We start from the raw sequence: 72,089 nt of genomic DNA on the forward strand, positions 1-72,089 counted from the left end.
GCTTGATTGTGCATTTAAAGATTAACATTTAAAGGGATAATTTGTACCACTGTCCGGTTTGCTCTACAGGCTGATGCAGTGCCTGTCGCAGCAGGACAGTGGGTGGCGCTGTTGGTATAAGAGAGAGCTCTTCTGTGCCTCTGCATCCAACATAACACACTGCAGTCTGATGAGCAGAGACTTTACTAACTGCCATCTGACATTTCCCAAGTACAAATGAAATACACCTGTTCCAAATTTTTATGCAAATGCCATTTTTGTTTGTTTTTCCAAATCAGTCAGTATGATTAAGTAGCCTATTCATTTTATCCTCAACTATTATCTTACAATGAGAATGTTATTACATGTGAAAGAACTGATATTGTGAGCAGTTTTAATTATATTTTGAAAAACAAAAAAATGTTGTTCCAAATAATTATGCAGAATGCAGTTTGAAAACATTCAATGGGTTATAATGAACTCAAAATAGAAATCTGTCATATGTGCTGCAGGGACAGATCCTTTTCACACAAAAAATAAAAATAATAATAATTAAATAAAACAACAACAACAACAAACAAACAAAAAAATTATATATACACCCTTCTTGGAGATGACTAACAATTCTCTCATCCATTGAACTTGTAAGTCCTTGTATAGTTTCTGGCAGTATTTGGTTTGAGGATGCCAGTATTGCCTCCCAGAGCTGTTGTTTGGAGCTATCCTTCTGTCCACCCTCATAGATCTTCATTTAAAGGATGCTGCAGAGGTTCTCAATAGGATTGAGGTCAGGTGGTGATGGAGCCATTTTCCCCCCTCTTTTTATGCCCATAGCAATCAAGGAATCAATGTTTTTTTTCAGCATGTGTTATCCTGCATGAAAATCATTTTATTTCGAAGGTACAATTCTTCTTTCTATACCAAAGCAGAAAATGGTCTGCTAGGAGCTTCACATATCTTGGAGAGGTAATTTTGACTCTGTCAGGACCCTAAAGGGACCTACCATCTCACTTCCCAATATTCCAGCCCAAATCATCACTCCACCACCTCCTTGCTGACATCTCAATCTTGTTGGAACAGGGTGGCCATTGACCAACCATCCAGATCTCCATCCATCTGGACCATCAAGTGAAAGGACCATCAGATAGCACTGAAGGCAAACGTCCCACCCTCCCTGCAACCGCCATCCAAAGCCATGCCCATTTAACAAATTTACGCTCACAGAACAGAATACCAGAGACAACATTACAATATGAATAGCCTACATCAGCGGTTCCCAATATGTTACGGAGTGAAGTAAACCCCTGCCCAGGGAGTAGGAAGCAATGAACACTGTGTAGGGAGCATATCGATCGGAACACAGCTCATGCATGTAGCACACATTTAATGAGCTGATGATCTGAATCAGGTGTGTTAACTAAGTGAGACTTGCAACATATGCAGAGCCGGGTGTTGCAAGGATGTGTCATTTACTGGTGAGAAAACATTAAAAGTACTACAATACCAGGAAGGAAGACTGGGTTGTTGATGTTTGCTATTCTAGCTCTGTCTGCACAGTGTGTGTGAACATGCTGATGACGTATCCTGTCTGAGCGAAAGATGTATGCTAATGCATGATGACAGACAGGTAGGAAAGCCAATTAAAAATTATTTTTTCGATTTATTAGAAATTGTAAAATGAATGGTATTTGGATAATATAAAATTATTATGTAGTTTATAATAAAAAAAAAAATCAAATTTAAAAGAATAAAACAAAAGACAAAACAGAAGCATTTTATTCAGTCAGACTTTTAAATCACTCTGTATATACTAAAAATAAACATTTCTAACAGAAGTGTTGACAATAAAAAGAAGTTTCATTCATGTCTATTATATTAACACTGAGTCCATGTTCTGCATGTTTAATTTAGGATTATCTGTTAAAGAAACAAAGAGAACAATCATTTGCAGAACTTCTCCTCCTCCAAAATTTTTTTAATAAAACATATTACAGACCAAATCCAATGTATCTTTTGTGAACATAACATATACACAGAACATGAAAAAGAAACAAGATGGAAAGATACATAAGAGGGTGTAAAAACAAATGTGCTAAATATTTCTTAATAAAACTTGTTAACAGCAAATAATTTGAACTATATTTAAAGTGATTACATTTGTTTTCTTTTTATTTTATAAAAGAGCTTGATGTAGCCTACTATAAAAACATACTTTAAGAACATAAAACTAGTGAAAGCTTAAACTTGACGTTTTCAGAAGTAATTTACAGAAAATTGAGAAAAAAAATACTTTATTTAAAGTATACTTTAAATTAATATGTTTAATCTGCCATTTACAAAGTGCACTGTTTAAAAGTGTTTTTAAGTGTGTGAAGAAACATAGTCATGAAAGTGTCTCTTTTTAAATACACTTATATGGGCTTATATGTCATTAATATAATGTTTCTGCAAGTACAGCTTTTAAAAAATACTTCTAAAATTTGAAGTGCACATGATTTAATACAATTAAGCACAAAAGCCCAAAAATGTGCAGCCATCCATCCACACTTCATCTTGGGGGTGAATAAAGGCTTTCTGAGGTGAACTCCATTTCCTGTTTGCATCCTGTTTTTCTCATCAGTACCAACTAGAAATATTCACTTAGTAGATGCTTTGATGCAAAGTGACTTACAAATGAAGAGAAGCACAAGCAATTCATTAAAGGGGCCAACAATATTAGCAGGACTGTATTGAATCACAAATAAACTGATTAAAACTATACAGTGCATGAATCACACTCACAGAGATTTCCTTAATGAACAAATACCTGCTCACTTGTTTGATTTTTTTTCCCCAGCTTTTTAATTAGCTTAAAGGGATAGTTCACCCAAAAATGAAAATTATGTAATTAATAACTCACCCTCATGTCGTTCCAAACCCGTAAGACCTCCATTTATCTTTGGAACACAGTTTAACACTAGAACTACCAAGGCAGTCATTTTGACCGTTTTAAAGATTTGCAATGTAATAACTTTGTTGAAATAAAACCCATATAACTACAGTTCCATGACTTTTCTTAAATTAATGTAAATTTAATTTTAACATTGTTATTTTATTAAAATTACAAAACACAAAAGAGTTCTGAGTATTTCTACCTTGAATGGCCATAGCGGTCAATTTGACCGCACATATTTACAGGCGTTGTATCTCCTCAGCGCTTTTTCCCACCGTTAAAGATGTGCGTAGCTGTTGCCTAGCAACCTTTTTCTGGCAGTTTTGTATGCTTTTGCTAAGCTAAAACTGGCAACAAGAAAGAAAATGACTGTCACTGAGGTTTTATCCTTGCTTGAGAACATTGATGATGCAGAGTCTGATGGAGGAGCAGAGAGCGATGTCTCTTGGTCTCTTGACAGTTTGTCTGACACTGATTCTGAGAGTGATTCAGAGTTTATTATCTGTCCTAATATAACAGAACTATTTATTCATTCTAGATTTCATTAGAGGCTGCATAAAATTGTTTCCGATTCGTGTGGTCCAAACATTTCCGATAATGCTAAAGCATTGTAAACTCCAAAAGCCAAATGTATTGAATAAAGACAGAAGTAATCATTTCCAAAATTCACAATATGTTTTTATCTAACGAAATATTCTGCTTCATTTTATATTTGTTGACATTTTGACTTTCAAAAACAACATTTTAACTGCGGTGAAAAACTTAGATCTCCAGCTTGCCGGATGCAAATTGCGGAAAGCAAATTGCGGCACGCACTTTTGTGGGAGGTCTAGTAGCTCTTACACAATAATATCACGAACATATTATATTATGTATGCTTAAATTACCCCACATTTTTCATAAAACATGACCATAGAAGCTTTGAAGTAAATATAACATGACAAAAATGACATTCACTGCTGTCTGGTATGAACAGTCAAAATGACCGCTATTGGCAGTTCTAGTAGTTATAGAATTCCGGTAGTGCTAGTGTTAAGATATTTTAGATTTAGTCCGAGAGCTCTCAGTCCCTCCATTGAACCTATGTGTACGGTCTACTGTCCATGTCCAGAAAGGTAAGAAAAACATCATCAAAGAAGTCCATGTGACATCAGAGGGTCAGTTAGAATATTTTGAAGCAGCGAAAATAAATCTTGGTCTAAAAATAGCAAAAACTACGACTTTTTTCAGCGTTGTCTTTTCTTCCGTGTCTGCTGTGAGAGAGTTCAAAACAAAGCAGTTTGTCATTTCCGGTTCGCCTACGAATCATTCGATGTAACCAGATCTTTTTGAACCAGTTCACCAAATCTAATTGAACCATTTTAAACTGTTTGTGTCTCCAATACGCATTAATCCACAAATGACTTAAGCTGTTAACTTTTTTAATGTGTCTGACACTCCCTCTGAGTCCAAACCAACCAATATCCCGGAGTAATTCATTTACTCAAACAGTACACTGAATGAACTGCTGTGAAGAGAGAACTGAAGATGAACACTGATCCAAACCAGATAATGAGCGAAAGATTGACTCGTTCTCGAGGCAAGATCCAGTTGCATCAGTTTTTGCACAGGACAGTTTGATTCAATAAACCCGTTGAAGAAAACGTAATGACGTCATTGGTGATAATTGCCCTTCATTCAAGCCTTCGGTTTACCCGCGCTCATAACACTAGCACAGAATCAGTTTAGAATCAATCATCAGTTCAAATGGCCTTCACTTCCACCAGATCTCAATCCAATAAATCAGCTTTGGGATGTGGTGGAGCGGGAGATTCACATCATGGATGTGCAGCCAACAAATCTGCAGCAACTGTGTGATGCCATCATGTCAATATGTACCAAAATCTCAGAGGAATGTTTCCAACACCTTGTTGAATCTATGCCACGAAGAATTAAGGCAGTTCTGAAGGGATAAGGGGGGTCCAACCCAGTACTAGCAAGTTCCAAATGTTAACTTTGCATGCAACAATCAGGCAGCAATTGACAGTGCTCCGATCCAATGGCATACAGGCATTGTCAGTTTGACAGTACTCTAGTCCAATGATGTTGGGGGATCCAGTGGGGATGGCAGTCATATTTCAGGGGGACCATGCCAGTCTTTATCCCAAACCTGCTAAAATGTAATGTAGACCAAGTATGAGTACTTATTGGTGCCCCTTCAGCTGGTAAATCTTTGTATATTATTTATCTCTAAATTGTACATACAGGTACATATTAGTGCTTTTAATAATCTTTTGGAGTGTGTTAAAGAAGTATGCATATTTTGATGTGTTGACTTAGGTCTACTAAAGAACATGTAAAGTACTTGATTATTAATTAAATAATTTCAGCATGTTTTTCAAAATTACATTTAGGGATATTTTATATATACTAATCTCCAACGACATACTAAATTCGTAATTACAAATATATGATATATTCGACAATATATGTAATAATGAAATGACATATTAGAATATTATATGAATATTAGGCATATAAGAGTATATATATATATATATATATATATATATATATATATATATATATATACACATACATACCTTTTTTATACATTTTAATTATAATATATTTACATTTTATTTGTTGCTGCTATATGTCTTCTTTAAGCCTAAAGGTAGCCATTATATATTGTCACGGGGTGAAGAATCACTCGACAAGAGGTGCGTGAATTAAGAGTGTGCAGGCTGATGGGGAGCAGCTGTGACCGATCAGCCGGTGGTGAAGACATGCAGGTGCTTTCTGTTGGTTGCCAGGGCGACGCGGGGCGCGGAATACAGGCGAGGACATGAGTGCCGCTTTGACCTGGGCAAAGGCCTCTTCCGCCGACGGGGTCCAACATTCTTTCTCCGGCTGCCCCTTCCTGGTCAGGTCTGTCAGGGGGGCAGCTAAACAGGAGGAGTTGGGGATAAAACATTGGTTATAACCCGCCAACCCCAGGAAGGCTCGTACCTGGGTCTTTGTCTGGGGTCTTGGGGCGCCGTGGATGGCCTTGACTTTCTTGTCCTGCGGCCGGATGAGACCCTGGGCCAACTTGGAAGCCCAGATACTTGGCCTCGGAGAGGGCTAGGCGGCAGCCGGTCCCCGGCCCTCTGTGATGGACAGCATCCCCCAGCTCGATCGGCTCCACTAGTTCCCGGACGTTACTTGGGTTCCTCATGCCGACGACCTGTCGGTGAGTGTGAGGTAGTGCGCGAAGGAGGCGATCGACTACCACTCGTTCCGTTACCTGTGTTGGGGTGGGGTCTCCCTCTAGCAACCAATGCTGGGCGATGTGGCTGAGTTCAGCCGCCTGGGGACGGGCTGGCACCCGGGCTTGTATTCCCATTCGTGAAACTGCTGGGCGGCGCACACAGGGGAAAGGCCAAGCCTCGCCAGGATCTCTCGCTTGACTTCAGCATAGTTGTCGGCGGTCGTCAAGGGGAGCGAGAAGTAAGCCCTCTGTGCTTCACCGGTGAGGAGGGGTGCCAGAGCACGTGCCCATTCGTCCTTGGGCCATCCCTCACGGTGGGCGGTGTTTTCAAAGACCTGAAGGAAGGCCTCCACATCATCATCGGCTGTCATATTGGGTAACAGGCAGGTGGTTTGTGCCCGAGGCTCAGGTAGCGGAACGCGCTGGCCGCGGCCGCCCGGACAGCGGCGAGTTCATCCTCCGTCCTGCCCAGGCTAGTGGCGAGGTGTTCCACTATTTGCTGCTGGTGGATGCTCACTTCAGCGAGGCGCTGTAAGACGTCCTCCATCGCGGGGATGCACGCACCGCCTTCCGTGGTGCTGGTGACACAAACTGGGAAAGAGGGAAAAAAAATTGGAGTTTGGGCGGTGATCTTCGGTCGGTAATTCTTCACTGTTTTGCTCGCATTCTCCACCACTTGTCATGGGGTGAAGAATCACTCGACAAGAGGTGCGTGAATTAAATGCCCCTGAGGGTGGATTTATTGAACAGTGTAGGGTGCCTGGTGAAGTGTGCTGATCCGCTTTCTGGTGGCTGGTGCTTCCCGTATGCTCTTCGTGCTCTTCGGTGCCAATCAAGGTGAAAGTGGGTCTCCTGACGTGCTCCAAAGTGGGTGGGCTGTCGGTCACTCACTGCTTTCTGCGAAGAAATGAGAGAGGGATTAGACCAGCGTTGCATTCTGTTCGAGACCGTCGTTTGAGTGCAACATGTGCTACTTAAGAGTGTGCAGGCTGATGGGGAGCAGCTGTGACCGATCAGCCGGTGACAAGGACGTGCAGGTGCTTTCTGTTGGTTGCCAGGGTGATGCTGATTCCTCCGGGAACGCTCGTCACAATATATATATAATAAAATGCCATAAAGACTAATTGGACGGTTGAAAGGTATGTTTAGTTAATGACCTGTTTGAATTAAGATAACTCCAAATAAATTCTAAGTAGTTTTTTTTTCTTCATGAGGTTGAAGATATCTCCAAGTGAACAGGGAGTTGTAGTTATTCTGTTTTTGTTATCATCTTTTAATTTCTGACTAGTAATTATTGCAATAGTGACTAGTATCTTTTTAAATATTGGTTAGCATTCATTAGATACTAGTACTTATTTTTTAGAAACTGTTACTTATTCATTAGATACTTGTACCTATTTAATAGAAACTAGTAGTTATTCATTAGGTACTAGTACGTATGCTAGTACTATTCATGAATAAGTACTAGTAGCTTGTAAATAAGTTTTAGTGTCTATCTAATAGGTACTAGTCTCTACTGAATGAGTACTAGTGTCTAAACAATATGTATTACCTAATGAATAACTACTACTATTTTTTTTTTGTTACTAGCAACAATATAATAGTTACTAGTCTCTATTGAAATAAGTACTAGTGTCTAATGAATAAGTACTAGAATCGAATAAATAAGTTATAGTATCTAAGGAATAAGTTGTCACGGTTGCTTACAGGAGGAGAGAGGAATGAAGAGACGAGGAGTACATCAACAAGGAGATTTTAATGAGCTTCAGAAGGGGAGACACAGGGCGGGCTGGAACACGACATTGATATTTAAGACCCGGCAGAGAAAGACTCAACTGACTAGAACTTTAGTACATAGAGGACCGAGGATAATTAACTAAACACAGCTGGGAACAAATGAGAACTAATCTGGAAACAAATGGGAACAGGAAGGACCAAACAAGGATAACATGGAGCACATGGGGGAGGTAAACACAGGGTCTGACATAAGTAGTAATACCTACTAAATAAATACTAGTATCTAATAATAAGTTCTAGTATTAGATCAATAAGTACTACTATCTAATGAATATGTACTAGTTAATTTACAAAAGACATTAGAAGCTAAAGAAGAAACACTAGTAGTTAATGAATAAGTACTAGTACTTAATGGAAAAGATACTAGTATCTAAAAAATAAGTACTAGTAACGTAAATTAGACGCAGTTTATAAATTAAATGTTAAAACGGCTTGCCATACTGTTTAAACAATTTTTTATTGTCCTTTTTATAAGTTCTAAGTTCATAAACACTGTGCGGTATTCTGCTGCCTTTTACAGCCGCTAGAGAGAGGCAGCTGTTCAATGTACAGCATCACTTCACGTCATGTGGCCACCGCACATGTGACTGGTGCTCTTAGGCACATATATATGATTAGAAATAGGCTGCTCAAATATAAATAAATTAAAACATAGTTTACTGTAGTCTGTGCAGATTAGTGAGGGTGATTATTTTGTGCTCAGACAATGAAAAAGCAAGAAGGAAATCTACTTTTACAAGTACTGCGATGTTCATCAAGGCAGGACTTTTTCTTTCTTTCTTTTTTTTTTTTTTTTTGCAGAAATTTGCATTTGTACATTCAGTAACCCTACTGTCATTTGACACAGAGTGATATACTGATATACTCACTCTACTGATCCGTTAAGATATGTGTGCTGATAAACAAACCTAGAGACCATAAACATTAGAAAATGTAGTTTTACAACAGGTGTCAAGAATTCTTAAATAGAGATTCACTTTTCTTTTTTGTAACTTCCAACAAAATGATATGCTAATATTATAGTAACTTAATGACCCTAAATATAATGAAATAATCATCTCTTTAAGAACTTGACTAAAGTTTAAGGGAATAAAAAAATAAATATTATATTGCAGTGTATATACAAATGGGAAGTTCAGACAAAGAAGCATCACCATAACTGTGACTTACATAAAAACAAAAACAACAGAGTTAAAATAGAGTTAAAGACAGCTTAAATAATAAGAATTTACGGAAGAAGTTGAACAGAAAATTTGACACTTTTATATAATACATGAAGCATCACATTTTTGCTTTGGAATCCTCCCAAAAAAAATTCAGACTTTTTAAGGAAAATGTGGGCTGAGTTGAAATGTTTGTTTGTGCTAATTACTAATTATGTAACTAAGTTGAAGGTAGTCATTGACTTGCAGTGTGAATAGATATGAAAAAGAAATTTCAGTGGTTAGAAGTCAATGGCTACCATCAACTGTTTGGTTTCCAACATTCTTCTAAAATATCTCCTTTTGTTTTCAACAGAAACTTTTGGAAAAAACATGAGTAATTGTATTTAATATTATTTTGCTAATTGAATAAATAAAATACTTGTGGATACCATACAAGTAAAAAAGTGATATAAGCATTTTAACCTCTTAATGTGGCCTCTAAACTGTTATTTGTGATAACTGATCACATCTGTGTGTGTATGTGTGTGTGTGTGTGTGTGTGTGTGTGTGCGCGTGTGTGTCTGTGTGTGTGAGAGAGAGAGTGAGAGAGAGAGAGTGAAACATGCTGAGCTTTTCTTTAATGTGTACAGTACAGTAGTTGCGATGCAGCACACAAGGTTGAGCAGTTGCAGACTGTCTAAAAACCACAAAGCTTTCAGCCATGCTGTGAATCACTGTAGAGAGAAGTGTGTGTTTGTGTGTGTGTGTGTGTGCATGTGTGTGTAAGAGAGAGAGACACTGACACAATGTTTCTTTACTATGGACACTGGTTGTAATTTTCTTTGGTTTGCTGGTGAATTATCCCCAGGTTGCCTTGCAACGTTTCAAATTTTCCTTTGATGTCTGCTTGGCTATATATAGATACTTTGTTAGGTATGATGAAGGCATGACAGTTACGATCATGGCTTCAACAATGTTTACAATGAGAGCTCATCTTGTCTGTGAAAATTATCGCACCATAAAATTAATTCACCAATGTGACAACATCATGATGTTTTTTGTTTGTCAACTTTGTGTGAATAGATAGGTCTCAAAAGCATTTGGACACTTATGCCACACGTAATTATGTTGTATTAGAAAACAAAACACCAAATAAAGTAGAATCTATGTTCAAATGTTAATTATCTTTGACTTGCAATCAAATGTTATTTTGGTGGACATGTGAAGTCAATTCTCCACAAGTTCACAAAGGTGCTTTACATGTCACATTAAAGAGACCCCGAAATGAAAATTCCAAACCCATATGACTTTCTTTATTCTGCAAAAGAGAGAAGAAGATGTCCGGGAGGATGCTGCAACTGTTTTTGTCTATACAATCTAAGTCGGTGGTGTCTAGGCGCTAAAAACTTTCACTTTATAGACAAAAAAAAATCTCTCAAAATATCTTCTGTGTTCATGAGAAGAACATGAAGAAGAGTAAATGATGACAGAATTTTAATTTTTAGTTAAATTATCTAGGTAAAGTGACATCAACAAAGTGTTCCGCATTTTGTAATATAATGTAAATCTTTTGTGAAAAATAAATTTGCTAAATTGTACTGAATGCACACTAGCAGTGTATCTTAAAAGTATATTAAAAAAAAAAAACATACTCGCAGATAATATTATTTAAATTAAAGGCCACTTAAGTGTACTTGAAAACAGTTCTCCTTTTTATGACTATAGATCTTAACACACTTAAGTACAATTTTAAAAAGTGCGCTTTGTAATGATGTAACATTAAAAGTTTTACTTTGAAGTAAGTTTTAGAACATGATGTTTGTGTAAGCTTAATTCATACTTTGCAGTAGTACACTTATTTTGAAGTGTAACCCTAACCCTAACCCTAACCCTAACACTGAAGCACATGTGAAGTACTTTATGCTTACACTACATTACATTTAAAGTTAATATATTTTAAATCTTCTAAATAGCAACATCGTCACAAATATGTACTAACTAATATATTGGAATACATGACATGCAAGTTTGGATAGAAACTGCATTTACAGTAGGTATACTTGAGTTAACTATAAATTCTTGCCAGTACACATTAACCATTTAAACATAACTTTTTGGGGGTTTTGAAGAATTCACGGGGCAGAGGAGGCAATGGGATGGTTACAACTTCCCCCTTATGGGATGGCATTACCATAGGGACCAGAACACCAGATCAGAGATGGTGAAAACAAGTTCACACAGACACACGTTTATCTGGTGAGAATAATCTCGTTATCAAGTCAATAAAAAGAACATCATTGATCAAAGAGAGACAGCACATCAGTTTACATAAGCACCAGCAGACATTAATCTCCAGACTTCCGCATAAGGCCTTGTGAGTGTGTGTGTGTGGGACCTGGGAAGCGTATATGAGACTGAAACAAACCTTTGACATCAGGTGAATTTCTCTCCACCAAAACCAATCAAAGCGATTTTTTCTTGTTCCAGAACATCCTGTTGTCCTACATTTTAGAGTCGAAGCAGTACTTATTGAGTGCTTACATAAACATCTTTATATCATAATATGCTCCAAATGTGCCTGTATTTCCAAATATGGCAACCCGCAGAGAAATACAGCTTCCAGCTGTCAGCGCGATCCACTGTTTGCTCTTTCTGAATATTGGAAAGCAGAGATTTTTATTAAAGGCTGTAAAGAGCAATAAGGGTTTTTTGCTTAAATGAGGGATATAAGTAACTCATCGCTACTTAAGAAGAAGAGATTGTTTAATCATTAATTAAATGATTGTTTAAGCTCTCCCCATATAAGTTATTGCATCGAATGGTAATTGTTGTGGACACTAAGTGTTTTCAGTAAAGCTCAGCACATCCTGTATCACAGGAAATGAAATGCTGACATGAGTCAAAATGAAAGACAACCGGGACTAAAACCTCATGTTGTCATTTATCTGCTGATGTTCGCACCACAAAAGTGGTGTATTTTTGTATATTTTTATACAACTGCTTGATAAAAACAAGTTAATATTGAGTGCCTTAGAAACAAAGGACAATCAAACACATAACACAGAATGAACAAGTGATTGTGAACAAAATGGTTGAGTGAATGATTCAATGATTCGCTCAAAAGATAGTCACCTGTCTCCTGCTACTGACATACTGATGTAAAGATTCCTGCCACTAATGCAAACGGTATCAGTCTGACTGTGATGAACACCATGCAGGGCCCTCTGTAGTAATCACGGTTCGGGTCACCCCTTCCACGTCAAGCTCTAGGAATCATCCTAACCTTCCCATAACAGTGGCCGAATACTGACAGGCTTTAAAAGACCCGCCCCTTAAAAACAGCCTGTTTCTGAGAGAGGGTCAGAATGATGGTTTAAACAAAAAATAAAAAATATTTCCAAATGTATTTATTTAATTTTTATAGATTTTTTTTTTTTACTTTATTAACATTATAAGTAATACTTAAAGAACATATTTAAAAAAAAGAATAATGCCATAACTCTTTTAATAGATCATTATTTAAATTTTGAGGCTGAAATGGAAACTCATGTGCATAGAGTCAGCTGCAAAAATAACTGTTCACATCTTCTCATCCCTACATTTCCACTGTGTGTCTTTAGTAGCTAAATCCTGACATTATTATTATTTTTTATTATTATTTAAAGCCAATAGAGGGTTTGTGGCTGGTAGTGAATCTGGAACTTAGACTTAAGACTGGGCGGTTTGAGATTTAAGCAGTGCTGCTTATATGTGCTGTTGCTATATATATATATATATATATATATATATATATATATATATGCATTGAAAGTGAGTTGCCAGGTATTTGAAAAAAAATCCCGCACTAAACCATGACCCCTTGCCTTCACAACAGTATAAATGTAGCCAAATTACCTAGGAAAACTAAAGACTTTGCAAAAAATGGATACAATCAATCATTGTTTTGGAAAATGATACCAACAACAAAAAGATCCCATAGATTTCCATGTATTCATGGTCCTATAGGCTAGCAACCACATAGAAACAACACAAAAGCTGATGTCAAAGTGTGAAGGTTCGCAAGACACAAAAAAATGAAAAATAAAAATGCAACAACCTCCACACATAACGCCTTAATTGTGAAGGGAAAGCAGCTCTATGTTCTCTTTTAAAAATGTAAAAATCTAGCTAATGATCTATATTATATAATTACCCTTAAGAAAGGGGCTTATATCTTGTTTTATCTGTTAAGTGCACGTGCAAGAAGGTTCACAACTAGCCCACATGCATGGTCACATTTTTCTTTGTGCGCAATAAATGAGTGTAGCAGATGGTTACGGGTCCATCAGAGGCTGCGCTGAGAGACGCAAGCATCTGAGGGCAGTTATCAGTCAGTGAGTCAGTCAGTCAGGTAGATGTTTAGAGGAGATGTCTCACCAGTCGCTCGTGGACTGACCGGACATTCATCGCTGTTCACCGCTCGAGCGTCAGGGAATGCGCGGGAGGAGATGAAACTTTCCCTCAGAGAGACCGAGCGCCAGGAGATCTTTCCATCAGAAGACTATCGAGATTATTGGCTTGTTATCGGGCTCTGCCGTCAGAAGTTTTGTAAATGAAGATTTCTGCCGTTTTACATCTGGTTGCTCTCGCAGCTTTACTTCACGCTTGTTCTCACGTGAGTTTAGAGCAGTTTCCTTTGTTATACAGAAACTTATACGACGCAAAGGTTATTTAATGTGCATTTATACAGTTAACAGAGGGGCAAGTTGTCACGTAGGTGGAAAGCTGCAATTTATTTATTGATTCATGAAAGATAAAATACTAATATAAATCTCAAACTGTTGTTCTGGTCAAGATAGATTTATTGAGATATCGTTGACAAAATAACAACACAAAGAGTGACAACTGGCTTTAAATTTACACAATCCCTCTGTCATGAAAACAGAGGCTTTATTAATATCTTACTAAAATCGTCAGGTTTTAAATTAAATCTTCCTCCATTATATAGTTGACTTGTCCAAATGTATGTTAGTGTGATTGCCATTACAAAATTAACGTTCATGTTATAATTCTAAAATGATTACGTATATATAAATGCAATTCAATATATGCTACTGGTGAAAAGTTTGAAATAATTAAGAACATTTTTAAAATGTTTTTGGAAGACTCATCTGCTCACCCAGGCAGCATTTATTTGATCAAACATAAATAGTAAAACTAGTAATATAGTGAAGTATGATTCTAAGTTAAAAGGACAGTTTTCTATTTAAATATATTTGAAAATTTTATTTATTCCTGTGATGCGAAGCTGAATTTCCAGGATCATTACTCTAGTCTTCAATGTCACCTGATCCTTCAGAAATATTGCTGTTTTTACTGTATTTTTGACCAAATAAATGCAAGCTTGTAAAAAACATACGTATTCCAGACATTTGACTAGTAGTGCATATATTTAATTTCTTAATTTGAAGCTTTGCTTTCTGAGTTCTTTGTCTGCTGTACATATTTTGTATTTAACACCAGTATATAAGTGTGTGTGTGTGTGTGCACCGGTGAAGGTGTGTGCCGTTCCTCCAGAATGTGATCTAGACGTCATGCTAATCAGAGAGGAGGAAAACTGCTACAACATCATCTTTCAAGAGAACCTGACAGAGACCGGTTCCACACGCACAGGCAAGCCATTACAGTCAATCTCTCTCATACACACACACCTAATGAGAAGATTGAGTTCATATAGAGGGCAGATATTGCTGATATGCCTCGAGTGTTTTCCACAAGCCTCCTTCATACACATCAAGACACCTAATGCCCTTTTATACTTGTCGTTTATGTGGACAAACAAAATGATGAGTGTTTATGTGTGTTCCTAAGAGGTGTAATGCGATATCAGGAGGGAAGTTTAGAGAATGGCCTCCATAATCCATATTCCATAAATCACACCCTTATCAGATTATAGATATATAACGGCCTCCAGCGCAGTAAGTACACGCACAATTGCTGGGCACATCTATTGCCTCCTCAGGATACAATGTAATGTGAGTGTGAGCATCTGCTGTTACGGTTGAGAAGGTCTGTGTGCGTTCAAGTGACAGTATCATAAACTCTAATGCCCTGTTTACATGTACAGTGCTTTGGAATGACAAAGCAGCCAGATTCAATGACAGTTGGCGATTTACAGTGACATGAAAAACAGTGACCATTGGCGTAATGTGGGCATGTCCAGCAATGTGTCAAAGTTGAGAAGAATTTATCTTTATGCATATAAGCAGCAGAGTAATGACGTATTTTTGTAGTCAAACACAGTAGTTCACATCACCTTAGCTCCCTTGACTAAATCCCAACATAATTTTTTTTTCATTTTAATATGTCATCAACACAAATTTGTGATTCATACACTTTTTTGTTCATCATGGTAATCTTCACAAATGAACACAACTTTTTTTATGAAATTTAAAGCCTAAATACAATTGCCAGAAGTAAAAAACTAAATGTAGGCTATAAACAAACTATTTTAAAGTGATGGTGTTTAATATCCCTGCCAACCTTTGTAATCCCATTTAGCCAGTTGTTAGCACACACACACAAAAAAAAAAAATTAAAAACCCTGACTTCAGGTTGATGAAACCCAGAAGTGCTAAAATGTTAGCTCATTTCCAGGTACACGTCCAGGTTATAAACCCTTGAGGGGTTGATTAATGCAAACCTTGTTTCTCATAGTTATCTATTAGTTCCAAAAATGCTGTCTGGAGTTAGTTCAGTCAACCCGGAGTTTGAAACTTAAGACCTGTCCCAGTACCCACACGTTTGACCACAGAGTGCAAGACTATGAAAATACTAACTCGTGTGCCACAAATCATGAGAATTCATAGGAACCTTTCTAGTGTAAGTCAAATTAATTATGTCTTACACATATTTTGGCACTTAAGTGTAAAGTGTTACACATTTTATTGGTGTGGAGATAAGTGTATTTCAGAAATTGTTTGCAGCTTGTTTTATAACATAGAAGCACCACCAATACTAAAATGTGTTGTTTGTTTCACAAGGACTACTTGAACAGACATTTAGAATTTTATTTTAAAGTGCAAAGTATTTTAAATTCAAATGTATAAGTAAAGCTCTGTAAAATCTTTCCAAAATTAGTTTTTGGCTAGCTCAGTAAAAACATTACTTGCATATTTAGAACAGCATGTTGTTAGTGTGTCCCATCAGGTAATCAAAAGTTGTAATCACATGTGTGGTCTTAATGCCCACTTGAACACTTTGGCCAAATACAGGAAACACATCAAGTAAGTAGATAAGTGGTCGAGTGCAAAGATCATGTGTGGGAACTGAAACAGTCCTGATTCTCAACAGAGCACTGAATCCAAGAGACACCATGGAAACCTATACTAAAAAGAAAAGTGCCATTACTTCTTCTTTCTTCTTATTTGGTACAATTACGATTTGCATTCTTAGTGAATATCTCCACCTACTGGGCAGTTGTGGTTACATTCAGAGAATTAGTTGCTTAAGCTGCTAACAGTCGCTAACAGTTACCTCAGCTAGCAAACCGAAATATTAGGTTATTTTCTTACGTAGGTCATGTGCACACCAAAGCATTTTTTCCTCAGGCTAGTATAATTTTACAGTTGCTTTTCAATGAGAGCACAGCATTTTTTAAATGGGTCATGTGATGCTGCTAAAAAGAACATTATTTGGTGTATTTGGTGTAATGAAATGTGTTTATGTGGTTTAAGATTAAAAAACACATTATTTAACACATACTGTACATTGATATTTCTCCTCTATGCCCCGCCTTTCTGAAACGCACAGTTTTTACAAGGCTCATCGATCTGAAAAGCGAGGTGTGCTCTTATTGGCCAGCTATCCAGTACGTTGTGATTGGCTGAATACCTCAAGCATGTGACGGAAATATTATGCCCCTTAACATATGGTGTGTCAGAGTGAAACAAACAGTGTCTATACAACATGTCGGTGGCGGAACAACAATACTACAACGAGAATAAATGGTATGCCTTCTTTCTATGCATTAACATCTGGGTGGCATTATGCAAATTTTCCAGCAATTTGACGTAGACATGTGGGGGCGTGTTAGAATGAGCCATTATAGGGGTGTGTGGATGAGCCCTGAGAACTTTTATAAAGAATATATCTTTGGATTTTAGACTTTAGTCTTTGCAACTTTACAGATCTTCTTCATGCACCAAGAGCTTGAAAGGTAAAAATGAAATCGCATTATATGACCCCTTTAAAACAGTAGGAGTGTACAATGTAAAAAAGAAGAGCAATTTCTTTTTACAGAACTCAGCGTTTTTTCTTATTGCCGAGATTTGAAGAATGTTCAACTTTGGGTAAAATGCAATGCTCATCACTGTCACTTTTTAGTCAGCTAACCAATCACAATGGAAGAGAGGTGGGACTAATACCACACTGACCAATCATCACACCTGCTTTTACTTGTGACGGTGGGGTGAAGGAAATATTGGAAACAAATGCGAGTTAACAGGTTTTAATGAAAATGAAATAAACAAACAAACAAGAAGAGACAATGATGCTGGGAAGACGACAATCCAAGATGGTGGTGAGTAGGTGAGGAATCCGGATGATGGCGGTGAGAAGGCATCAGGAGAGGATGGCACAGGAACTGCGGGGAATAGTGCCGAAGGTAAGTGCCTGTGGCTGAGTGGAAGTGCGTAGAGTGGATGAGGTTCTGGGAAAACACGAACATCCAACGCAGACAACACTGAAGCCGACAAACAGGGTAAACGACATTAAACAACGATCTCACAAACACAAGATGTGAGACAAGCCAATATATAGGGGATGAGTAATGAGTGACAGCTGTTTCTGATGACTATTAACGGAGATGCCCACAAACTAATCAGTGCAGATGCGAAACACACAGACTTCACCAAATAGTGCAAACACCCCGAGAGCACGGTTTACCAACTGTGACAGTATCCCCCCCACCCAGAAGAGCTCCTCTTGGAGTTCCCAGAAGGGCCTACCTGCTGATTGTATTCATCAATAAGGGAGTGATCCAATATGTCCCTAGCAGGTACCCAACTCCTCTCCTCCGGACCGTAACCTTCCCTGTCCACCAGGTACTGGAATCCTCGTCCCCTCCGTCTCGATTCCAGAATACAATTAACCAAATAAGTCGGTTCCCCATCTATGAGACGCGGTGGCAGGGGAACCAGAGTAGGCAGAGTAATACGTGCAGAAAACACGGGTTTAATTTTGGACACATGAAAGGCGGGATTTATCCTTCTATACGCTGGAGGTTGTTTTAGGCGGACTGTCACCGGACTAATGATCTTGGTGATAGTAAACGGGCCAATACATTTGGGAGCTAATTTATTTGAGACGGAACGCAGAGTAATGTTACTAGTAGAAAGCCATACTTTTTGACCCATGACGTAAACGGGATTCTTTGACAGGTGGCGATCGGCTTTGGCCTTAGTGCGCTCCCTCGGTGGCACCTGTGGACAAACGCTTGAGCGGAGGGGATTGCGACTTCAGATTCCAAACTGGGAAAAACTGGTGGCTGGTAACCTAAACTCCAATGAAACGGAGAAAGGCCCGTAGGTGACACTGGCAACGAATTGTGGGCGTACTCCACCATAGAGAGTTGTTGACTCCAGGAAGAAGGATTCTTGGAGACCAAACATTGCAACATCCTCTCTAAATCTTGGTTGGCTCGCTCAGACTGTCTGTTAATTTGGGGATGATAACCCGAAGACAAGCTAACTGACGCTCCTAGCAATTTACAAAACTCTTTCCAAAATTTGGATATGAATTGAGATCCCCTGTCAGAAACCATGTCTACCGGGAGACAATGAAGCCGAAAGACGTGATCTAGGACAGTAACCGCTGTCTCCTTGGCTGTAGGTAATTTGGGCAAGGGAATGAAATGTGCCGTCTTCGAGAACCGGTCCACTACTGTCTAAACGACCGTCATGCCATTAGAGGGCGGGAGGGCAGTAACAAAATCTAGAGCGATGTGGGACAAGGGTCTCGAAGGGACAGATAGTGGTTGATGAAGCCCATCAGGAGGTCGGTTAGATGACTTACCACTGGCGCAAACTGAGCAAGCCAAAACAAAATCTTGGACGTCACGAGCCATACGTGGCCACCAGAATCGTTGTCTAACCAACCCATTAGTTCTACTTATCCCTGGGTGACAAGCTACATTAGAACAATGACCCCACTGGACATCCTCGGACCTTAACTCCTCCGGTACAAATAAGCAGTTCGGTGGACAACCCCTTGTAAGGCCGTCTTGTCCTTCGATTCCACCTCCCATACGAGTGCTGAGACCACTAACTTCTTAGGTAAAATACACTCGGGAGTCACCGGGCGGCAGAGGGATCAAAAAGACGTGATAAAGAATCGGGTTTGACATTTTTGGAACCCGGGCAGTACGATAAAGTAAACTCAAAGTGACCGAAAAAAAGTGCCGACCGAGCCTGCCTGGAATTGAGTCTTTTGGCAGTTCTAATGTACTCTAAATTCTTATGATCGGTCCAAACAATAAAAGGAACCCCTGAACCTTCCAGCCAGTGACGCCACTCCTCTAATGCTAATTTGATGGCCAACAACTCTCTATTGCCAATGTCATAATTACGTTCAGCAGGATATAGTCGATGAGAGGAAAATGCACAAGGATGTACCTTATCGTCCGAAGCAGCACGTTGGGACAACACTGCTTCTACCCCCACCTCTGACGCATCGACCTCCACCACGAACTGCCGTGTGGGATCAGGGGCCACAAGGATGGGAGCCGAAACGAAGCTGCTCTTGAGGTGAGGCGAATGCAGCCTCAGCTGCGTCCGACCACCTGAACGGAGTACTGGGAGAGGTCAAGGCTGTCAGAGGTGAGGCTAGTTGGCTGAAATTGCGAATGAAACGCCGATAGAAATTGGCGAACCCCAGAAACCGCTGTAGGGCCCTAAGGGAATCTGGAGATGGCCAATCTATCACAGCCTTAACCTTGTCAGGGTCCATATGTATTCCCTCGGACAAGACGATATATCCTAGGAAGGGAACGGACTGTGCATGGAATACGCATTTCTCCGCCTTGACAAAAAGCCCATTCTCAAGTAACCTCTGGAGCACTCGTGTGACATGTTGAACGTGTTCCTGGAGAGATGAAGAAAAAATCAGTATGTCATCCAGGTAAACATATATAAACTGATCTACCATATCTCTCAACACGCCATTAACGAGTGCTTTGAAAACCCTGGGCGAGTTGGAGAGCCCAAATGGCATCACCAAGTATTCAAAGTGCACTCTAGGGGTATTAAAGGCGATTTTCCATTCATCCCCCTTCCTGATGCGGACCAAATGATAAGCATTATGTAAATCCAGTTTTGTGAATACAGATGCTCCCTGCAACCTCTCGAAAGCTGAAGACATGAGTGCTTAAGGATAGGTGTTCTTTATCGTGATGTTGTTCAGCTCTTGGTAATCAATGCAAGGTCGCAGAAAACCATCCTTCTTACCCACAAAAAAGAATCCCGCCCCAGCTGGAGAAGAGGAAGGACGGATGAACCCAGATGCTAAGGAATCAGAAATGTATTTCTCCATGGCCTCCCTCTCAGGAATAGACAGAGAGTATAACTTGCCCTTATGCGGAGACTTACCTGACAATAAATCTATGGCACAGTCGTAGGGATGATGCGGAGGAAGAGAAGCAGCACGGGACTTACTGAACACTTCCTTCAGGTCCAGATACTCTACGGGCACGTTTGGCAAAACCATGTTCTACTTCAGAAAGACAGAAACAGGGACAACAGGACAAGCAGAAACCAGACAAGACTCATGACAACTTTCACTCCACAATGTGACTGTGTTTGAACTCCATTCCACTCGTGGATTATGTTTTGTTAACCAGGGGTGACCTAACACAATGGGAGCAACAGGGGAGTCCATGAGAAAAAAGGATATGGTTTCGCGATGGTTTCCAGACGTGAGCAGTGTGATGGGTTCTGTATGGTGAGTGACGTAAGGCAGTTCCTGGACGTTGAGTGCGGTGACATGGATGGGGAGAGACACAGGAAGGACAGGAATGTTCAAGTGATGTGCAAGTGAAGAATCAATGAAATTACCTTCGGCTCCAGAGTCCAGATGGGCGTGAGATTCGTGAGATTGATTCCTCCACCGCAGTTTCACCGGAAGGAGGGTCGATGATGTAATTGAGGACTTCCCAGTGGAGATCCCACCTGATAGTAGCCTCAAGTTTACTACCCGGCTGGCTCTTTTACCGGGCATGAGTAGATGTTATGAGCTGAGCCTCCGCAGTATAAGCATAGTCCTTTGGACCTCCGCTGTTCCCTCTCCCTCCGGGACAGCCGAGCTCTACCCACCTGCATGGGCTCGTGGTCGTCGACGGGACCGACTGCGTTTTCTTGACTCGAGTGCCCCCTGGCAGGAGAGATGGTATGGCGTGTTGGACTAGGCTGGCGACCCAGGCAGTTAATCCGTGCGTCCACTCGTAGAGCCAACTCTATGGGCCCTATTTTAACGATCTGAAACGCAAGTGTCAAAGCGCGAAACGCAAGTAAGTTTGTGGGCGGGTCTCGGCGCTGTTGCTATTTTCCCGGCGGGATAAATGGCTCTTGCGCCCGGCGCAAATCTAAAGTGGGTTGGTCTGAAGCAGCTTCATTATTCATAGGTGTGGTTTGGGCGTAACGTGAAATAAACCAATCAGAGCGTCATCCAACATTCCCTTTAAAAGCAGGTGCGCAAGTTCCATTATGGATTGCGATTATTATGGCGTATATACCAGGCGCACGCCAGGAGCGGTTCACAGCCAGGAGACTGATGTTCTTGTAAGAGCAGTGAAAGACAGAGAAGTTGTGTTGTATGGGGATGGGAGAATAATTAGCCTGAATAATTTGTAAGCTAGATTTATGCCTATTTTGTTCACATCTTCGTGGCACACCACATTGATTTCCGTCATCTCATGTGTTAATATTTTTTTAGTGTAATAATTTATGATTTGCAAAAATAACTGTTGCATCTGTGTAGATTACATGAGCAAAGTGTATGCGCGTTGTGCACGCTATACATTATGGTCAAGCATGCGCCCTTAAAATAGCATAATGAACAACGCGCAACGCGCCACTGACTTTAGACTAGGTTTTTTCTGGTCAGTGGCGCAATTGTTTAATGGAACAGCAAAATAGCACCAGGGATTGTTTGCGCCCGAACACGCCTCCTTTTTTGCGCTGAACCGCCCAGGGAGCGCAAGTTCATTCACTAGTTTAGCGACGTGCTTCTGTGGAGGGAAAAGCGCGCTTTGCGCGGGTGCAAGATAGGAATGACACATGCGTCGGTGTACAAAGTCAATTGCGCTGGGTGCAAGATAGGGCCCTATGAGTCCGTTAAGTGTGGGGGACTGCTCAAGGAGGTAGATCTCCTTTTGAACACAGTCGGATAACCCATGCAGGAATCGATCCCACTGCGCGACCTCGTTCCACTGGCACTCTCGGGGGACGGGCGGTGCTTGCGGTTTGATGGGCGCAGTGGGAGATGTGAGCTGATGGATCTGCTGGGTGAGCTCGGACACCTGTGCCACCAGCACTTAGACAGTGCGTCCGGTGTTCGAGATGCTCTCCTGCTGCTGATCCATTCGTTTCACACTGTGGTGCATGAAGTCTGTGAGGGTGTTGGTGCTCGCTGCCATGTTGGTGAGATCGTTCTGTGACGGTGGAGTGAAGGAAAGACTGGAAACAAATGCGAGTTAACAGGTTTAATGAAAATTAAATAAACAAACAAACAAACAAGAAGAGACAATGATGCTGGGAAGACGACAATCCAAGATGGTGGTGAGGAGGTGAGGAATCCGGATGATGGCGGTGAAAAGGCAGCAGGAGAGGATGGCACAGGAACTGCGGGGAATAGAGCCGAAGGTAAGTGTCTGTGGCTGAGTGGAAGTGCGTAGAGTGGATGAGGTTCTGGGAAAACAAGAACATCCAACGCAGACAACACTGAAGCCGACAAACAGGGTAAAAGACATTAAACAACGATCTCACAAACACAAGATGTGAGACAAGCCAATATATAGGGGATGAGTAATGAGTGACAGCTGTTTCTGATGACTATTAACGGAGACGCCAACAAACTAATCAGTGCAGACGTGAAACACACAGACTTTACCACAAAGTGCAAACACCCCGAGATCACGGTTTACCAAACTAGACAGTACTACTACAGCTGAACTTCAATGGAGAACTTAATATTGCTTGTCTCAGAGTCTTCACCAAATGGAATTCCCGAACTACCACAATATTTTTTATGAAAAATAATCCTTGGAGAAACTTTTCACTCATGATACTTCTGTCATATTACTTTAGCTGATATTTCACATCATAGCAACCAAAGCATCTCAATTGAAAACACTGCACAGCAGAATCACACTCTTATGCTAGCAGCTAGGCATTTTCAGCTGGCAAAAAAACACTTTGGTGAACACACAGCCTTTTCTGTGAATTCACTTTCCCATAACCTGCTTTGTGTTATACCCTCCATACGTAGGAAGGAACAACATTAGGCCACTCACAGACACCCAGCAATTAAACTGTCAGCGTGAACAGGTCTTGAAGTTTCTTACTCTGTTAGCAGAAATCCTTTTGTCCTCAAAATACTGTCCATCCTTTTACATGCACAGGAAACAGTCAATACAGGCCTGTCAACACGGGCACATCACAATAACATTACAACGCTGTACAGATACTCACAACCTCTCCTCTCCATTATTCATTAGAGAAAGTACAGAGAGAAACATTTACAAACCATACACTTTTCCGGTCATTCATCAGACTGAGAGAGAGAGACAGCAAAAGGGGCAAAAGGAGAGAGAGAGAGAGAGAGAGAGATACAAAAATAAATAGCTAAAATTAAAATAAAAACTATTTTAAAAATAGAAATAAAGCTACAGTATAATAGTATATTGATGCTAATAACATAACCCTGATCTAGTTTATGAATCTAAATTTGGGACGTAAGGTTAATCCAGTAACATACTGTATAATGACACCTGTCTGGATACCTACATTAACACTAAGTGATATTTAGTCAACTTTAATAGCTTCCACTCTTCTTTAGTTTCTGATTTTTCCATCACTGTGAAATATTTGGTGTAGTATTTACACCAAATTACCAATAAACAGCATGTAACACATTGGATTGAATGTTAAATTTTAGTGTAGAAAGACTAGAATAGTATTTTATTTTTAAACATACTCCAATAATCTTTGTTTTACTTACAACCTCTATTTTTGTCTCAGTGTTGGCATAGCTAGAAAATTATATATTTATTATAAATATAGAAAATCGACATGGCATTTCCAGGTCTTGAAACTCTGGGCTACCTTTTGAGATGTTTTAACTCATTTTAATGGGCTTTGTGCATGAATCATAGCTATGGTGGAATAGAACAAGTTGGCAGCACAGTTCTCTAGAGTTGTGTGTCGCTGCATTAAGGTTTGTCTTCACAGAAATTAAGGGATCTAGCCAAACCTGCATGTAATTAGAAGCTGGTGTTATTACTTACCAGCTGTTTGTTCAACCAACTGCCAGTACATCTACTCTGTATGGTTTGATAAGCTGGAATAGTACATAATGTGGCTGTTACAATGTTTTATTTCAAGCTTTAAAAATAATGATTTTCTAACTAAGGAATTTGTTAAATGGTGCCCTCTGAAACATCACTGGTCTGCATAAGTTAATGTAAAGGAATTTTCAAATAGTCATTGAGTTAATAGTCATCCAAAAAGTCAATGTTTTATCCCACTGCTATTGTAGCCTGTAAATCTTGTTCTCAAACAGCAATTCATACATTCATAATCTAATTCATATTTACAAAATATGATTTGCCAATGCCTAACAAAATTACATTCACAAAATGCACTACTAACACATATACAAGTGTGCACACAAAATATTCAGTATTTTTTACATTTAAATCCATTAGTGCACTTAAAAAAAAAAAAAAATGTAAACTTAACACTATAGTTTTTGCACCCATTTTACATGAGCTTAACTCTTCCATGTACATAAAAAGGCCTTTTTCTTTCAAATATTGTTCTGTCTAAATCTGTGTTAGTGAGCACTTCTCCTTTGCCGAGATAATCCATCCACCTCACAAGTGTGGGATATCAAAGTGCTGATTAGACAGTGTGGTTATTATGATTATTGATTATCGCATTTTTATGGCCACAATAAAAGGCTGCTCTAAAATGTGCAGTTTTACTGTTTTTTTTTTGGGGGGGGTCCCAGTCAGTATCTGGTGTGACCCCCAATTCCTTCATGCAGTGCAACACATCTCCTTCGCATAGTTGATCAGGTTGTTGATTGTGGCCTGTGGAATTTTGGTCCACTCCTCATCAATGAAGGCGCGAAGTTGCTGGATATTGTCAGGAACTGGAGCACACTGTCATATACACCGATCCAGAGCATCCCAATCATGCTCAATGGATGACATATCCAGTGAGTATGCTGGCCATGCAAGAACAGGGATGTTTTCAGCTTCCAGGAATTGTGTTCAGATCCTTGCAACATGGGGCCATGCATTATCATGCTGCAACATGAGGTGATGGTAGTGGATGAATAGCACAACATTGAGCCTCAGGATCTCGTCACGGTATCTCTGTGCATTCAAAATACCATCAATTAAATGCACCTGTGTTCATTGTCCATAACATACACCTGCCTATACTATAACCCCACCGCCGTCATGGGCCACTCGATCCACAACGTTGACATCAGCAAACCGCTCACCCACACAACTCCATATAAGCTGTCTGCAATCTGCCCTGTACAGTGAAAACCGGGATTCATCTGTGAAGAAAACACCTCTCCAAAGTATCAGACACCATTGAATGTGAGCATTTGCCCACTCAAGTCATAATCATGCTGTCTAATCAGCATCTTGATATGCCACACCTGTGAGGTGGATGGATTATCTTGGCAAAGGAGAGGTGCTCACTAACACAGATTTAGACAGATTTGTGAACAATATTTGAGAGAAACAGGCCTTTTATGTACATAAAAAAAGTCCCACTTTTTTTTTCTGATCTTTGAGTTCAGCTCATGAAAAAATGGGGGCAAAAACAAAAGTGTTGCATTTATAATTTTGTTCAGTGCAGATTAATAATTAGATACACTTATAGTTATCACACTGTTCAGATTCGCTCTGAATTTTGTTGTACTCCCCCTCCAGGCTGCAGTGCTTTATGGGATGATCTGAACTGCTGGCCTCATGCTGAAGTAGGAGAGACTGTGTCACAGCCGTGCCCCAGTTTCCTTCGGGTCAAAGGTCAGGTGCATTCTGTTTTTTTTTTTTTTTTTTTTTTTTAATCTTTCAAATAATAAATAGTTTTTAAATGGAAGAGTTATTTGAACCTTTAAGACAAAATACAATTCAAAATTCAACAAAATTTGCATGTGTCTTTTATGTTTTATGTAATGATTTTAAGGTTCATATAGTGTAAAATATACTGAGAATATGGAGCTCATACTCAAGGAAAGAAAATAAAATCTGGTGGCATAAAACAAACAAACAAACAACAACAAAAAAAGAACAGAAGTATGTAATTTGGAGAAGTTGCTTAAATTTATATGCCCAAAAAGTAAGATGGAATTCTGATAGCTTGTAATGTAAATCAATAAGATCTCTAACACTATAACAAAGTACTTACATAAAATGCATTTAAATATCAGCTGGCATGCTATATCTTCCAAAGGTATGTCTTAGTAAGATGATATTTCAATGCCTAGTTTTATCAAAATGCTATAATGTTTGTGGGGGTAAAATTATGCAATGAAATACAATGATGCCTGAGAGAGATGAACATATGCATGAATAATGAAGTAAACCTTTGTTGTGTCACACATGTTGGTGTATAAGGCAAGCGCACGACAAAGGAGAGATCAAAATAGTTATTTTAATGATCCACAGGAGAAAAATGGGCACATCCAAACACAAATCCAAATAATCTAACATCAATAGCGGACAAAGGAATAATAGAGAAAACAGACTCTTAAATACTGGGAACGTAAACTGGGGTAAACAGGTGTGGGGCTAATTAATTAACTAAACAAGAAAAGGAACATGACCAAATAAGGAAACTAGGACAAGTTGCTTCAGGATTGATCTTGAAATATTACAAATAATATGAATGTTACCCTTAAGTTTACTTTATAAATATCTGTAAATTTCCCAGCTAATGAACCATGACCTAAAGGGAAATGTTTTAACAATTATACCAAAAGGCGTTTTTCTTGCTAAAAAAGTCAGAACTAGCAATCAGATGACAGAAGCATTAGTAGATTGTGAGCAACAGGCTCTTCAAGCAAAGTTTTGATAAAATAGATATTCATGTATCAAATATGATAAAGTTGCTCTATTTATAATGAACAACAAAATGACTGATTATTGGAGCCATATATGATTATGGACTTATATTTCATATATTAAGTATTTTACAGTGAAGAGTACTCTGGGTTGTTCTTAGGGATAACTGTTGGACGGGCTGTAATTGTGCTGTCTGATGTTTGTGTCATGTGTGTTGTCCACAGGAGCGGTGATGAAAAACTGCACTGAGAATGGGTGGTCTGAAGTCTTTCCCCCGTACGAACTCGCCTGTGGCCATGGGCTCAATGACAGCTTTCAAATTCCCATTGACTTGGTACTATCAAAAATCATATTATGTTTTGTTTCTATATTCGTTTTCTTTCAGAAAAACAGAAGTTAAAGAAGTAAATGCATGTACAAGGGCCAACAGCACATGTAACAAAAGCTTCCTATCGTCATTTCACTAAACCAGTAACACAGAAACACAATAAATATATGAAAAATGTAAATGCTACATAATGTAAATTGATCTGTCTCTTCTCTTAGGAGGTCTCACATGAGTATTTCTTTTATGTGAAGATTATGTATTCTACGGGATATGCCATCTCTCTTGTCTCACTCAGCATTGCCCTCACAGTGTTGTGTGTGTTCAGGTAACAGACTGTGTGTGTGTGTGTGTATGTTTGATTATTCACATTAAGAGCATATGAAGTGTAATAATAACACCAACAAGTAAACAAAAATAAAACATGCTGTGAAGTTGGTAAGGTGTTCTAGGTCGTTCCTTACTTGGCCCACGTAAAAAGAGTCTCCAAGTTTCAAAAGCTATGTTTCCATACACCCATTTTTGTGGATTTTGGGATACTGCATAAAAAAAAAAACAGTTAATGTAAATGCCCAGATGCACATTCTAAAAGTGCAAAACTGATAATATGCACATTAGCTATGATTTAAACACATTTACCTATTCGCATAAATCTTTGTGAGATGGGACGGCATCTCCCAAACAGCAGGCTCTGAAAATAAGATAACATGACCAGGTTTTGTCTGCGCGCTCTGAAGCTTGTAATTAATTTTATACAAAAATTCATCATATAGGCCTACAGTCAGTGCGTTCTCCTACTCAGGCAAATCAACATTTTCTGTGAGATTTAGTGCAAATTAATCAGGAAGTGACAATTTTGTTCTCTTAAACTCACTATGGAAACTATATATATATATATATATATATATATATATATATATATATATATATATATATATATATATATATATATAATACATTTAATTTGTAACTTTGGATGGAAACATAGCAGGTGGGCAAACAATGCGGGGGATGCACAGAATAAAGGGAGAAAATACAGAATAAAACAACATATAAAGGAACAAAATAAATAGTCCTGAAAAAATATATTTTACTTAAATAATTTACATACTTTATTAACAAAACAAAATAAAAACCTGTGCAACATATCTACACAAGCTCAAGGAAACGGGGAAGAATTAGAGCCTATACTATTATGTTATATTGTTAAACTTTTACAGTTACATTATTCAGAAAAATAATGTCTCATTCTTATCTATATGACCAAAAATGACATAGTATTTTAACTTGTTTCTGCTACTATAAGGAAAAAAATCTAAGCGATCAGGCCAGAGCCTCTCGTGGTGGGAAATATTTGTTTTAATGCTGAAAGAGAGAAGTATAGATGTGTTTCAGTTTCTCTTTGAATGGATATACATGGTTCTATATCTGCGAATGTTGTATGCGATATTCAAAGTTAAATTCACACCTTTGTATAGAGACATACAATACCTTATGATATTCTGAACTTTAAATAGGACTTAGGTTTCTCCTTCAACGTCCTTCAAATGGATAGGTAACCTTTCATTAATTACTTACTCTCAAGTAGTTCCAATCCTGTAAAACCTTCATTCATCTTCGGAACACAAATTAATATTTGATCCTCCATAGATATATAAAGACTAATAAGGACATCATTAAAATAGTCCATGTGACATCAGTGGTTCCACCTTAATTTTATGAAGCTATGAGAATACCATGGAGCCCCGCTCATATATAGACATGCAAGAAAAAAATAAATAAATTGTGCGCACAATTTACTAATTTGTTGCCTCAATGTACTAAAATGTGCACACAATTACTATTGCGTTCCCTCGATTTACTATTGCGTTCACTCGATTTGCTTAATCATCAGCATGATTTAGCAAATCGAGTGAACGAATTAGGAAATTATACGCACAATTTATAAATCGAGTGAACGAAATAGTAAATCGAGGGAACGCAATAGTAATTGTGTGCATGTTTTAGTACACTTAGGGAACGAATGAGTAAATCGTGCACACGATTAAGCCTAATATTTATTCCTGCATGTCATGTGCGGGGCTCCGTAGAATACTTTTTTTTGCGTGAAAAAAATTTAATGAAATTAAATAAAAAAAATACTAATACTAAATTATATTAAAAATAAAATACTAAATGATATTTTAAAAGGTTAGTTCACCGCAAAATGAAAATGATGTCAAAAATTACTCACCCTCATGACATTCCAAACCCAGACCTTCATTTGCACACAAATTATAATATATGGTGCGATTTCAAGTTTTCTTTTCTCTTTTGAGTGTTACAAGCTGTTTGTGAATAGATAAGCTCCCTAAAGTTGCAAATACTGAAGTCTCAAACCCAAAGAGATATTCTTTATAAAAGTTCAGACTCGTCCATGCCCTCCTAAAATGCCTCATTTAAACACCCCCCCCAACATGTCTATGTCACGATGTAGGAAGATTTGCATAATACTGCCAAAATGTTTATGCAAAGAAAGAAGCCGTAACTTTGATTCTCGCTGTTGCTGCCCCTGACATGTAGTGTAGACACTGTTTCATTGTGAAAGTGAAAAAACAGTTTGGCCTTCCAAAGAGGACACAACTAGAAATCAGTGGTTAAGTTGTATTTACAGCCGCAGGGTTTGCAGATGATGTTTCACGTCACGTACTTACGTCACTTCATAAGGTTCCCATGGCAATAGGGGGAAAATGGCGCTTTACTTGTGTGAAGGAAACGCAACATTTTTCAACTTTCTGCTAATATATATGTGAGTTTTTTGCAACGAAAACACAGGGATTATGAAATCATGCTAGCCCCGCATATTTTGCTTTCTGAAATCGGCAATTTATGCGGCAAAAGAGCGGCGTATTTGAAAAAATGCGACCCCGCATAAATATGCGGCCTTTGGCTGATTATGCATTAAATCAGGCGATCGCATAATCGCGTTTTTCTGGAGGGACTGGTTAAGGGGCGTAACATTTCCGTCACACACTCGGCCAATCACAATGCTCTTGATTAAAAATGATGTATTTTAGAAAGGTGGGACATGGAGGAGCAACAATAATGTACAGGATGTGGAAAATAATTAGTTTTTTTTTTTAACTTAAACCACATAAACATACTTCATTACACCAAATACTCAAAATAACATTCTTTTTAGCAACATCATATGACCCCTTTAAGATATTTTGGATGAAGTCGGAGAGTTATCTGAGCCTCCATAGACAGCAATGCAAATGAAATGTTTCCAGGTCATGAAATGTAGTAAGGACATCTGTAAAACAGTCCATGTGACATCAGTGGATCAACTTCAGTTTTGCGATGCTATGCAAATACTTTTTTTTTGTTTGCTCAAAGAAAACATAAGCCTTCCGCCATTTTGGAGAGTACCGAAGAAAGTAATGTGTGTAATAGGTTTTATTTACACCCAGGGGAAAGTGTGCATATGCATTTTAATACTCTCTAAAATGTCAGAGGACGTAACTCGTCTGCATAAAAAAGTATTCTTGTAGCATCGCAAAACTGAAGTTTAGCCACTGATGTCACATGGACTGTTTTACCAATGTCCTTACTACGTTTTTGGACCTGGGAACATTTCAGTTGCATTGCTGTCTGTGGAGGGTCAGAGAGCTCTCGGAATTCATAGAAATATCTTAATTTGTGTTCCAAAGGACGTACGAGTTTGAATTGAGATGAGGATGAGTAATCAATGGCATCATTTTCATTTTGGGGTGAACTTACCCTTTAAGCCTACATGCAAATTCTGAGATCCTGAGAAAATATTTATGATGTGATGGATCTTAGAAAAATAACTAGCTGCATAATTTGAGATATCTTATATGTTCATCAAACAATGTGAGTTGAGTTATGCATTTTGGGATTGTGGAGTACCTTAAAATATGCACAAAACTAAGGATTCTCACCTTACGAAACACCACTAATAAAGAACAAAAACAGCAAATAGGAATATTACACTTTCACATTAACAAAATATAGGAAATTACAGTTCATGTTAAACACACATAAACCATTCCATAAAAATTTTTAACGGTCATGCTGTATCTCCCAGAGTTGCGAAATAAAACCAATAAAACCCATTACAAACGAGGCATTTGTTGCATCTAGTGGGGACATAACTACTGATTATAATGACTTATACTGTGTTTTTATGCATTGCATTGTGTATCGCGCTGCGTAAACATAAACCATGTCTGCATTTGTGATCGGAGAAACGACAAACAACAAGCGCAACTTTACACTGCTTAAAACTCGCGTTTTAATCATCAGTGGAAAATTCTTTGAAAATAAAAAAATTACTTAACGTTATAGGCTGTGAGTCAGAAGCCCAGACTGTCAATGCAAAGTTGGAACGTCCCCACTTTATAGAACAGCCTTTGAGCCACAGACACATTGTAGGCTGCTCTGTAGGTTCAGGAAACAGAAAAATGTGTCACACAGCGTCATACACTGCGTGCTTGAGTGAGAGTCGGACGGTGGTATTGAGAATGGTGCGGCTGGCGGATTCGACGAAAGCGTGACCACATGTAACTATCCACGTGTGAAGTTGATGTATTTTCTCAGCGACCAGCACAGATCAGCTCTAGGCATGATGAAGCAGGTATCGTCCTCTTTTGGAAGGCCAAACAAAGTAGTTTTTATTTCACAACGAAACACACAGCATCTCCACACTACAGCGAGAATTACGCCTTCTTTCTTTGTGTTAAAATTATGTTATGCAAATCTTCCCACATTGTGACATAGAGATGTGGGGGTGTGTTTGAATGAGCCATTTTGGGAGGGCGTGGGCAAGTCTTAACTTTTATAAAAAATTTGAAACTTCAGCCTTTGCAACTTATCAGATCTTCTTTATGCACCAAGAGCAGTGTTGGGTAAGTTACTTTCAAAAAGTAATTAATCACTATTACTAATTACATCATCAATATTGTATTTAAATTAATTTACTAATTACTCTATCTGAAAAGTAACTTGGTTACTCAAAAAACTAACTTAATTATTCAAATCTCTAATTAGGCTACATCTTAAAATCCCTATTAACCTTAATAGAAATTAAACTCTTTATTCTTTTAATTTGAGTCATTTTATAAAAAAATTTAACCTTTTTTAGTTAACAAATAGAAATACTCTGAATAACAACATATCCGAATATAAAAAAGTTTAAGAAAAGTTAAACAATATATTACTTACTCTAATTAGTATTGTGTTATACCCAACACTGACAAAGAGCTTGTAACACTCCAAAGAGAAAGGAAAAATGAAATAGCATCACATGACCCCTTTAAAAGCAACACTCTGCAGCACTCACAGAAATCCTGAAGTGCAGAGAAACTGTCCTCCAGTGCTTGTTCTGTTAGTGATAACAATTGTTAATCATCTAAAAAGAAGTTAGAATTAAAATAGCTGTCATTCTGAGCAAGAACATGGAAGATGGAAAGTATCCCGACATCGTAGCAAATTTGTCTAAGTCTAAAGCGTCGCTTTGCTAAACTCTGTGACATCAGCCAAAGAATTCTGCCTTTTGTGCTCCAAGTTCCACAATGCAGTTACTTTGTACAGACTGGCTTTGTGATGATAAAGATGTTTGACGTTTTGAAGTTTACATTCAGAAGTTTAGAAAATGTCTAGTTTAGAAAAATCCCACATGCCACACTTAATTTACGCACATTGTGTTTTATTCGTTTAAAAAGCCTCATCATCTCTCTAAATCTCTCTTCATCCCAACCCCCATCTCTCCTCCAGGAAGCTGCACTGCACTCGTAATTTTATTCACATGCAGCTTTTTTTGTCCTTCATCCTGAGAGCCATTTTCATCTTCATCAGAGATGCTGCGCTGCATTACTCACAGGAGTACTACCACTGCAACTCTCATCCGGTACACATAAACAACCACACAACACAGACATAAATGCATTACATCCTAAATATTCATCATAAAGATATGTACAGATAAGTTCTCTGATCTGTTGTGTTTCCGGGGTTTCCCTTAGCCTGGCTGCAAAGTGGCACTGTTCCTGTCTAATTACTGCATCCTGGCAAATTACAGCTGGCTGCTGGTGGAAGGACATTATCTGCACAGCCTCATAAACCTCTCACTGCGTTCACAGAAGAAACGCCTGCACTGGTACATCCTGCTTGGCTGGGGTAGGGTCCTTTCTCCTGAAAGTATTGTGACACTTTGTGGTTGTCAAATGTTGGTTGATCGTTTTGATTGTTAATGCAATTCTCTGCACCATATAATGGTTATTTATTGGAATTTATGGTTCCATGAAGAACCTATAATTATCCTTATCATTGCTCAAAATGTTCTTTAGATGAATAAATATGAAACAATATTGGTTGAATATTCTAGTGCTTACTTTAGAATCCCATTGATTTCCACGGTATGACCCCATTCAGAAATGTAATATATGACATATATTGCCCTACATCAATGAGTGATATTGCCATATATGTTACTGGTATAAGGTGATATATAATTTCCACTTTCGTACATTCTCTGGATAGATAAACATAGTAAAATTTTAATATGCAATCAAATTAATTATGTGGTGTGGCAATTAATTAATCAGGCAGTAAAACTATCCACAAAATGCAATTTAAAGCCGTTGTTGCATTGAATGAGAAAAGTATCAAAACAATAAGCTGCTTTAGAAATAAATATTTTTATTTGATTCAACATAAAATGTATTTCATACAAACATTTAGACTACAACAGCTTAACAAACTATTGAACATAAAAGAAGATGATTTGAGAAACTTAGTATTTTCGTGTCTTGTCAAAGTTAATTAAAACAGCCTGGTTACCAAAAGTCCAACAGTCTTTAAAATTCTTTCTTTTAGGTTCCACAGAAGAAAATAAAGGTGATGATATAAGGGGTTATGTTGCTGGGCAGTGTTGCAAAGCGGTGTTGCTTGACATTAAATATAAAAGTCAGTGAAAGAGATTTTGTGTCTCCTTGGGATGGCACAATAAAACCATGTTAACTTGCAGAACGCAAGCTTCTAGAGGGCAAATAAGTCTAAAGTAATGATTTTAGGTAAAGGGTTAGAGAGCCAGTGGTGGTTTTGTTGGCAAACATTAATGCCTTGAATTTTATGCATACAGCTATTGGTAGCCAGTGCAAACTAATAATTAGAGGTGTGACTTGCATTCTTTTCAGCTCGTTAAAAATTATCTTGCTGCCGTGTTTTGGATTAACTGTAAAGAATTACACATTTTTAAAGAATTCGTCAACAATAAAGTGGCATGTGGAAGTTTAGGAATCCCTTTCAGAATCTGTGAAAATGTGAATAATTTTCAAAAAATAAGAGCGATAATAATAAATGCATGTTATTTTTTCATTTAGTACTGTCCTGAGTAAGATATATTACATAAAAGATGTTTACATATAGTCCACAAGACAAAAAATTGCTGAAATTATTAAAATAACCCCATTCAAAAGTTTGTGAATCCTTGGATCCTAATACTGTTTGTGGTTACCTGGATGATCCACGACTGTATTTCTGTTTTGTGATGCTTGTGCATGAGTACCTTGTTTGTTCTGAACAGTTAAACTGAGAACTGTTCTTCAGAAAAATCTTTAAGGTCCTGCAGATTCTTCAGTTTTCCAGCTTCTTTGCATATTTGAACCCTTGATTGTATTTTTGGCTGGTGTATGACTTTAAGTAGGTGTAATTGTTCAATTCGGAGCATAAAGGGTCTGTTTTGATTATTTAAAAACAAGTAAGTTATTAAAAACACACAAGCAGAAACAATTTAAGTTTATTTTCTTCTAAACTTCTACCGAATTACCATAATGTAAATTTCTTCTGTTTGATCAGAGCCAAACTTGTACTGTAAAAGACAAAGAATTTGCATAAGCATATTCCAGATACACAATTAAAGCTTAATTTTGTTCCCACAGGGATCCCGATGCTCATTATTATTAGCTGGAGTTTGGCCAAATACCTGCATCAGGATGAAGGGTACGTTCACAAGCACTGAAAGTCAGTTTGGGTTAAAGTTGTGAGTCTGACTCTTTTAAGCTCAGTCTGATCTCTCAAGGGACTTTCTTAGTTTATACCAACCTCCTTTGGACAACAACAAAAGATAATTTATTATATTTGTATTATGTAAGAGAGGCTATTTTAAACCATCATGGCTGTGCATGAGAACACTCAGTATGTTGTGTATGTGTGCTGTCAGATGCTGGGAGACGAGAGATCATGGCTGGATATGGTGGATACTGCGAGTTCCAGTCATCATTTTTATTACAGTAAACAAAGTTTGATTTGGCCAGCTTCTGGTCTATTCTCTCTTGTTTAAAATGGGTTTTTAATTTCAAATGGCTCTGCTTACAATCATTCATAATACTGTTGTTGAATGTTTATAATATTTTTTTAAATATCCAACAGTTTATGGAACAATGAACAGTCTTTAATTATCTCAAGGGAACTGTTTTTCAGGTAAACATGCTGTTTTTTCTGAGTATTATTCGGACATTAGTGGCAAAACTGAAAGCTCCTGACATGCATGGAAGTGAAATTAATCATCACAGGTGAGAGATAATAACACGTTTGAGGTCACTAGCAGAATTGCGAAAATAATGAACATGACAAAAATAATGTGCATTTTTAATGGAAAATTATTGTTTGTTCTTTTTTTTGTGTACGGCTCGGGTCACAGAAATGACATACTCCAGCTGAACAAACACAGCTTCGTATGATTGAAAAATCAATGAGGGCATAAAACAGATGCAGAAATCTTACTCATTATCCTCTTTTTTTTTATGGTGTAGGAAACTGGCGAAATCTACATTTCTCTTAGTGTCGCTGTTTGGGCTGCAGTATGTGCTCTTCGCCTTTTTCCCTGATAGAGTGAGCATGCTAACCTTCAAAATCTGGAATGTCATTGAGCTAGCATTAGCATCCACACAGGTGATGATATCAATTTAACATATCTTCTTTATACAAACACATACGCACAGGAGCAGTCACAGCAAATCAAAAATGTGTATAGCGCTTCTCACAACACACATTGTTTCAAAGTAGCTTTACAGAAGTTAATGATGTTAATGTTTATAACATCTCCATGCCTTATGGCACATGCAGCAGATTAGAGCTCACTGATAGTATAATTTACATTTTGCAATGACACAAGCAATTGAGTATTTGAGATGTGCTATAGTATATAATATTTACATCGTCCTACGTGAGTTTAATGTATATGTTGATAAACATTTTATACACATATTAATTTATACATGTGATTTATACACATAATATATTGCTTTAAGAGATGCGGTTGACGTTAGATACCTTATATATATCCAAGTTCAATTATAAAGGTGTGCGAGAATACTGTAGACAATTTTGTAATTATAAACAATCAGGCAGCCGAGGTTTGTTATATAGTATCTAGATTTACAGATTTATATAGGTGCACTGTATGTTCGTAGGTATAGCAGATTGAACAGGAAAAAATATTCAATAATGAATCCCAAACACTGTAGATTACATTTATTGAACACTTGTTTTTGTTATTTATATTCTCTCTGGCTTTATAAAATTATCCACTTTGCCTTCTGCTTCTGTTTCATGTTGCGTTTGATATTGCAGGGTTTTATTGTGGCACTGCTGTACTGTTTTTTGAACGGAGAGGTGAGTGAATAATAATAAAAATAAAAAATCGAAATTCAAATCAAATTATCTTGGATTATGCTTTCCAGGGACATTCTGAGTTTAATACATCACACATTTCCGGCACGTTTTAGACTCGCTTGTCATTATCGGATCCTGCTCGAGGCATAAAAAGCAGGACTGTTCTGTTTAATGTCTCACGGGTCATTCTTAACAACTGTTGACCTTTAACTTTCCACAGGTACAATATGAAGTCCAAAGACGATGGAGACGGTGGCGCCTGAAGCAGCATTTCCATGGTGACCCCAGGGTGTATCACGGCTCCCTGAGTAACAGTGGCCTGCCGCTGACACAGGTCTCACTTCTGACACGTCCCAGCACACAGATCATCTGACCACAAGCACCCAACACCGCCTGAGATCACTCAAACCACAATACAACAGGCTAAAATCATCCACAGTCCATTATAAACACACAATCCCTCAGATTAACTAAAACAAACCAGCCATAACAAACAATTCATGAAAAAGATTGTATTTGTCTTGTATCTGCCTGTTCTTGGTGGTGTTATAGTATTATAAAACAAATCCATGTGTCCAGTGAAAGTAACTTATTATATAAATATGAGAAAACATCAATATTAGGTAGTGAGAGCACAATATGTGAGATTATTTAAAGATGTCATGATTTACAAGAATTACATTTTCTTTGATCTTTTGACATAAAAGCTTATTTTACCAAATGTTAAATACTTTTCAGACTGCAAAAAGTCCTCCTCCCTCAAAATAGTGTTTTTTTTTTCTGCAATATCCACAATGCAATGTCATGCTTTAACAGACATTTGCATCTACGTCTAAACATGAACACAGAATTTACCTTTCCATAGCCGTCCAGAAGTGGTGAGCAGCGAGGTGACAAGAGGCACATCTCATTTCCTAATTTGTGTGTCCTCTTATCCTCACTATTTAAGTAATGAGAAGCACCCGAGGAATGAGATGTAATGACGTTGGCTAATCAAAACAATGGCTGTTTCTGAAAAGTCTTATGGTGTGTATACACTTGTAGTTTGGTTCTTTTGGTCCAGACCATAAAAGAACTGAAGTTACTAAACATCTAAAACAGCTGCTGTTTACTAGGCTAAATGTGCTCGTTTTACATGTGTAGGTACTGTATGGTGTTGTTTTTACCTGGTTATAACTCACAAAGAGCTTATGGGATGTGTAACGAAGTCAAAACAGTGGCAGTGTTTCCTCCACTGAACACATGAAGATCTGCTATAAGGGCCTGACCAGTTTTGATGCTTGGACTGAAGTGTAGCTCCTACGATGAAAAGAACCAGTTACTGTACCTTTGTCACATCTCGTGACATCACATCCTGTTTTAGTTTGTTTAGATGTCTTTCGGTCGAACCGCAACCGTGCCTGTCCAAGGGGCTTGTCCAAATACCCACACTTGTGGTCTTTTCACTTGACCACTTGTCTACTTACAGTACATGACGTATTTCCTGTATTTGATCCAAGCGTTTAAATGGGTGTGAAGTTCACAAGCGTGTGTAGAAATCGCACACTCTCTTGAGTAGGTACCTTTTTTGAGTAAGTAACTACTTTGCGACTGTAAAAAGAGTATGTTCTAAATATACTCTTAGTCTGAATGTGTGTATCATGAATTAATGTGGATGTACTACATTCATACATCTACAGTCACTGTCATGTGACCTACCAGAGTCAGTTGCATCATTTCACTGCAATTCATAAATCCTCTCCCGTGGCCTCATGGGATAGTAAAGTGTCCATTGTATGCACACTTCAGAATCACACCGGTTGTAGTAGGTCATCTTGGTACTTTTTGCTACCTCTTTTATGAGTATTTTGAATTCAGACATACTTCTTTTGTCACATACTGTCTGTCGCCTACAATATAGGTTATTTGTGGTTTCAGATGCAGTAAAAATGCAAGTGTTTACCTTGCTTTACTTTGATTTTGAATGAATTTATAAATGTCTGTTCAGTAGTATCTAACAGAATAAACAATTTAGTAATTGTGTTAGTTTAGAAAAAGCATCTGCTGAACTCTACTGCTGATAAACTATACATGCATGGGTATAACTACAGTTCTGTCAATCACAGCTCTCAGAAGATGTTAGCATGGTAATCTATATGTGTTAATGTATTTGGTCTTGGCAGAATAGATCTGCTGTGCTGCTGCTGTTGGTTATTACTGCTGCTGCAAAGCAAGTACAGGAACTTGCTACTGCCATTACATGTGTTTATATGGTGCTGTGAGTATTTAAGACATACTGATGCTGCACAAATAACATATACATGTAATAACCCATTGCAGATTACAGTTGGAGCTGGGGAAGTTGGAATGCTTCCCCATTGAAATGCTCTAGTAGATGCTAACCAGCCATTTAATTGTAAACAATCAAGCTAACTGGCTGCATATACAACATAAACCAATCAGCTTGTGCCAAGTAGTTTAATGCCGTAAATATCATCAGTTTGCTTGAATGACCCATCAGCCTGCGCCAACTGGAGTTCATGACAGAACTTGGCATGACACAGAACTTTGCAGACACACAGGAAACTTGCTCTCAAGTGTTGATGGACATGTTTGGACTATTCCAGTACAGCAGACAGCTTAAAAAAAAGTGGCCCATAGAAACAGCTGCTAATAAAGGGCATCTAGTTATACCTGTATCTGTCCCTGCATTCTATTCGGAAGGGCTCATCTCTATGCCCTAATCCCTTCAAAGGGTTTACCCTCCAGAGTGAGAGCTTCAAAGGGTGTAGGGCAGGGGTCTCCAACCCTGCTCCGGGAGAGCTACTGTCCTGCAGATTTCAGCTCCAACCCCAATTAAACACACCTGAAGCAGCTAATCAAGGTGTTCAGGGATACTTGATAATTACAGACCGTTATGTTGGAGCAGGGATGGAACTGAAGTCTGTAGGATGGTAACTCTCTAGGAGCCGGGTTGGAGATCCCTGGTGTAGGGGACCAACCAGCTGTTTCCTGAAGTTCCCTTAAGCACCATCATACCGTGCCCACATGGAGGCGCCATCATCATGGAACGAACCAGCGCAAAGGAGCATAGGGGCCTGAAGTGTCCATCAGTTGTACCCTTCAAATCCTTCATTCTGAAGGGGCCCTTTGAAGTGGCCAGTTTTGATCACTTCGGCTTGGAACGACCCTTCAAAATGGCGGCCATGATTGTTTTCACTCCAAAGTGTACTTCGGAGGGGGATATATCCCATTTGGAACGCACCGTGTGTCTGGGAGAGTCTTGAGCATTTACTTTCTGTTGTGTGCCTGTGCCCCTCAGATGGACAAGACCACAAGTGTGGGTATTTGGAAGTTTCCTTTATTTCTTGATGAGCACCAAGGTTTTGATGGCAGCATTCACACATACAAATGAACCAAACTAACAGAGAAATCACACCAGAGTTTTTTTTTTTTTTTTTTAATCAAACCAAACCTGCCAAGTGTAAACACACCCTAAAAGGAAACTGAGCATCAAAAATCTAGCATTATGGGAGGTGAGAAACATGTTTAGCAAAAAAAAAAATATTTGTTTTTGCATTAATAATAAAAAAAAAAAAATTACCTTCATAAGTGAACCTCAAGAAACATATTTTAAAGAAGACATTGACCCTTTATATTTTTTCATTGTCTTGTATATCTGTGTAAATATTGATGATGATGCCTTGAAGACCTATTATCCATGTATTTTCCCTGTAAAATATTATTGTAAAACACAAAAATGTAAAGAAAAATCTTGTTAAGAAAGTACTAAAATACTTTGAAAGTCTGTTTAATTATGTAGACGTGAGGCTCCTTTATTAAATAACCTGTTATTCTTTATTAAATGAACCATAAAGATGCACTGTTCACAGATGAAACTTGAGTCAGTTGTCAGCTGCTGGTCATCAATAATATTAATTACATTAAAAACAATTAAAAAATTATTAACACAAATAAAAATTATAGAATGCAACAATCTGCTGTAAAAAAAAAAAAAAAAAAAAATCATTTATTTGCACACCAGGCCTGCAGTAATTTTCTTAAAGGATATTTTCTATTAAGTTTACAGACATTTCCTTCAACCCTAAAACACAACACAATGCAAAGTGCAATTTCAAATATTAACATTGATACAATTGGCCTTTTTGAGACCTTTTAAGAAAGTTCACTATTTATAAATCATTATTTATTTATTCAAAATCCATTTTAGTTTTAGAGAGTTTATTGTTGGTGCCGGCCTTCTTTCTACAGTTTGTCAGGATGTCCACTAAAGGGCAGCAGCGGTTCAATATGCTGGATGTGCCGCGCTGCCATTCCATTGAGGAAGAACAGGAAGGTGGCAGTGAACTGACACCAGAAGGTGAGAGTAAACCCAAGGAGCGTTGCAAATGCCCCTAACAGGAGTACAAAAGATGCAATTCCTGCGGCAGCCATTACCCCTGCCAGCAGCACCAGCCGTGCCCCGAGGGTCCAGCGTCGACTGGAATCCCTCCCTTCACTGGCCTGTGACATCACAAGCAACTCCAGTCCAAATATGGCACTGACCACAGCCAGAGTAATCACGAAACGACACGACGCCAAGCCTACACCCAGACCATCCACCCCTGCCTCCTCCAGGTGTCTAGTGCAGTTAGAGGATGCTTTAAAACTCTGGGACCCCAACACAGAGCCCTGCTGCTCCTCCAGTGAGCAGAAATACCAGAGGCCGAACATACGGCGGTCGGCAAGCAGCCAGTGACCATCACACACCGCAATAGATGAGAGGATGACAGACAGAAATGTACACAGGATAATAAGACTGCGGCAAAATAAGTCTAAAAAAAGAGGAGTGGATTTCCCACGTGGATCAGCCCCAACCTAGAGAGAAACAGAGTTATCAGAAGAAATCTGAATCCATATCTGTATCAACATGCAATTCTGCTTCAGGCACTTCTGTTTTGCCATCTCTGAAAACTGCCATATACTGCTGGAAAATTCAAGTGTTCAAAATCGATTTAACTTTTAAATATGTAGTGTAATAAGAATAGGCTTTTATGAGATTATAAGCATTAGTAAATAACTAACTTTTCTCTTCTCACAACCATGTAAAAGCCTCATTTAGTTGTGTGTTTTCTTGTCCATGTCTTGGCGCTGTCGAACTTGCGTTATTAAACATTAAGTAGCTTATCTTGTCTTTTCATTCCCAGTAAATTAAAGGTTCCACTCTAAAGAATAACATAAACGTCAAACAAACATAAAAAATACATTTAAAAGGCATTACCCTGATTTTTATTGCCGTCATATTGATTTCAATGTGCCTTAAAGCCCACAGACCAGAAGCAGAGAGACGAAGAAGCAAGCCAAGTCAACTCCAGTCGAAAGTACAGTATAATTTTAGTGTAACATTAACTGACGTCGATCAGCAAAAGCAGCCTTCAAACCCGCCCGTCCCGTCTTGCTCCTTAGATACGCAGATCACGGGAGATTCGCCTTAGTTTTCCGGTCACGGACGTTTTCGGTAACTACGAATCAGATATTGGAGCCAGCATCTGTAAGGAGTTTCTTCAGATTTGTTAACTTTGTTCTAGTTTTTTTTGTGCAACTAATTTTCTTTATGTTGCTATGAAGGTAACAAAACTGTCTGACTTTATAGGTTAATATGCATTCATTAATAAAATATGCATAACACAGAATACTCATGCATTCACTACAAAAACCCATCGTTAAAACTTATTCATGGCAAAATATCATCTAATTAAAGAGTACATCAGCTATTTTGATTTCTTATTTTACAACTAATAATTTATTATGTTTGCAATATGAAGGTAACAAAACGTAGAAACTACCTGGAAACTTTATAATATGCATTCTTTAATATAATGTGCATAATATAGAATGCATCCACTACGAAAACCCATAAAAGGTAGACTTATTATTTATTACAAATCTAAAAATGAAATTTGACAGCCTATGTATGATGGATATGGGGATTTAAATATATTAAAGGTGACTAATTATTTGTAATTTATATTCTTAATAATAACAGTGTAGTATCCCATTGTCACATTTTTTTGTAAACTGCTGGTTATCATAATTATTGACAGGCCAAAGTCCCTTTTGGGTGACTGTGACCCAAAACATAATTATGCAATTTATAGTCTCGAAAAGACTTTGAGCCCTTTCCAGACTGAGGTGAAGACATAAGGTAGCATAGAAACTGTGGAAAACTTTGAAAATGGGGACATAGGTCAATTAAAACCTAATGTTGATATGTACACACAAACCCAGTGAACTAAAGTGAAATATTTGAAAGCCCTTGTGTGTTTGTAAAATGTCTGGTCAGGTGACGTGAGCCTTACCTCTTAACTGCAATCAAATTACTGACTAATAGGACGTTGATAATATATCAAGTGCTGGCTGCGTTAAAATTAAGGCATTGGCAATTGCATTAGGAATAATGGACAAGTAAAACTATATATATATATATATATATATATAAACTCAGTTATAGAATAGAATATTGCTATTTTACAGAAATGAACTAATACATCTTGAAACAAATAAATTCAACACTCATACATTAAATGCATTTGATCAATTGTTTAATCACAAAATCTTTCACAGGGTCTCAAAAACATACAAACAAAAGAAAAACGTATCAAACTTTTTAAAGGAAATCCAACACGTTTTTCTTAGTCAGTGTTTGTAAGAAAATACAAAGTAAAAATGTTTTTTGAAAAAAGTGATTTTATGGCATTGCATAGATCAGCCTTTCACTACATGCTTACTAATGGATGATTTGTTTTGGCCTGCGAGGAATGTGCCTATTCTCTCACACAGAACCGAGTCTGCATGCCACAGCTTAACTGTAGCACCCTTGTGAGGGGACTCGCTGGAGGCCTAAATGCACTTTATGGGAGAACAGTACAGGTAACGGCAGGCTGGCCATGATAGGTTCCATCTATTAGATTCCGTATTTCCCCTTCAGCTCTTCTACCTTAGCGATGTATGCCTTCATTGCATCATCCTTACTCATACCTGAAAAGTGCAGGAGAAGAAAAACAGAGAGAGAGAGAGAGAGAGACAGAGTGAGCTGCTTTTGGAGCTCATTTACAGTGTTGTAAGTTAAGATGCTGATAAAACACAAACTTAAAATTATATTTCACTGCCCTCTGCTGGTAGGGAGGAGAAACTGACCTTTCTTGGCCTCCCAAGCATCCCATTTGGCCTTGCCAGTGAAATCTAACATGCCCGGTCGAGCTGGAAAAACACACACATTTGTTTAAAGAGCTGCGATTTCGATTTAGAGATAAACGCAGGCCACATTTATTTAGTCCCTTTAATTTTGATACGGAAAAGCTCACCGGTGTTAACGTCTCCTACGGTGGCCTGTTTGTACAGACTGTAAATTTCCAGCATCTCAGCGTCCGCTGGTTTCGCTTTCAGCTGTTTGACCTCCTCTGCCGCTTTCTGAAACTCAGCCTGTGGAAAACCAACAACATGAGTTTACAGAACACTCTACAAATACATTCAGTGATGGACGATCAGTCAGGAATATTGATTAATTTCACAACCCTTATGTAGACAACAATTGCGAGACATAACTGATAGTTATGCTAATTTGCAGTTCAGTGAGTGAGTTCATCAGACTCAGGAGTGTGTGAGTGTTTTAAACGATTCAGTAAAAGAACTGGATCTACGGCGAGCCGTTCATCTCACCAAATTCACAACTCACAACCATTTTGCTGTGCTGCAATGGATTCAACTGTAAACTTGTTTCACCTCTTGAGAAGCGATTCGTAGAATACTGGTGATACTTTGTAATATTAGTTTAACTGCAAGACTAAAGGCCAACTGAAACCAAGGAATATATCTATAAAGATAACTATTACGATATGTAGATTAGATTGCATTATATTTACAGAGCAAAGATGGCACAGAGGTGCTTCTGAAGTGGAATATAGGCATCTTTACAGACTGTTTAAGGCTGCTCAGAGGTGGCATTAATGCATTTACTTAGCAATTACAACTATATGATTGATGCTAGGGGCTGAGATGTGTCTGAGCAGGCATACTTTAATCTAGCTTTCATGTGGCATTGCATCTTTACACTGAATTTGAAAAAAACTCAACTTAACCTTTTAACCTTATCATAAGCACTCACTGTTATTATAAGCACTCACGTCACTGTAAGTTGCTTGATTTTGTTCTAATAGAATTTGAATAATTATCAAAACTTCATAACTAGTTCTCATTATAGTTGTTGTCCTTGATGTGAAAGAGCTTTAAATCAGAATGGGAATATTAACTTTTAGTGAATTTCCTCCCAACAGACTCTGTATTGTGAACCAAAAAAGAAAGAAAGAAAAAAAAAAACAGATTAAGAAGGGTAAAACCCTCTCCATCCATTTGCATTCATGTCTCATTCTTATTTCTAACACAACAGGACTGAAAGGATTTTAGTCATGGCTATTTTACATTCTTGGCCTTGCTCCAGAACGCTGGCAGGTGACATGAACTGATTATGTAACCATGCACAATGGCCAGCGCTCAATAAACAGGGTTTTTAGCAAATCTCTAATCACGGGGACAAACTCCATCCCTCTCTCTCACTCAAACACACACACACACACACACACACTGTACTCTGTCTGTGATTCTTTGGCCTAGTTACGTGCCATGCACACCAAGGCTCCTCATTATCAACCATCTTCTGTTCATCCATCTTCCTGTTACAGCAACCACAACGTGCTCGAGTAAACCCCAGCCTTATCATGGCAACATGTTATCAGATTTCACTGCATAAAGACTAAATACTCACCAAATTCTCACACCTTCAACTGACAAGTATTTCTGGAGAAGAACCGTTAACGTCAAATAATATGTTTGGGTTATTATTATGTTTTAATGTGTTGCAGTGAAGTCCGCATGCTGTAACACTTAAATGAATGTACTTATAACTTTACCAATCTCTTCTAACGATCCAAGAACATTTTAGAAAGTGATAAAGAGCATTGCTAAAGAGCATTTTAGTGCTAAAGCATTTCCTAAACGTCCTGCTGTTGAGCAACAGTATGGAGTAATAGTGAAAGACAGTAAATGAACGGAACAGAATGCAGCGGTTTTCATGTTTTTCATTTACATTTTTTACTTACTTCGAAATGTATTTTCTGTCATTGTTTACTGACCTTCATGTCACTCAAAAGTATATATGACATTCGTCTATGCAAACAGCACAGGAGGCCGTAAGCAAATCATCTTTCACTTTTTTGCCTCTTTGCATAAATAAAAAATGAACGGTAAAGGCTATCAACATTAAGGCCTACTACACGATTTTTGAGCGTTATCATTCATATAAGGATTCGTAAAAACCCGACGCAGCGATCAAAATAGTCTGTAGCGCGTGCAAAAGTAACGTTTACGGAACAGCGCAAACGGAAGACAAAAGCTCTCGCGCAGTAGCTCTATATTATAATGCACTTCACATTCACGCCGCACCCATGCAGACATGCGCTCTCTTGAGGTCTACATGAATGTTATGCCCTCCAGTGCTATTTACTGCATGTATTGTAAAGGTGACTCTCTCTCTCTCTCTCTCTCGATTATTAATTATCAAGACTTGATAATTAAAAGAAACATTAAACATTACATGTGCACATAATAACAGCACTATGCAGTTTTCTTTAACAAAAAATTCTAATTACAACACGTGGATCACACATTGCAATCCTCAAATAGTCTCTTATCAAACAAAATCATCTTGTTTGTTCATACTGACCTCAGACATGGTTGTAGATATTTCGGTCGGTTATAATGATGTGCTTGAAACCCGTTGTGATGGCAGCGCGACTCTCAGACGATTGCTGTAGTGTCGGATGCCACGCCCATGACCACGCCCCCTTGCACTCCATTGGCTGACGGAGCATGTACTGAGCAATATGGCCAATCAAATTCACGAAATTGTAGGTTCTTTTATCTAGGCCACAGGGTCACCCCAGGGATGCCAGATTTGAGAGTATTGTGCAAGTATAGAGATTTCCTCCTTAGTCAAACAGAAGAAACTCATTGCAACAGAAGTTCTTTACACTGACGTGTATGATTTGTATTTTGGTGTTTGGACAAAACAGCTGATCCTTAGCTAAGGTGCTCTACTATTAATGTACGTAAAAGAGAAAAACACCCTAAAATACAGGTTTGTGGAACCTGATGCTTTTGAGCATATTCAATTTAGACTTGCGGACGCAAATATAGTTATACATATAAAGCTTTTTAGTAATTAACTACAGTACACTGATCTTCATATTACCTTCAGATATTCTGTTTATAATCTCAGTCAGAAATGATATTTTCATGGTTCACCAGCTGACTTATAAAGTGACCAAGTTATACATGCTGGCCCTGATCTCTTATACAGAGCACTTGATGTAGGCCTTATGTTCACACATAGTTATAATCAGATTTAACAGTATTTTTTTCTGTTTTGTTACATAGTTAACTACTTAGTAACAGTCCATGTCATGCCACCAGTGTGTCCATCTCAAGGACATTGAACGCTACTAAGCAACTTTCTGTCAGTCCACTGGGAAATATTATCATCTTCCACTCTTGCAAAAAATGTGGAGCTACGCCATATTTAAATAAAAAAATTAATTTATGCATTTAACAGACACTGTTATCCAAAGCAATTTACAGGCTATCAATTTTTACCTATCATGTGTTCCCGGGGAATAATTCCTCGAGATCATGAATTTTTACTTGTATTTCATTCTTGGAGGATTATTTATTTATACCATTGGATAGTGTCCAAATCATAATAGATATTATATTTGCATTCCATTTTTGACAAGTTTAAATAGAGATAGGCTATATATTATCACGAACATGGTGCTTAAAAAAGTCAGAAAGGCAACTCAAACCTTAGAATATAAACATAACGGTTTGTTTTGAAGTGTGGAGACGGTGGAAACATGTATTTTTTTTCTTTACCACTTTGTTTCCTCCTTGAATAATCACATGCTGACTATCTAAGTATCTATAGTTCTGCAGCTCCATTGCTTTTGCCTGATGCTGCTGGTGTTTCCTGATCGACGTAGCGGCTAAGTTGGTCTAGAATTGCGTTATTTCGCAGAACGTGCTGGAAGTAATCGCTTCGAAATTAGTACGTTGTTATAATTACAGAAATACGCTAAAATAGTGTAGTGGTCGCGTCTGCTCTGCTATCCTTATTTTTATTCAGGTTTATTTACTTCTAGGCCTACCTTTTGCGCTGTAATCCGTGTAAGTGTGTAATGTGATCTGCTCGAGATGTGTGATCTGGCGGTTCTGACTGTGCGACTGGTTCGCTCTTTTGAGCATCGCAACTTTAAACCGGTGGTTTACAAAGACGTTAATTTAGATCAGACGTCGGAGGAGTTTATTACATTTGTTAAACAAGGTAAGACACGATGACAGCAGATTCATTGTAAGCACAGTTCACATGATTCATCTGTATCATTTAATAATGGTAACTTAACTAACACACATCCCTCGTTTAAGATGTTTCAACAAGAGCTGGATTGCCTCCACCTTTTAAGAAGTTTGACTATGGTAAGTCTACACTTATTTTTTCAAACAGACAAGATTGACAATTGTAACATTAATATCCTGTAATGTTAATGTGTTGTTGCAGACACAATGAAGATCATACACCAGGCACACGGAGCAAAGGTAACTTAGATCAGATCAACATATTGTGGCGTACATTTTCTAATATTGAAAAAAAGCTGCACTTGGACAAGTTTTTCAGATTTAGCTCTTTCATGCTCATTCTTTCCCTTTTATTTCACAAAAGTCTACAAATGAATGAAAAATGAATATATATATATATATATATATATATATATATATATATATATATATATATTTTATATATATATATATATATAAAGAGTAAACCTGTTATAATTAGTATCAATAAAGATGTTTGTTTTGGATGATTTCAGACAAACGAGCTGGTAATGAGTTTAGAGGATGATGAAAAGTTGATTCTTCATGATGGCAGCAGGTTAAGAGCATGTGGTGTTGGTAAGTAAAAGCAAGATTCAGTGCATATTACATTTGTAGATTTTCATAGAATGGTAAACTAAACATTATATTTTTATGTATAATTAATTTTGCCAATTGTGCACATTTAATCTTTCCTCTCCTCCCAGCCAATGAGACAGAACTCGCCTTCTTCAAAATGGAAGACTATGAAAAGTTCAAGGCCAATCCACAGACAGAATGGTGAAGACAATCAGGACGCAACACAAGAGGTCCTGAAAACTGTATTTTTCAGAGGCACATTTTTCAGCTGTGAGAAGCAAGTGATCTCTTTAAGTTGGATCAAAACATCTATTTTAATTTCATTTATAGCTATACTTCTTATATTTATTCTTACCATTCAAAATCCTTCAGTGTAGTTTCTGATGTACACATTTGACAAACTTAGAAGGCAGACGTTGCAAGGAATAATTATTTTACATTTCTGTCCCAAATAATGTGTTTTGAATGCCTATTATTTTATATTTTTTATTTTATTTACAACAAATGAGATACCAGATATTTAGTTTTATTTAAATGACACCTTGGAAGTTGATTTTGTAAAATAAAGTTGAATGTATAAATCATGCTTTCACAACACTAAAAGTATTGATTGACTAAAAGTTCAATTCAGAACTTCTTTCCAGTACATCATCCAATATAACGACAGCTTATCAGTCAGACCTGGAAAGTGAAACTAAAAATGTTTTAATCTGCATCACGTGCATTGCATACTGTACAACTGTAACAATCTGTACTTGTATCATGTATCTGTGTAAATAGCCAGACATACAAATATTACTTTTAAACTTTTTTTTTATAAGTATAAACAATTTCACACATGTTTTGTTTCTAACAGTTTCCAATTATAAAATGTAATTTTGGTCATTTTTTTAGTGCTCAGTACTCATGGAGTTTGCAAACTGAGTTTACACAGTATCATGCCCAGAGGACGATCATCTGAGGTGTTGGCTTACTGCAGCAATAATGCAAGGCACTTGTTACGTCATTTTAGTGCCTGGAATTGTAAAACTTAAGCCAGGAGTTGAAGACATTTGATACCTCAGTACAATTGACTTGGCTAAAAGCTGTGGAATACAGAACTGAGTTTTAAATCTATGGTATAAAACTCTGAAATCAAAACAAAACATTAATGATGGCTTTTATATTTTAGTGAACAGAAACCGAGAGCTGAAGGTCTTGAGGTATTTTGTGGATGTGGGCGGAGCTCTAGTGTGTCCCTCTGACAGAAGATCACAGCTGGTGTAAACTGTACCTCATAACACAAACATCCAGTCAAAATACTCAACTATAAAATTTTCCATATTGTAACGTGGAATGTGTTTTTGACTTTCGTTTCACTTTAGAGATTTTTAAGACCAGCATCTTTACTGTTGACCACTTCACTGCCAAATGTATGTCTGTTTAACACTTCATTTTATATAAGTCCTTGATTGCACCAAGAACATAGCTGTTCTTGTAATCATTCTCAGACCTTCATGGTATTCCCTTAGTCACCAAATGGTGGTGCTGTGAGACTGGACAGTTGTGTTTACTCTCCCAACCCGGAGGATTCTTGTCAGTCTGGTGAAGATGGATTAAGAAGGAAGCAACGGCACACCAGAACAATGCAGGGTAGAATTAAAGCCAATATGTAGCTTGGTGTCATGTAGAATGGATATGCCTCAACGTGGAAGTCAAACCCCCAAACAAAGAAAGAGTGTGTGCATGTTGGACAGAGTCAGAGCAATGTAGCCCAAACCAGACTAAAGGAAGACGAGAGAGAAAACTTTATTCAAAAAGCTGTGATTGTGCTTTTGGGTTGAATGTGCTAATTTGTATGCTGATCAAAGACACTTCCATGTACGTTTGAAGTAATTTCCTCCAAGCCTGAAAATAAACAGTCAATACATTTTACACCAAAACTAGCAAGACATGACTAGCATCAACATGTAGTGTGACGGATCAAGTGTGACACATTGGAAATTCAGAACTAGGCCTTTAAGAAACACATTTGGAATTTTCTGGTACAGGGTTTGTTCAACCCCAGTGACGTGCACACGTCCTGATATTGCATATTTTGTTGACCCTGGAACAACATTTTACTCCAAAAATATATTCTTGACCATATCCCTACACCTAAACCTAACCTTAACCATGAATAATCCCTAAAAGCAGAGGAAATGATAGATGAATGACACTGATGTACAAGCACCAAACAGTGATTTGAAGCATAAACTTCACAAAATCTATAAACTGGTTCTTCAAATCTGATTGGTTAATCACAATGTTGTTCCAGCGTCAACAAAGATGTCGTCCCAGGAACATGTCTCACTTGGTAAAATCAGGTTCTGCGTGACGTGCACAAGAGGGGTTTGGCCCTTTCCCTTTGAGGTCCGACTCTAAAGTGCCCTTGCGGTCTGCGATTTCTACCAAGGGTAGGAGTGTATGATATGAAGATTTTTGATCGTGGATGATAAAAATATCTCCACGATCTGTTTTTGAAGAAATGTTGTATTGTATTGTGCTGCAGCACACATTCTATCAGCTGCAGTTCTGGCGCCGTGGAATTAAAATACTGCGATACATTAACATCAGTGTTAACTCAGAGTAGAGTTACTCTCACGGGACACTGCACTTATTAACAAAATATAAAAAAAATTTCCATCTGCCTTAAAGCCTTAATGGTTATTTAATGGGGGGGGGGGGGGTGAAATGCTATTTCATGCATACTGAGTTGTTTACACTGTTAAAGAGTTGGATTCCCATGCTAAACATGGACAAAGTTTCAAAAATTAAGTTGTACGTTTGAAGGAGTATTTTTGTTCCAAAAATACCTCTTCCGGTTTGTCACAAGTTTCGGAAAGTTTTTTTCGAGTATGGCTCTGTGTGACGTTAGATGGAGCGGAATTTCACATTGAGACGTCGTTGCTGATGCTGCTCTTGTTAAATTTCAGCCTCTGGATCTGATTCTGAATCATAAATATACGCTGAATCTGACTGTTAGCCATGGTTTGTTTTGGATGTTTTTTTCCTCACGGTAATGTCACAGCTTCCAAACACAGTTGCCAACTCTCACGAGACAAATAAGCAACTGGAGCTTCAAAAACAAGCCCAAAACAAGCCTAATATTATTTGATATTTTATTTTCCGCATTATCATTTATTAACAATAAATGAGCCTGTTGAGTATTATAAGCGGACTTGGCAACTATGCTTCCAAACGCTCTCAACGCAAAAGCTTACTCGCGCTTGTGATTCTTTAGTTCCGCCCACACGTCACGCCTCCAGCCGGTCGTGTTTTTCCAGGAAAAATCGGTACAGACTATCTTTCTCTTATGAATATAATAAAACTAAAGACTTTTTGGAGTTATGAAGGATACAGTACTACTCTATAGGTACTCAAGATTAACAGGATATTGAGTGAAAACGAGCATTTCACCCCCCCCCCCCCCTTAAATGTTTCATTCGTGTGCTTCTCTGACATGCTGTTTTTCTGAAAACAATTAAAACGCGGTAAGAAAAATAAAAAATCCCATCAAACTGTACCGAGCCTCAAACTGTAGCCTCAGTTGGATATGTCTAAAATGAAAGTAAACAACTGGAATAAACAGATGCATGTCTGTATGTTAGATGAGTGCAGGTCTTAAAGCGACAGTAGGCTACATGCCGCAGTGTGAATTAAAGGGATAGTTCACCCTAAAATATAAATTCTGTCATTCTTTATTCACTCACGTTTTCTCAAACCTATGGGGCGCTGTTTGAAAAATAAAATGTGTAAGAAAAAGTGGTAAGATTCTGTCAGATTTAACTACAAAACAAATTTCTTTTTTTTTTTTTCAATATTTAGCTACCTAAATAAGCTTTATGCAATATCTGTATTTTACAAATATTTTTAATAATTAAATTTTTTTAATACTATATGACTATATTGCAATAAAGTATTAAAGGTAAATCTAAATGTTTTATCTAAATCTTCATTTTAATTTGTAAATTTAAGTATAAGATATTATATATACATAGAGCTAAACATTTAAAGGTGTAGCTTAATATTTAGAGAACAGGCTATATACATACATACATATATATATATATATATATATTAGGGGTGTAACGATACGCGTATTCTTATTGAACCGTTCGGTACGAGGCTTTCGGTTCGGTACGCGGTACGCATTATGTACCGAACGGTTCGTTGGACTAATTAATTATATTTGGAAAATAAAGAAAAAATTGTGAAATATAATGATATGCGTTCAACAAGGTAGCCCATTAACCCAAACGACGTAACAGGCAACGCCCCTGACACCCCCGAACAAGAAAAAAAAAAACACCAGCTTATATGTTTATGTTAGGCTACTCAGGTCAGGCGTTCGCTCACTCAGTACGCGCTGAAGGCTCGTTGCAAAATGGCCAATGCGTTTAACAGACCACAAATAGAAGATCCTCCAATAACCAACAGGTCTGGTGTTTGGGTGCACTTTACCAATCGATCGGGGCATCCAAACAAGCACGGTAATCAAAATGGACTAGTACTGTACTGTGTCGGAATTTCCTGAGCAGTACGATTCAATTAACAGGCCTGCACGTTATAGAAGAACTGTTATAAATAGAACGTATGCAAGGGCAGTTTTGAAAACTCCACCTACTTTGCTCTTGGCATAGTGCAGCGCAAATCGCGTTGTATCTGAAGGGCAACGCTGAGCCCAGGATCCAGCGCCGCGCGTATCGCGTCCTGTGTGAAAGACCCTTTAGTCATTTTGCAACGAGCCTTCAGCGTGTGCTGAGTGAGCGAGCGCCTATAGTGGAAAACGCATGTTTTAAGAACATTCTTAATGTAATTTAGCCCCGTTACTATATTCCTTCACGAGCCCATTTCAGCCAGACCGTAATTCCTGCTTTGTTCCAAAAAACATAAGCCCTATAGAGAACCAATTGAGTAAAAACACACTCAATATAAAGAGTTATAGAGTTCCATATGAAAAGTTACATCTTTGTATTTGTTCATAACTACTACAACAATATAACATTTTCAATTTTTTTTAATAAGGAGCTGTTTTTGTTTTATACAGTATGCTGCTAAGAAAACACCATAGAAGATGGGTAAAGAATAGATCATTGTTCAATGTAAAAAAAAACAAAAAACATACTTTGTTGCCAATTTGTTCTTTTTGCTGTATCTAAAACGTACCGAACCGTACCGAACCGAACCGTGACATCAGTGAATCGTACCGAACCGAACCGTGAATTTTGTGAACCGTTACACCCCTAATATATATATATATATATATATATATATATATCCATAGCGACTTCAACTCCAATCCGACCAATAAGCGTTCTTTTAAAATGTACTTATTGTATTTTTTATGGTTAAGGTCCATTTTGTTGTTTTTGCTTGAGATGACTCATTTGGCGTCATGTCATCATCCAGCCACACCATAAAAATTTGCATGTTCTCTAAATATTTAGCTCAACATTTACTTCACATGTAAAATGTAAAGTTATATATTATAAATGTTACACACACACACACACACACACACACACAGAAATTAAATATATATATATTAAATTAAATTTATGCATTTAACAGATGCTTTCCAAAGCGACTTACAGTGTATTCAGGCTATCAATTTTTACATATCAATATTTACATATCAGCCATCTTTGCCATATCGCCCACCCGAATAAACCAATACATCCTAAAACAACCTTTAATTAATTTTGGGGTACATATGGAAGCCTAAAATCTTTAACTTCTATTGTTCTCACTCAAGACAAAATAAAAGATCTTATCATTAAAGATTAAGTAAAAGTTTTAAAAGATTATGACATATGTAATATTATATAATTTATGTATTTATTTATTTATTTAATTTGCTGGCATGGTCCATTTTGAGCAACAAGATCACAACACATCTTGATTCTCACAAAGATGCATTTTGTGTCCTCATTTGTTAAATCAAGGTAGACTGGCAAGACTTACCTTTGCATTCTTAAAATTTAGAAACAGCCCTCCCCGGTTGACATTAACATAATTGAAGGTCTTCAGGGACACATGAAAATTACAGACAAGTGTACTTGAGAGGGCTGGGATGTAATCTCGAGCCCCTGCTCCTTTGAGGTCCGACACTAAAGTGCCCTTGCAATCCGGTCTACCCCCGGTCCGCGATTTCTGCCGAGGGTAGGATATTAATATTTTAGATTTTTTATGATAAAATTGTCTCCATGATCTGCTTTTGAAGAGATATTGTTGTATTGTATTGCACTGCATCAGGGAACAGTCCTAATGGGATACAATTCACACAGCGACTCCCAACCACCACTTGCACACCATCGGCAGAGCCAGTGAGCGAGAGAAATCTCCAGGACAGAGCATGACCAGGGCTGGTTAGACATGCAGGTAAGCCATCAGCAGGGCCTTCCGAGTTTGAGAGCAAAGGAGTTGTCATATCCTCTACCATGATGAACCTGAGAAGAACAGTGTGAGGTTGGAAAGTGATGTGAATTTATATATTTGAACATTTCCAAACTGCTGTCCGGTTAATGTGAAAGTAATGAGACAAATTTCATGTTATTTGGAGATAGAATCATTACATATGTTTGATTAACTATTATTAACTTATATACGTTCATTAATACATGTGTATAATTAACTTGCTATGTAGTTTCTGAAAATTTGTGCTGCACATTAAAATTACACCATATCAAAATAATTTAACATTCCACAAAATTCTGACACAGGAACTAACAAAATGTCCCTTTTTATAAAAGAAAGAAAAAAAAAGTAGATAATCTCATTCCATTTTCTCAAGTTTAAATTCTCAGTTTTTTGTTTGCATGTTTATTTAATGTTTAGCATAGTCATAAAATTAAACAAAAAATACACAAATTCTACATAGCCGATTTGCCTAGAGCTATTAGAGCTATTATTATAGTTATATTGTTGAGCATGTTAACATTTGCCTTTCGCCTTTCATTGTCAATTACACAAATGTGAAAATAACTTTTACAGTGAAATTAAAATCTTTAAAATTATTATTTATCCATATAAGAATATCCATTATACTATATTCTGATTTAACACATACTTACCACACGTGCACTAGATGTTCAGAAGAACATGGTCAAGCCATTCATGATTTAAATTGTTGCTTTAATGATATAAAATAACAAGATGACATTTCTCGATTTCTTTTTTTAATACTTCTGCTTTAAAATGCTGCATTTTATTTATTGGTGTTTTGATGGTTGTGTGTTACTGTAATTTTCGACCTTTCAAATCATAGCTGGATTCGTAGAAAAAGATATACTGGACATTATTTGATTTAACCTGTAAGCCAGCACCCCCCATTATGGGACTCACAGCTGAAAGTGCTCTACCTAACTTATACTGTAATTGTAACAGTTTCCTACTTCAGTGTGTTACAAACATAATTTCGGTGTCTTTGGAAAGAAGACCCTTTGGGCTTCATGTTCATGCACCTACAAAATGGTGTTTAACTAGGTCATATAGCTATTCACAGTCTGTAGTGACAGGCGCAGATGCATTTGGTGAATGTGTAATTATAAACAAATTGCACAAAAGCCCTGCCTCAGAGCGGTGTAGTGCTGCTGTCCTCACAGGTTATAGCTGCGCAGCACTCACCAGTGCATCCTATGACTAAGCTGCTATATCAGTTTCTTCGCACGTGGAAAACTATTCCGGGCATCTCGCACTGGTTACTTGGTGCGATAGAGTGTGGCTACGCCCTTCATTTCAGATGCAGACCCCCCCGTTTACCCGGCGTTGTGTAGTCTCTAACATTGCCTTGGTTCTGAGACAAGAGGTATGCAACCTGCTCGGAAAAGGAGCGATAGAACGAGTCCCTCCATGCGAGCTGGAGAGTGGGTTTTACAGTTGCAATGTGTGGTGCCCAAGAGAGATGGAGGACTCTGCACGATTCTAGATCTCAGGCCCATCAACACAGCATTCTGCAAGTGTACGTTCAGAATGAGACAGATCTTGGTGCAAATTCGCCCTGGGGACTGGTTGTGTGAATTTAAAGGACTAGTACTTTCACATTTAAATAACACCGCATCACACTTTCTGAGATTTACTTTCGATGGCACAGCGTACCATACACTTCTCCCATTTTGGCCGGCTTTCTTGAAGTGCAGCTCTCACCCTCTCAGAGTGAGCTGGATGCCCGTTCTCAATAATTTGGATGACTGGCTGATCTTAGCTTAGTCACGGAACACACTATAGCCAGCCTTATAGACAAATTACTTTGTCACTTTGAGTTCTTAGGCTATGTGAGTTCTTAGGGCTATCTCGGTGGAGATGCGCGCTCGCCTTTCTCAAATTGTGACATAATTGTTGTTTCCACAACATTTTATGCTGCCTCTCGAGCATGCCAGTATTTGCATGCAATTTGCATACTTCATGACAATTGACAAATCATTTGGACTGGCACGAGCCAATAGGACTTTAGAAATGTTGGAAGGGAAGGTGTTCCCATAATGGAGAAATATCTCTTTGATGTCTTGTTCCTGCTCACAGGGAACCAAGGTTATGATAGTAACTGGAGATGTTCCCTATTTAGGGAACCAAGGTTACATACGTAACAAATGGTGTGACAAATGGCAGGAACAAACTTTAGAGTGCCAGCTGAAACCCGAACAGCAGTTTCAGGATGAACCTGGACACGGCCAATCAACCCTGTTTCAAGAACACGGTCAAGCCGTCTGCATTCCGCCAGTGCCTTCTTCCATTCTTTTTTTCCAACGCCTGTACACCTGGAGCTTGAAACAAAGAATCTCCATGCTGTATAAATAGCTCCTGATAGCACTGATTGATCACATTCATTCCAAACAAGCCAGGAATCTTGCCATGTTGCCCTTGACCACCCACTTCCTCTGAAGTTTTCACTACCAAGATTGCCATACCAGGAAGCAACCTACCCAATACTTGGACATCTACCTCCAAATAACCCAAATATGGGATAGCAAGACCATTAGCTGCCTTTAACTTTAACCAGTAACAAGATGGCAACTCTGTTCCCAAAGCTGTCTGAAGATGTTCAAAGAAAAACTGTTCAGTGAGAGTGGTCACCATTGAACCAGTATCTAGCAAACAAGCCTCAGGTACTCACTCCCCCAATTATAATTTCCAAAGTAGAACACTTCCCTATAAGCTTAGTATTACCATATCGTGTCAAGCCCAAAAACTCCCATTGCAATGCCTGGGCACCAGCACAGGAAGTTTCTAGATTTCTGATTGATCAAATGTAGATCTAGCTGTAACAGTGGGCTGCCTTAAACTTTGTGGGCCCTGGCATAAACCAACCCATATAAACCCGATAGGGTCAATAGACCCGTTTAAGTTATTTACCTAAATGAATGCATAGGCACTGGTGCAGTACATATTTAAAAAAATATAAAAGGGAGACAGGACAACAAAATCAATAGAATCAAAACATCACTTTACTACAAAATCAGAATACAAAAATGGCAATAATAAGAGTCAGATTGGTTCGCTTAGCCTACAACTCTTAGGCTGAAAGAAACCATCTCAGTTATTTCTACTGCAACTATCGAAACTTACAACTTTAAAACGTGCAACTCAATATAGAACTATCAAACAAATCGACCAGTAGTATTATCACTGCATCACAACACACCCTAGTGACTGGGGTACTGTCTACAGGCGTACAGCACCCAAATCAGGTTTGTTGCCGAATATTATAAAACACACGTGCCTGGCCGTCAATAAAATAACATACTCGTGTGCAGCCGCTGTCCACGCTTACACCAAGACAATGACAAACAACCATGTGCGAGACACACAATGTTGTGCCATACACCATTTAACTCATTTGGGGCTGAAATTACGTGGCACACATCCCTTCATGACATCACCCAAAAAAAGTTAATAACCATGCCAACCCACTACATTTAGCAAGATAAGAAAATAGGCAGATGTCTCATCTTGCTTCAAGAATTACATTTCGTTTAATTTGTTTCAAATACTTAAAAAAAAAAAATGAGTCCATGTTTCATGCTCCATGCTCTATTTCTATGCCCACAGTTTCTTCCTTAGAAATATTTTGTGGTTTCTTTGACTGGTTAAATGCACCTGTTTTGTCTGTAAAGGTGTGCTGTGATTGGTCACATCATCACACTCATTTGTAATTGTTTGGAGGTCAGTTTAAGAGAGAGTCAGCATCATTATTCTCAGTTCTGTCTTCATCTTCATCTGATCACTGAAAAATCACAGAACATCTTCAGTGGAAGAAGATGAAGACACTCTTCTCCTAATCATGGAGCTCTACGGACTCTCCTCAAGTCTCAATCAACTACCTCTTCGGTCAGTTTAAACAAAGAACTGCTCTCTGAGCTTTTTGTCACTTTAAATCTGTCTGAATAAGCTCTTTGCACTACAATCATTTTATCTGCACTGTTTGTTTACTTCACTGGTTTGGACTCTATCTGCCATGTGCTGCTTTATTTATTTATTTTAACTAGCTTTTATTTGTATAGGTGTACGTTATATTTAATATGTATCTATCTGTATTTTTATGCTCTATTGTTAGTGTTATCTGTATGCACCAAGGGTCTGAGAGTAACGCAATTTCAATTCTGTGTGTATGGGCTGTACAATTGACAATAAAGCAGACTTGACTTGACTTGACATGTTTTTGCATTCTGCTCCATTATTCTCAAATGCAAATGCTTTTCTGCCCGTTTAGATGCTATTAAAGATTTGTTTTTCTAATTCTGAAAAGAGAAAGACACCTTATGATGATAGATTTTAGAGATACATTATCAGAACGCTTTGATTGATTGTGAATATGTGATTGTGAATATTTTTTTATGTTATTTTATTTTTTTACCAATTTGGTCAAAACTAGTGATGAATATTTATTCCATTGAAATATTTGTGTAAAACTGTAAAATTAACATTTCACATTTAAACAACAGCATGAACTATTTTTTATAAGGCAGTGGATGTTTTATTTCATCCGTGCTTGGTTAACTGGTATTTGTACACAATTCAGATGAAAAACAAATCTAGAACCATGTTTAAATCAACTGAGAATGACGCACTCTTAACAACAATTTTTGCTCATCTTAACTGAAACGAATTACTTTGAAGTAAACATTTATATAACAGTACGATATTCTAGCAAGCTTTTTACACAGACAGAAGTACACTATCTATTAGATGATGGCAGGAAATTATACTTGTTACAGTCATTTCCACAGTAGTTGTTTTTCTTTAAGTGCAATCTTGTTAGCATGTGTATTCACAGAAGAAACTATTAACTAAAAAAAGTATTAAATTAATGTAAAATTAAACATGAACACATCTGCCTATTTTCTCATCTTGCTAAAAATATGTTTAATTTAACACTTCATTTCAGCATTTACTCTCTCTGTCCAGTCCCATGCAAAACATGATGGAAAGTTGAAATCTTGTTTCCATGTTTGGTACCCAAAAACAACAACAACAATCACTTATGCAACTCAACACAAATGGATTATGTAAATTTGATGAGCACAACGAAATTGGTACAACATCTTGAATTAATTTTGTTTAATTTGTTTCAAGTAAATTTAACATTTTATTTATTTATTTGAGTCCATGTTTCATTCTCTAGTTCTCTGCCCACAGTTACTTTCTTAGAACTATAATGAGGTTTCTTTGACTGGTTAAATATACAAGTTTTGTTTGTTTTGTCTGTAAAGGTGTGCTGTGATTGGTCACATCATCACACTCATTTGTCATTGGCTGGAGGTCAGTTTAAGAGAACGTCAGCATCATCATGCACAGTTCTTTCTTCAACTTCAACTGTTCAATAAAAAAATCACAGAACATCTTCAGTGGAAAAAGATGAAGACAGCACTCACTCTTCTCCTAATCATGGAGCTCTACGGACTCTCCTCAGGTCTCATTAAACAACATTTCTTTATGAACGAGAAGAACACATGGAATTCTGCAAGCAAGTACTGTAAAACTTACTTTCATGACCTCTCCACCTTTACCGATCAGACTGAGGAACAGCAGTTTTTGGGAGATGCACTTAGTCAAACTTCTGATGCCTGGGTTGGACTCTACACAGAATCAGGAGTCTGGAAGTGGTCAGGAGGTGAAAATGCAACACAAATTAGCTTGGATATAAAATATGGATGTGCTTATCTACGCTATAACCAGAAGACACTACAAGGTGCAGTATGCAATGCTAATTATAACTTCTTCTGTATGAACGTATCGGAGTTTGTTCTGGTGCAACAGAAAGAGACCTGGGAAGGAGCTCTGGAATACTGTAGGACTTATTATAATGATCTGGCAAGTCTGAGCACAATGAACAGGATGAATTCTGCTTTACCAGAAATCACAAAGGCTGAAACTGAATATGTGTGGACTGGTCTACGCTTTCTAGCAGGGGACTGGTTCTGGGTCACTGGAGATGATCTTAACTACACAGCCTGGTATCAGAACCAACAGCCCCAGTGTCCTGCCATAGGCCTTCGTTGTGGAGCCCTGGACAAGCAAACAAAGCTTTGGACACACAGAAACTGTGAGGAGCAGCTCAGCTTTGTTTGTCAGTAGAAAGTACATTGAAACAAATGAATTCAGGAAAAAGCAAAAAGGTAATGTTTTATGAAATTAAGATACCCTTGTGTTAAGAACAGTTCATATTTTTTGTTAAATGTGAATTTGGTGTTTTAATCAAACATTCAAAACTGTTTTTGTGCAAACTGCTGTCTGATGCTAAACTTACCCTCTCATCTTCTCCTTATCACAGACAAGAAGTTAATTCATCTCCACTTGACAGAAACTTCACCCATAAGCAGTCTGCTCACATCTGAATCATAACTAATAGAGATTAAGATGTCGATCATATAGACTAAGTAGAACAGTTTAGATGTATACATTAAAAGAGTATCATAATACAATAATAATATTGTAATCCAGTATGATTGACTGTTTTCAACAATGTGGAAACTGGTCATAATCATCATTTTACAATTAGAATTATTCACTGTATAGCAGACTTGCACTCTGTGTATCTACTAACAGCTTGTTTTCTTAAAAAAATAGAAATTAACACTAGTTTGTCTAATCTTTTGTATTCTATCTATTTGTTTTCTTTTTTTATTTATTATACGATTAACAGAAGCTAAAAAAGCCTTTAACACTAGCTTTCTCTATTCTATTCTTTTTACTTTATTGTGTCACAGTCTTCAACTGGTGTGCCCAGGATGGCCACCATATGACACTGTCTTTCTGTGTGCTCGTTTGTCTCACATATGTACAGGTTTGTGCCTTTGATGTGTGGCTGCCCTGTGTTCAGTTTATGTCTCGTTGTAACCATGAACACTACTCTGGTCTTTTCCCCCTCGGGGTGGTTTCAGTTGTGTTTTTGTTTATTTTGGTGATTTATAAATAAAGACTCCTCATCTGCCTGCACTTGAGTCTTCGCCTCTTACGATCTGTGACATATTGTAGTTTTTTTCTTTTTCTTTTATTATATGATAAAAAATTTAAAACTTACTATGTGTACTGTGTTAAGCTGACAGAGACTTGTTTTAGCACTTGCATATCATTGCTCTTTTGTTGATTTTGATTGCTTCTATTGTTCTCATTTGTAAGTTGCTTTGGATAAAACATCTGCTAAATGACTAAATGTAATCTATCATATCATGTTTACCTTGCCTTGTCTTCCCTGTGTTTTAGACCTTGGAATGTTTCATTGTTTTTGTCATTGTTTGCTGCCTGCCTTGCCATGGATACTGTTGTTTGCTGGTGTTGGACTTTGCCTGTCTTGACTACGATCTGTTTTAATAAAGCTTGCATTTGGCTCTATACCTTCTTTGTCACGCCCTGTCTATTAAAGGTCCCCTTCTTCGTGATCCCATGTTTTAAATTTTAGTTAGTGTGCAATGTTGTTGTTAGAGTATAAATTATATCTGTAAAATTCTAAAGCTCAAAGTTCAATGCCAAGCGAGATATTTTATTTAACAGAATTCGCCTACAAAAAACGACCTGTTTGGACTACAGCCCTCTAGTTCCTGCAGTAATGACATCACTAAAACAGTTTTTTGACTAACCTCCATCCACAAGAATACACAAAAAGGGGGGAGTGGTCTTGTTGCGCTCCGACGGAGAAGAAGGAAGAGCTGCCTTTGTGTTTTCCATGTCGTTGAAACGCTGTTATTTTCATCTCGGAGTCCAATCATCTTTGTTTGGGCTTCCCAGGGATGCTGTACTTGGAGATTAATGGTTACAATTTATATTTAACTCGGTTCCCGAAAATAATAATCCACATGTAAAACTATGTGCAGCAGATTTTGCTGAGGACAGCTTCCTCAATCTCAATCAGTTTAATGCCGGATTCACACAAAGATTATTCTTGAAAGATGGAGCAGTTCCCTCTTTGTCTGGAGAAGGCGTTGTTTATGGACCCCAACCGGTAAGTGTATTTTATTCTTTAAGTTGGTGCGTTTAACAGTTTCTGTAACTTACTACACAAAGGGCAACGTTGTTTAGCTTTGTTAACTAGATGTTAGGGCTGTGCAAAAAAACAAATGCAATTTTCATGCGCATCTCATTAGTAAAAACGCTCATGTGATCATAAGTACATCTCCAGCACATCCTCCTGCCCACTTGCTTCTCAAAACTAGTCCAATCGCGTTACCAGGAGGGCAGTGTGCTCTAAGCTGGTGTCGAATCACAACACAGGAACCGCGGGCCCAATCAGAACTCGTTATGTATTTCTGAAGAAGGAACTTTATAGAACAAGGAAGTCATCAGTCCGTTTTTGTGACAGTGAAAACAGCAGTATACAGATAGGTGAATAGTGTGAAAAACACTGTTTTTTTACACGCGAAACATGACCACATGCTATATTGAACACTGTAAACACAATCAAAGCTTAAAAAAAAAAACCTTTAAACTTATATTGAATGTATTTTAGTATTTTACATATAATTTTAACCTCTTAATATTCCTTTCTTCTTTCCTTTATTTATTTAAGGACTTGTGAAAAACCTTAAAAAACAAATCAGGCATCAAGTCAAAAGCTCCAGATATATAATAAAAATAATAACAACAAAAGAACAAGTTCATTAAAAAATTCCAGAGGTACATTTTCCAAGTATCTGTAAGCCTACTCTACCGGAGTAGTTTTGTTTTGAGTAAGTTTTACTTTTACTTCACTACATTCCAAAGAAGATCATACTTTTTAATCCACTACATTTCATAAATTGTATCGTTAATCCTTGTTTTGAAATTAAGAAATCATCACATACTCCGAGACGCAAAAGTGTCTGAACAAACAGATCATTTTTCAATTAACCTGATAAACTGCTTCACAAATTGCACCAAACAATTCAGTCACAAATTTGACTTGTCTATTCTGTTCTTGAGTCAACACACTGTTTAAAATCATCATTTCTGGGGTGCATTCCCCAAAAGCATTGTTAGCCAACTGTAGTCGCAAGTTCTGTTATTACCAACAAAGTACATAGATTCTGTGTTTCCTGAACCCATAGTTCCAATGAACATAAGCCTTCTACACACTGGACAATTTAAGCAACCCTATAAGATCATTACAGATCACACTGTTTGACATAGATCTTATAAACTTGGGAACGACATGATTCCAGACTGTAAGATGATGAGTGATTTGTAGGCTATGACCCAAGTTACAATTGAAGAATAAAACTTCATTTGCATGTGCTAGTGGAAAACAAAAATAGCATGTCAAAGCACAGTTTGGGAGTTTTACTTTTATATTTGCTGGAAGCTATGAAAGAGGAAGTTGGTTTAAGTGGTTTTAGTGCCATGTCACTCTGATCAATCATTTCATGTTGCATTTTTATTGGCTGCTCCATAAACATAGTAGCAAATGCACTGTGCGATTATCATGCTCAATTTCTGACACTGTCAGAAAATGATCGCAGGCTATCTTTGGTGGCAAGACCATGGCAATGGCCATCTTTGAACCTATGTCACTGTATGCTATAGGACCAACCTTTAGGAGCCACAATCACAAAAATCACCACGATTGTTTCATAATGGCAATCTTTTGTCTGGGACAGCCGGAAAAAATGCAGGGTGTAGATAGCTTTACGTGGTTGGAACTACAGCTCTCAGGACAGGCCACCATATATATATATATATATATATATATATATATATATATATATATATATATATATATATATATATATATTTTTTTTTTTTTTTTTTTTTACGAGTAACAGGAATTGGAGGATCCTAATATAATAATTTCTATTTTACTCTCATTGAAATTCATAAAGTTTGAACAAAGCCATGCCTTTACATCAGTCAAAGAGGCCAAGAGGTTATCCAAACCATCTGAATTTCGCTTGAGGGGCAGATTAATTTGTGTGTCATCAGCATAACAATGGAATGACAGCTCATGTTTTCTAATTTAAAACCAAGTGGCAGCATGTAAAGAGAAGATGGAGACCTGAAGAACCCCATGATAATACAGCATTACTAGAGGTGTATATTCCAATTTTAAATGAGAAGCTTCTGTTGGAAAAATAAGATTGAAACTACTCCAGTGCTCTGCCTCTAATGCCTACACAATGTTCCAAATGTGCAATTAGAGCATGATCTACTGTATCAAATGCAGCCATTAAACCTTAAATCATAAGAATAGCATTTTCACCAGAATCACGTTATTAGTACATAGTTAAAAACCTTCAATAAAGCAGTCTCAATAGAATGTAGTGTATAAGACCCGAACCAGACAAATTAAAGATTTGAGCATGGTTGAAAGACGAGGAGACAAATTCCACAGAAAAGCACAAGACGTTGATGTTGTAAATAAATTCCTAGAACCACAAGTCTGAAGCAAGCTAACCAACCAACTGCTACACAGAACAGCATGACCATCACATGTAAATCCATGATAGGAATCATGATCACAAGATCTTTTGATTGACTTCCCCCACCTAGAAGAAAATAACTAGACTGAAATTCCTTTTAACTTCTTGTCTCCATAGAACGTCCTAATGTCAGAGAATCACACAGCCTTTTAAAGAAGTAGATGCACCTAAATGAACCCAAAAAAAAATTCTTAAGGAATGTCAGTCCATTCATTAACTCCATAATATATATGTAACCCACACATTTGACTATCATGTTTCTAATCACTTTTTTAATAACTATTGAATAGGTCAAGGATTCATATTCATGTTAGTATGTGTGTGTTTGAATCTTCTTGCTTGAAACGTTTCTGACCATCAATTATTTGTCAAATGTATCATATTCTTGTTATAGGAATCATGTCCAAAATTATACCCCGCAAGAGCGGGAAAATTCAGACCACATGATTGAGGAGATAACATATGATTTATCTATGGGGGTGGAGAAACATCGCAACATCCCAACCAAAGACAATATCTGATTGGTCAAGACAACATTTGAAGTGTGGCCAAAAGGCCAGTTTAAATACCCAGGAAACCATCAAATTTTGCTTTTAGCTTTTGCTTTTAGTCATGCCGGCTCTTAGCTTCTGTCACGGAATGCACACAAACAGGTAGATCCAAACGCAGTGTTTATTATGGTAATCCAAAATCATCAATCCAGCCAGGCCAAGGTCAAAATCCAGGTAAGCAGTCGAAAACAAGAAACACGAACACAAGCCAGGGAACACGAAATAACAGGGTGACATTAAATGAAGACTCCATAATAATGACAGAAAACAACCAGGGTATAGCAGATGGGACAGAGGCCCACCAGGGTGGAGCAGAGGACCACCACAGCCGAGCAGATGGGACAGAAGCCCACCCGGGTGGAGCAGAGGACCTCCACATCTGAGCAGATGAGACAGAAACCCACCAGGGAGGAGCAGAGGAACACCACAATGGAGATGGATCAGGAGAGCTAGTCTGGTCAGGTAGGACTGAAACAGAGAACATGAACAGGTTAATGGCGGCCTCTGTGGCCATGATGAGATGGTAGCTGGTCTCCATGGCCATGACGGGGCAGGTGGTGAGGTCATAGATGGATAATACTGATGCCTCCAAAGGTTCTGCAGCAGTTGCCGCCACCTCTGGAGGTTCCACAGCAGTAACAGTCTCCTTGACAGCAGTACAACAGTCTGAGAGAACCTTAGTGGGTGCAACAGACAGGATGTGACGAGGCCCTGGAAATCCAGCTGAGATGTGACAAGGCTCCGGATGATCTGTTTTGGCATGACGAAGCTCCGGAAGATCCACTGAGATGCGACGAAGCCCTGGAAGAATGGCAGTGATCTGACTGTGCTCATAATGATCAACTGTGACTTAACCTTGTTCAAGGAGATCAACGGTAACTTGATTTTGTTCACGAAGATCAACGGTGACTTGACTTTGTTCACAGGGATCAACCATGACTTGACTTGACCCATGAAGTTTAACTGTGATTTCAATTGACTCATGGGTGTTAATGGTGACTTGACCTGACTCTGGATGGTCAATGGTGACTTAAACTTGACTCTAATAAACAACAGGGACCTGATCAACGGGGACCTGAGTTGACTCTTCTGACTCTTCATCAGTTTGATAGCACACATGCTGCAAATGCTCACAACACAAACAAATACAGAAACGAGCTGCAAATACTCAACACAAACAAATTACCCCAACAAAAAGAAAATTAAAACAAGGTTTTTTTTTAGTATTGATTACCATTTGTATAACCATAGTTGCACAAACACCATGGTTAAACTATGGTAAGCGTAGTAAATCCATGGTTAATTTGTTAATGATTACAGTAACCATTTTTTGTTTGCTTTATGTATATAATAAATGTATTTATTCATTAATTATTTTCAATAGTAAAACCATAGGCTATGTTTAGTTTTTGTAAGGTAAGTTGTAAAAGTAAGTTAGCCAGCTTACATAACCTTTCAAAGTTACAGTAATTGTGTATTTAGTCAGCTTATTTAGGCTAATAATATCCACACAAAAAAGTAAAGGAATCGTATGAACAGGATTGTTAAAATAAACAAAGATCTTTTCAGAGCAATTTAAACATTATTAAAACATTAATAAATTATGTCCTAGCCATATTTGTCACTTTACGGTTCCCTTAAATATTTCCAACGTGGTCTGTGTTTTTGCAGCATATTTCTTTATTTGTTTGTATTGTGAGTATTTGCAGCACGTATTGTCAAACTATTGAAGATGTTTTCATAATTTGCAGGTTTTGTCATTTGCAGTACGTTTAGCTCTCTCGGCCAACGTAGCACGTCCTGTTGGGGTATGGGTGTGTTTGTTTTGGTGTTAAAGAATTGGGTCAGGGCAGACGCAGACAAGCACAGTCATAATCTAACCATTACTTTGTACCCACCTTCTCACTACACGCTGTTCTGTTGTCAAACACACGACGATAGTGCTGCCACTGATGTTTACATTCCCTGTGTGTGTATTGCGATCAGGGGTGAAAATCTCATCTAAATGTTGGGGGGGACAATAAACATAACATTTCTCATGAGCAAGTTTTGAAGGGGACACCAGTAAAATAGGCAAAATTGTACTTAAGGATATATGTACAGAGAGGAAAGCCTTACTATTGCATGGAACCAGTCCATTATCCTTCTTCTCTAAGTTTCTTTCTGGTTCAATGAAAAAGCTGACTAGATTGACCAAAACATTCTTCAAAACATTTTTTTTGCAATGTTTTTGAAGTTGTTTACACAATCAAGCCAAAAAATACAATGGAATTTGAATTTTACTTGAACTTTTATTTATATAGCACATTTAATAGCAATGTTGTTTCTTCACAGTTATAATTAAAACATGCATATATAAAAACATTTGCCATGCCTAGCAAAATGAAGGCATACACACTCTTAGACCCTCCCACAACTAGACGTGAAAGTGAGGGAAAAAAACTAAAAATAATAATTTATTACGTCAATGACTGATTTGTTCAAAAAGGGGATTCACTCAGTTAGGAAACACCTCCTCAGTGCGTTTCTCAAAATTAGTGCTGTTACTGCTGTAGCTTAGTTTTCAACTTCTTTCGTTGGTGAAATAGTGCTAAAAGCGGCAATATGGTGCCTAAAATGCACTTAATATTAACTTTAATATTAACTGGTGGCTTTTAGTCAGAAACCGTAAAGAGAAAATATTCACTCATTATAAATACTTGGTAAATTATCAGCCCAGCCGCTCCGTGAGACATTCGAACCATAGACTGTATAAAAACAGGTTCAAACTAATAGCATCTAATTTACGTCTCTATAATGGTTGGTTGATATTCCAGAAGGGAGGCTAGCTTCCTCTATGATGTTACTTTTCTCAGCACTCATCAGCGCTGAAAGTGAAGACTTGATGCTGATTGGTTCCCCTGGCCTCCCCTTCCCCTTCTCTTTCACTTAGCGGTGTAATTACATCAGCAGATTGACCACATTCGCGATAGAAAAGCGGAGCTTTCATGGTATTACAACTGTGAAATTACAAACAAAATTATAAACATTCTGAGACATGAACTGAAATGAATAGTGAATTATATTAACATTAAATCTTCCTCATTTTCACCTCAAAAATTGGCTCACCCGACGAGCCGCCACTGAAACCGACTAAATCATAGTGAACGCGGGAAAATCTAAATGCGCACCCGCACTAGTCTAATCTAACGTACACGACTTGTATATGCGTACACTATGGGTGTGTGTAAGATGTTATTAAACAAGCTAGATAAATGCCTGTATAAAACAAGGGTAAACGTTATAATCGCTAACAGCACAGACTACATCGGTGACGAAAGTAAATTGGTACACAATAATATTTTTTGGAAACGATTTATTAAAGACTCAGCATCATCTATATTAAAGAGAAAATAATCACGTCATCCGATGTTTAATATGAATAAATAAGCTTGACTTATGGAGTTCAACAACTACTGAAACACGTTTTCTCGCACCCGACCAGACTGTGTGTGTGTGTGTGTGTGTGTCGGTGGTGGTGAGGTAAAAGGGGAGCAGGCAGTGGACCAAAGCAATGTGAGGCAAAGCAGGGGGAACTCGAGATGGTTAAAACTTTTTTTGTTGTTGCTCCATTTGCATTTGTATTGTTTTACTACTTACACAATTAGTTTAACTATATATCATTATAATATTTACAAAACACATATTTCAATTATATTTTAGGGGGGGACAACCCTCAGATAGGGGGGGTCCGGACCCCCCCCCCCGCGATTTCCGCCTATGATTGCGATGATTCCTGACCCCGGGTCCTACGAGGAGCTGGTAGCTACCTCAATTGTGCCTGTAGCGGTAACGATAGTGATCATATACAGATGCATCTAAAAAATTTGATTGTCATGGAAAAGTTCTTTATTTTTTGTAACTTAATTCAAAAAGCAAACTTTCTTATATTCTAGATTCATTGCACAAAAACTGAAATATTTCAAGAGTTTTTTGTTTTAATTATGATAGTGACTTACAGCTTAGAAAAATTAAAAGTAGGAAACTTTTAAAGAAAAATAAAAATCCAAATTAAGTTGAATTATGCACTCAATACTTGGTTGGGGCTTCAGTGTGGCATGGCATGAAGGCGAAGCCCAGGTTACTGAAGCCCAGGTTTCTTTGATAGCGGCCTTCAGCTCCTCTGTATTGTTTGTCAGATGTTAGTTGTCTTCCTCTTCACAATACCCCATAGATTCTCTGTGAGGTTCATGTCAAGTGAGTTAGCTGGCCAATCAAGCACAGTAGTATCATGTTCATCAAACCACTTGGAAGTGGTTTTGGCATTGTGGGCAGGTGCTAATGTCCTGCTGGAAGAGGAAATCAGCATCTCCATAAAGCTTGTCAGCAGATGGAAGATAGAAGTGCTCACAAAAATCTCCTGGTAGATGGCTGCATTGACTCTGGACTTGATAAAACACAATGGAGCAACACCAGCAGACATCACAGCACCCAAATCATCTCTGACTACAGAAACTTCACACTGGACTTTGGATTCTGTGCCTCTCCAGTCTTCCTCCAGATTCCAGACCTTGATTTACAAATTAAATAAAAATTTAATTTACTTTCATCTGAAAAGAGGACTGTGGACCACTGAGGTTGGACAGTGTTTTCTCTGCTGTCTGGTGGCCTGCTTGCCTTGCTGCAGCTGATTGTAGCTCCATGTAGCTGTTTTTTTTCTCTCTAGAATCTTTATCTTACTATCACTCTCTGTTGTTTAAGTGATCAAATATAACTTAATTCCCACCATATTTCTGATATTATCAATCAATCTTATCAGATTTATTGTGATCGTTCACTTTTATTTTAAATCTGTGAGTGCCGTGCACATGCATTGCGTTAGCACTCGTTAGCCTGTCGTTAGCGTTTTCAATCGTATTTATAGCTTTTTCTTTTCTCCTCCTCTCTCTTGCTACTTTCTCTCACTCATATGTGATAAATGCAGGGAAATAGTTAGGCTGACAGAGAAGATTTCAGAATTAGAGACACGCATCCAAACTTTAATTGAGGACAGTAAGAATGTTAGGGCTCTAGATTCAGCTTTGGATGCGTCTAGCTCAGGGATTCCTGTACATTGTTCGGTTCAGGCAACAGAGCCCCTGCAGCAGGGCAACTGGGTGACGTCGTGGGTCAAAACACCGCT

At 37.9% G+C, this 72,089-nt stretch overlaps 4 protein-coding genes across 5 annotated transcripts; 2 read left to right on the forward strand and 2 right to left on the reverse strand.

Annotated features, from left to right (window-relative positions):
* The first annotated feature begins 13,363 nt into the window (after positions 1–13,363).
* On the forward strand, positions 13,364–36,645 carry LOC113108952 (secretin receptor-like). The gene is made up of 10 exons (XM_026272393.1): positions 13,364–13,739; positions 14,623–14,737; positions 26,292–26,387; positions 27,650–27,759; positions 27,972–28,078; positions 33,529–33,661; positions 33,777–33,930; positions 35,694–35,754; positions 35,975–36,044; positions 36,235–36,645. Exons 1-10 carry the CDS (start codon positions 13,677–13,679, stop codon positions 36,328–36,330), a joined length of 1,005 nt encoding a protein of 334 aa, XP_026128178.1. The 5' UTR covers positions 13,364–13,676; the 3' UTR covers positions 36,331–36,645.
* A 1,123-nt stretch (positions 36,646–37,768) lies between these two features.
* LOC113108953 (voltage-dependent calcium channel gamma-like subunit) lies at positions 37,769–43,017 on the reverse strand. Its single transcript, XM_026272394.1, has 2 exons — positions 42,689–43,017; positions 37,769–42,285 (listed from the first exon to the last, which is right to left on the reverse strand). Exons 1-2 carry the CDS (start codon positions 42,707–42,709, stop codon positions 41,674–41,676), a joined length of 633 nt encoding a protein of 210 aa, XP_026128179.1. The 5' UTR covers positions 42,710–43,017; the 3' UTR covers positions 37,769–41,673.
* A 975-nt stretch (positions 43,018–43,992) lies between these two features.
* dbi (diazepam binding inhibitor (GABA receptor modulator, acyl-CoA binding protein)) lies at positions 43,993–47,341 on the reverse strand. Its single transcript, XM_026272396.1, has 4 exons — positions 47,186–47,341; positions 44,772–44,889; positions 44,605–44,667; positions 43,993–44,445 (listed from the first exon to the last, which is right to left on the reverse strand). Exons 1-4 carry the CDS (start codon positions 47,192–47,194, stop codon positions 44,372–44,374), a joined length of 264 nt encoding a protein of 87 aa, XP_026128181.1. The 5' UTR covers positions 47,195–47,341; the 3' UTR covers positions 43,993–44,371.
* Positions 47,342–48,481: 1,140 nt separating this feature from the next.
* On the forward strand, positions 48,482–50,803 carry c9h2orf76 (chromosome 9 C2orf76 homolog). Of its 2 annotated transcripts, XM_026272398.1 has the most exons (6): positions 48,482–48,841; positions 48,943–48,993; positions 49,076–49,113; positions 49,389–49,470; positions 49,599–49,700; positions 50,642–50,803. In XM_026272398.1, the coding sequence occupies exons 1-5, from the start codon at positions 48,712–48,714 to the stop codon at positions 49,673–49,675; spliced, it is 378 nt and encodes a 125-aa protein (XP_026128183.1). In that variant the 5' UTR covers positions 48,482–48,711; the 3' UTR covers positions 49,676–49,700; positions 50,642–50,803. The 2 variants fall into 2 exon arrangements, with proteins under 2 accessions (XP_026128183.1, XP_026128182.1); XM_026272397.1 differs by lacking the exon at positions 50,642–50,803 and having other exon boundaries at positions 48,483–48,841; positions 49,599–50,355.
* The last annotated feature ends 21,286 nt before the right edge of the window (positions 50,804–72,089 follow it).

This window comes from Carassius auratus, chromosome 9, assembly GCF_003368295.1.
Source record: "Carassius auratus strain Wakin chromosome 9, ASM336829v1, whole genome shotgun sequence".
Lineage (NCBI taxonomy): Eukaryota > Metazoa > Chordata > Actinopteri > Cypriniformes > Cyprinidae > Carassius > Carassius auratus.

What these genes read in the sequence shown, in the direction of transcription:
- LOC113108952 (XM_026272393.1), top strand. Translation starts at nt 13,677, where the DNA reads ATGAAGATTTCTGCCGTTTTACATCTGGTTGCTCTCGCAGCTTTACTT. An exon ending in ACCACTGCAACTCTCATCCG is followed by an intron (nt 33,662 to 33,776) that starts GTACACATAAAC and finishes GGTTTCCCTTAG; the next exon opens with CCTGGCTGCAAAGTGGCACT. An exon ending in TACCTGCATCAGGATGAAGG is followed by an intron (nt 35,755 to 35,974) that starts GTACGTTCACAA and finishes GTGTGCTGTCAG; the next exon opens with ATGCTGGGAGACGAGAGATC.
- LOC113108953 (XM_026272394.1), bottom strand. Translation starts at nt 42,709, where the DNA reads ATGACGGCAATAAAAATCAGG. An exon ending in TGACGGCAATAAAAATCAGG is followed by an intron (nt 42,286 to 42,688) that starts GTAATGCCTTTT and finishes GTTTCTCTCTAG; the next exon opens with GTTGGGGCTGATCCACGTGG.
- dbi (XM_026272396.1), bottom strand. An exon ending in CGTAGGAGACGTTAACACCG is followed by an intron (nt 44,668 to 44,771) that starts GTGAGCTTTTCC and finishes GTGTTTTTCCAG; the next exon opens with CTCGACCGGGCATGTTAGAT. An exon ending in TGCTTGGGAGGCCAAGAAAG is followed by an intron (nt 44,446 to 44,604) that starts GTCAGTTTCTCC and finishes TGCACTTTTCAG; the next exon opens with GTATGAGTAAGGATGATGCA.
- c9h2orf76 (XM_026272398.1), top strand. Translation starts at nt 48,712, where the DNA reads ATGTGTGATCTGGCGGTTCTGACTGTGCGACTGGTTCGCTCTTTTGAG. An exon ending in TATTACATTTGTTAAACAAG is followed by an intron (nt 48,842 to 48,942) that starts GTAAGACACGAT and finishes CCCTCGTTTAAG; the next exon opens with ATGTTTCAACAAGAGCTGGA. An exon ending in ACCAGGCACACGGAGCAAAG is followed by an intron (nt 49,114 to 49,388) that starts GTAACTTAGATC and finishes GGATGATTTCAG; the next exon opens with ACAAACGAGCTGGTAATGAG.